Source organism: Rhinichthys klamathensis, unplaced genomic scaffold (genome assembly GCF_029890125.1).
Source record: "Rhinichthys klamathensis goyatoka isolate OS25496 unplaced genomic scaffold, OSU_Roscu_1.1 h1tg000386l_1, whole genome shotgun sequence".
In the NCBI taxonomy this organism is placed as follows: Eukaryota; Metazoa; Chordata; class Actinopteri; order Cypriniformes; family Leuciscidae; genus Rhinichthys; species Rhinichthys klamathensis.
This window is the reverse complement of record NW_026606890.1, coordinates 1,705,109-1,777,197: the sequence shown is the minus strand read 5'-3', so window position 1 is coordinate 1,777,197 and position 72,089 is coordinate 1,705,109. Positions and strand designations below refer to the sequence as shown.

The following is a 72,089-nucleotide window of genomic DNA, read 5'->3' as shown; positions in this document are numbered from 1 at the left end:
GTATCGTTGACTCTCTCTCTCTCTCTCTCTCTCTCTCTCTCTCTCTCTCTCTCTCTCTCTCTCTCTCTCTCTCTCTCTCTCTCTCTCTCTCTCTCTCTCATACAAATGCAGCTGCTGCCATTTAATACAAACAGGTACGAATTTAAAACAGTTTTATCTCAGATCAATATCTCTTATCGACATATAATTATTTGTGTTGAAATGCTGTGTAATAAGTGTATGACTGTATACCGTATCTCTTAAATGAACGTCTAGTTTGAACTCGCCGCTGCGACTGCTCTCTTTGCATTTAAAGACCTAATCAAATATTTCAAGTCAGATCAATATTTCGTGTCTAATTATTTACTAATGTGGCAAGTAGACATGTAATAAGCGGGATAATGTACATCCAGCCGGTTGTTATCTCAGAATAAACCCCTTCAGGCTGATGGAAGACTTGATCCTGACCACCCTGTCGGGGTTTATTCTGATATAACAACCGGCTGGATGTACATATTATATATATATATATATATATTATTATATCCCTCACATATTCTCCATTGTTGCAGCTCCTCTCTTCCCAGTCTGTCAGTAACGCTCTGTTTACTTCCTGTCTCTATGAAGCCCCTCCTTCTGAAAAGCACACTGTGCTCTGATTGGTCGGCTGGATCAGTGTGTTGTGATTGGTCAAGCGCTTCGAGTGTGTTTGGGAAATGTCCCGCCCCTTTCCATAACCGCCAGTTTCAACACACTACTAACTAACTCAACCAGGCCCCGCCCCTTTATTCTGCGTATGAATTATTATAATGAGGAATATTGTGACGTGTTCGTTCCCGAAAGAAACTCAAGACTACAATGGAGGCGTTTCAGGGAGTTCAGAAACACTGACACTGATATAGGGAAGAACTTAGTTACTTTTCAGAGCTTTTTCAAGCTCAAACTGCAACATTACACACTAAACTAAAGAAAGATGAACATTTAAAAAAAGCTCTTTAATATTAATTTGCTAAAATGAAGAGTGAACATCTCCCTTATTTTCACAAGAGATGCGCAGGAAAAAACATGCATATTTCAGTTAATTCAGAGTATTTTACAACTATCAAGCATGTAAATGTCTTTTTCTGAATAAAAGTGTTGCGTGGCCTCTATCCTGCGGCTGATGTGGTTTTATGATAGTTTGTGCGTGTGTTATATTTCCCAGCAGCCGATGTTGTAGCGTCTCGATCGTGTTTCACAGCATCTGAGCCGAATAACCGCGCGAGGCGCTTTGATCTTAACTCAATCAAGCAGAGATTCACATTTCAAAGGTTCGGGACGAGAAACCTGCCGCCTGCTTCTTCAAATGAGTGTCTCCCTGAAAGGAACGGCCTCCGCCTCGCTCCCCGGTGCGATATTTAGGGCGTTTTCCGCTCATCTCGTCGGGTTTTTCATTAAAGAGTTTGCTGTGCTGATGGACTGGGTCGAACAGGCTCTCAGTGTCTGATAGAGATGGTGATTACGCGGATGTCGCTCTTGTATCTGATCTGCCTTCTTTCTGTTCCCTGTGAAATAATGATGCCCCAGGACCCCAATTATAATATGCAGATGGGCTAGCAGTAATTACTGCAACACTTCCCTGTCATCTCTGTCCCAGCGAGGCTTCGCTCGCTTTAGAAGAGCTTTTGTGGAGGGAAACGATGCCAGAGAGAATCTCACCGATGCGTTCGATGCGATCAGGTTTGACTCTGTGGAGAAACGGGGAAAAAATGTCATTCACTGAAATGACTCAAACAAATCCAAGCAATTTATATTAGTCATTATTTATATTTATATATATATATATAAACACACTCACACACATTTAAGAATAGTACTATCTATCTATCTATCTATCTATCTATCTATCTATCTATCTATCTATCTATCTGTCTTTCTATCATTATGTCTATCTATCTGTCTATCTGTCTGTCATCTGTCTATCTATCTATCTGTCTGTCTATCTGTCTTTCTATCATTCTGTCTATCTATCTATCTGTCTATCTATCTATCTATCTATCTATCTGTCTATCATTCTATCTATCTATCTGTCTATCTGTTTGTCGTCTGTCTATCTATCTATCTATCTATCTATCTATCTATCTATCTATCTATCTATCTATCATTCTATCTATCTGTCTATCTATCTATCTATCTATCTAGGTATCTATCTATCTATCTATCTATCTATCTATCTGTCTGTCTGTCTGTCTGTCTGTCTGTCTGTCTGTCTGTCTGTCTGTCATCTGTCTATCTATCTATCTATCTATCATTCTATCTGTCTGTCTATCTCTCTGTCTGTCTCTGTTTTGGAGAAACAACTGAGATGTTGTTTCTGTCCCGCTGCTTTGACTTTAATCACCCTTTTTCTATGTGATACGGATTCATATACTCATTCATCAGTGTTATGCTTCATGATATCAACTCATTTTATGCATAATGAACAAATGACTTATCTCCAGGCCGTGATCGGAGCGTGTGCAGATTTCCCAGCATGCCTTTTGTCTGGACGTAAGTCTGTGGACCCCTGTGGGTTTGACTGTGTCCGCTGGCGTTTGAACGGGATTATGGGTAAATGAAGAGGCGCTCTGGAGGAAACGCTTAAGAGGATTTAAGTGTGTTATTAGCCATATGTTGAGGGATTCGTTCGTTTCGGAGCTCGTTTGAGCGGCACACGCAGAGAACCTGACGTGTGTTTAGAGGAACACTAGAGCGGTGGGGTTCAGGAGATTCCCCCCTTCTATGTAAAGCGCTTTGACTACCCAGAGAAGCGCTATATAAATGTAACAAATTATTATTATTATTATTATTATTAGACTGGAACTCTTCCTCATGTTAGATATTTAAACCTGTATACACTACCATTCAGGGACGTGCACAGACATTTGAAGGGGCAGGGGCTCAAGTGAAAAAAAGGGCACTTCTCATAATTACTTTTTTTTTTTTAAACAAAAAAGTATATATATTAACACAACTCTGACTTTTAAAAAAAAATAATTCAAAAAGTTAATTAATTTTATCTTCCTTAAACTCACGCAATTGTTTCAATTTCAAAAGATGTCTACAAAATAATCAGTTCACACAGAAACCATGGTCTCCTTAGTGTTCATGGGCCCTATTTTAACGATCTGAAACGCAAGTGTCAAAGCGCAAAGCGCAAGTAACTTTGTGGGCGGATCCCGGCGCTGTTGCTATTTTCCCGGCGGGATAAATGCCTCTTGCGCCTGGCGCAAAAGGGGTTGGTCTGAAGTAGCTTCATTATTCATAGGTGTGGTTTGGGCGTAACGTGAAATAAACCAATCAGAGCGTCATCTCACATTCCCTTTAAGAGCAGGCGCGCTTGTTCTAAAGCGGATTCCTATTATAACGGCGGATTTGCCAGGAGCGGTTCACAGCCGAGGAGAGCAACGTTCTCGTCAGGGCCGTAAAACACAGAGAAGTGACATTGGGGATGGAGAAACCCACCCAAATTAACTTCTGTTAAACAGGCGTATGATAATTTGGGTAAATGTGTAAGCTACATGTATGCTTTTATAATAAATTGTCTATCTATCTAGTTTTTTTTCTGGTCAGTGGCGCAATTGTTTTATAGAACAGCAAAATAGCATGAGGGAAAGTTTGCGCCGGAACACGCCTCCTCTTTGCACTGAACCGCCCCGGGGAGCGCAAGTGTATTTCTTAGTTAACCGACGTGTGTCTGTGGAGGGAAAAGCCCGCTGTGCGCGGGTGCAAAATAGGAATGATACATGCGTCAGTGTACAAAGTCATTTGCGCCGAGTGCAAGATAGGGCCCCATATGTTTATAGAGCAGCAAAGGAAACCATGCCACAATGTGCATGTTTTCTATGCTACTAGTTTCAATCAAGTATATATTTGATACACCTGATGGTGACATGGACTTAGTTTCACATTTGAGGGAGGACTGTATCATCATCATCAAATAAAACCTTCAAAATCCACATTTAGATGGAGTTTGTTTTAAACCTACTAGTGTTGTCAAAAATATCGATATTTCGATAAATATCGATACTGAAATATCTGAACGGTACCAATACTAATTTCTCGAAGTATCGATACTAGCCGAGCAGTCACTTTCACTTCTCTCAAAAGGCGCGTTGACAAACACCACACGTGACGCACTCGTCTCATTCGCTCTGGCAAAAGTGAAGTGAATGGAAAGATGGCGAGGGCGGCGCCCCCGCGACCGGCTTTGGTTGATTGATAAAGAACACCGCGAGCGGGCATGTCGGAGAATAGCGCGGACACGCGTAAAAAACACACCGCGAGCTGGCATGTCGGAGTCGGAGAATAGCGTGGACACGCGCTACACACCGCGAGCGGGCATGTCGGAGAATAGCGCGGACACGCGCTACACACCGCGAGCGGGCATGTCGGAGAATAGCGCGGACACGTGAGCGGGCTGCGGGCACCCAACAGATTGTTTGACTATCAATAATCCCTCACATCACTCATTTTTTAAAAATTATTGTATAGGTGAAAACAGTCTTAAGGAACAGGCTCCAGGGGTAGGCTACTATTTAGCAGCATATATGCTCAGCATCAGGGGTGTTTGTTGTTTGGACAGACCTGCCCCCACTGCTAAAAAAAAAATCCTCAAGGAAACACTGTAACTCTTCTCATTTTAACTTTTCTGAAACATTAACCAAGATGGCCTAATATTGTTGTTGATATGAGTCTGTGTTGTCTCGTTTTAATTCTTAAAGTTAACATAATCTGACTGAGGAGTCTTAGACAAGTAAATATTGTAACTGTGGTCAAATGTAAATTAACTGGTGCCTATTTAACTTTATTCAAAAATTATTATTTAATTCTGCAATTTTCCTTCATTAGCGATTATCATCAATTTGATTACACAGATATTAATTAAACTAAACAGCTAGACAATGGCATCTCTGAATTCAATAATGACATGCCTTTAACTGAAAATTGAATGTTTAATCTTATTATTATACATTACTGACTCTCTATCCTCCAATTTGATACTGTTAAGTGCTTTTTTGTTACAGTATATTTTAATCTTTGATAACAGTAGGTAATAAAAATACATCATGTTAGCTCTGGTCCAATTAAAAAATATAAACAAATAGAACTCAGGACATTTTTGTTCATGTAAAATATACCTCATTGTCATGTTCTAGACTTGTTATATTTAGCTTTAAATACAAAAAACACCCCCTTAATATTGTGGCAGTTTTTTCTCCGTGGTATCGAAAATGGTATCGAATATCGATATTTTTCAAGGTATCGTATCGAAGTTAGAAATTCTAGTATCGTGACAACACTAAAACCTACTATCCTCCATCTGTTTGCATCTGTAGATTTATTCTAAATTCACCAATTTAGATTTCTACATTTCAGGGGGAAAGACTCTTGATGTATGTAAGTCATTAAAGGAGTAGTTCACTTTAAAAAAAACTTTTGCTGATAATTTACTCACCCCCATGTCATCCAAGTTGTCCATGTCTTTCTTTCTTCAGTCGAAAAGAAATTAAGGTTTTTGATGAAAACATTCCAGGATTTTTCTCCATAAAATGCACTTTACTGGGCACCAAACGGTCCAAGGTCCAAAAGACAGTTTCAGTGCAACCTGCAAACTGTTCAAAGGGCTTTAAACGTTTCCAGACGATGAATAAGGGTCTTATCAAGCGAAACGATCGCTCATGTAAAAAAAAGAAAATAACAACGTTTAAGTTTTATAAGCTCACATGCTCGCCTTTCTCTGTTCTGTGTGACTCTCCTGTTCGAACTCGTTCATCAAAATGAACAAATCTTTTTTCGAGTCATTTGATTCATTTAACGACCGAAATGAACGAATTGACTCGGAAAAAGATTTGTTCATTTTGATGAACGAGTTCGAACAGGAGAGTCACACAGAACAGAGAAAGGCGAGCATGTGAGCTTATAAAACTTAAACGTTGTTATTTTCTTTTTTTTACATGAGCGATCGTTTCGCTTGATAAGACCCTTATTCATCGTCTGGTGTCATTTAAAACCATTTGAACAGTTTGCAGTTTGCACTGAAACTGTCTTTTGAACCTTGAACCGTTTGGCTACCATTGAAGTCCATTATATGGAGAAAAATCCTGGAATGTTTTCATCAAAAACCTTAATTTCTTTTCGACTGAAGAAAGAAAGACATGGACATCTTGGATGACATGGGGGAGAGTAAATTATCAGGAAAAGTTTTTTTAAAAGTGAACTAATCCTTTAACTTTAATAATAAGAATTTTAGGCCATAAAAAGTCATAAAAACGTCTGGATTTTCCATACAAGGTCATAAATTACATTTAGCCACGTCTTAAATTGATATGCTCATTCATTCATTATCGCGATATAATTTTTCTCGATAAAACGATATCAAGTTCGAGTCAATATCGTCAATACTCGATATCAATATCAAGTTGGATAAATGTTCGATAATGTGTATGCGCCAAAAGCGTAACGAAACTCATTTGAACCGCGCGCGCCTCACGGACTGTTTATCCGCTCGGCTCAAAGTCCAAACGGCAGCGCGAGCTCACTAGAGCAGACCAGTTTACTCTGATCGGCGCTTCAGAACTCCTGGATACAATATTCAATAAATATATTTGTTTGACAGGGAAGCTGTGCGCAAACAGGAATATATACTATTTAAAAATAAATTTAAAAAAGCACCCCAGAAAAAAGGAGTGCAGCTACAGTCCCCCACCCAGAGTCCCGCATTCTCAGACCCCTCGTTTTTCGAGACAGCGCCTCCTATCAAATTGGATCAGATAAACATGTGAAGAACTTAAGCCTAAACGTGAGTATCGTCAATTTTATTTTAGCGAATCATACTCATTTGATTTATTTTTTAATCAAACTACTTTATAGCTCATCAGTACACCAACATATGAATAGTCCATTTAATATTTGTAAAGGTAGTTTGTAACAAAATTTGAGCCGTTAATGTATGTTTTTCGCCTTTTTTCCCCGAAAATATTTTGATAGCTAACATTAGCCTTTATTGACTGTAATTTGACTGTATGGGCTCTGTAGGCTGGTCTTAAAATTGGAATTTGAGTTTGACTCTCTCTTTTTTTTAAAAGATGGATATAACAATTCACTTTCAGAAATCCAGAAATGTCATAAATGCTGCAGTGATTTTCACTGCCCATTCTGTGCCCCCATATATTTCAAACCCACAAAGTTGTCCAAAGTTCAAAAACATCTTAGTGCAACATGAAGGTAACATTTGCAAACAAATTTTTTTTTTTTTTTTTTTTGCTTTTGCAATTGTATGCTGTTGTATTCCAGGGTACACCATATTGATGCGGTCGCCCCTGCCGAACCCAGCAACATTATCATTTTATGATTATCCAAAGCGACTTTAAATGAGGAGGTTTTTTTTTATGCAATTGAAGACGAAAAGTAAAGTCAATAACACAATTCTTCCTTTTTTCTTTACACCAAGATGATGTTTATGTGATCGTTAAATAAAGTAGCCTACTGAATTGTTTACTATTGGTGTTTTGTCTATTCTTATTTGAGTTTTGCTTCGCATTCAAAATATCAAAAAACAGGTTTTGTAATGTTAGAATGGTATAATGTTAATTAGACCATTATAGGTTGAACTGAAAGAAAAATTGTAATTGTAATTTTAAAAAAAAACATTGATTGTAGCAATATAATATCACATAATATTTTTTCAGAAGATAGTTCAATCTGTAATTGTATCCCTTCCATCAGTAATTTTCTTTCAATTAGGCCTACACCCACACTCAAAAAATAACTGGGTAATTAGTCAGAGAACAGAACACAATGAGTTTTTTTGGCACATGCATTAAGCAGGGAACGCAAATATTTATTTGGATAACTTTAAATAAAACGAGACCGTAATATTCCTATTGTTTTCAATGGCATTTGGATAAGGTTGCGCTGTCTCGAAAAACGAGGGGTCTGAGAACGCGAGACTCATAATATTGGAAAAAAGGGCACTTTCTCTCCAGGAATAAAAAGGGCAGGACAGGTGCTCAAGCCCCTTTTGATGGCTATGTGTGCTGTGTGCACGTGCTTGCTTGCTACCATTCAAAAGTTTGGAGTCATGTTTTTGGACCTAGAATTTTTTTTCTGCTCACCAAGGCTGCATTTATTTGATCAAAAATACAGAAAAGAAGAACAGTAATATTGTGAAATATTATTAGAATTCCAATCAAATGGTTTTCTGTGAATATATAGTAAAATGTAATTGATTCTTGTGATCATTTCAGCATCATTACTCCAGTCTTCAGTGTCACATGATCCTTCAGAAACTATTCTAATATGCTGATTTGCTGCTCAAGAAACATTTCTGATTATTATCAATGTTGAAAACAGTTGTGCTGCTGCTTCATATTTTAGTGGAAACTGTGATACATTTTCTTTTCTAGGATTCTTTAATGAAGAGAAAGTTCTAAAAGAACAGCATTTATTTGAAATAGAATCTTTTGTAACATTATAAATGTCTTTTGATGTCACTTTTGATTAATTTAATGCATCATGGTAATGTACATGTCTTTGTGTTGCCACCATGATCTCAGATCTCTTTAATATCGCAGTTATTTCTCCAGCAATCTAATTCAATTTAGCTGCGAAAGCGCCTTGTATCTGTAATGTCTTCCAGGGATTCGTGACTTCCTGTGGACCGTCAGGTGTGAGCGGGTTCTCTTTGAAGTGTGCGCATCACTTCCTGCAGGGCCTGTAAGGATTGATAAGAGAGAAATGATTCCTCCACACTGATTTGCGCTCGTTCGTTCTGACGGCGTCTCTTCTGCGCTTCGGCCGGTGTTTGGTGTTCGGTGGAGGGGGACTCATATCTTCAAGGCTTTGACGTGAAGGATAATTGAATTGTGTTTGTCTGAAGTCGCGGATGAGCTTGTTTCACTCGCGAGGTCAGTCAAGGGAAACGCTGCACTTGAGTGTTTCAGCTTCTGAGAACAACTTTATCCAGTAGCTAGATGCTTGTTTTCTTGCGATAAAGCCTCTTGAACGTTCACTGATATCTCCGGATCTGATGTTGGCCGTTCAGGTATTGGACATTTTCCAAAATGTTATCTGAGATGATAATGGTATCTTGAAAAAAAGCGAGAAGAGGGAAGATTGAGTTGTTCAATCGACATCGGTCTCTACACAAATACGAGACGTTCAGGCTTCGTGCCTTGAGTCGTTAAAGAGGTTCACTTGTAGAATAGTACAGATGATGTTCAGACGTTAAAGGGAATAAAAGGAGATGTTTTGCAGAATGTTCATGCTGTTCTTTTTGAATACAATCAAAATAAACGGGAATTGAACGAACTGAGCTCCAGAAATGACACAAATGAAGTCTTGTGCATCATATTTCAGGTCACATGAAAGCTTTTCTAATTTCTCAAAATGTATTCACGCTCGTGTTCAGTTGCAAATATGACTGGTCAAATTTTTTTTTTTGCCAGGCTTGATGCAGTGCATTAACTAAAACTAAAACTAAAACTAAAACTAAACCCATTTAAAAAAAAACATTTATACTTGAATTGCCAAGACAACATTTCTGTTTTTTATTTAGTTTTGTGTTTTAGTATCTTAAAACACATTTGTTCACTTGATCCTTTCCTTGATTTATTTTATTGTTGTATTTTGTTTTATTTTACTTCTATAAATTGATTACACAATGTTTTTCTTTGCATTTCTCTTCTGTAAAGCACTTTGTAAACAGTTTTTCAAAAGGTCTGACATGCAGCTCTCTGTGCGCGTGCTTAAGAAAACCATATATAAGTGCCAGTTTAGACAGATATGGCTTTAAAACACATGCAGATAATAAACTTTCATGATGATGAAGAACTGCAATGTCTCGTGAGCATGACCACGATAGAGATGATAATAGAAACCAAACAGATGTTTTAGTTTTTGCCAGAGCATCTGAGGCGCGAGCTGTACAGGCTCCGCCCTCGTCTGGAAAGGGGGCGGGGCATCAGCTCATTTGCATTTAAAGATACATGCACGAAAACAGCGTGTCTTTCCTACCACTCAAAGATGCATTTACAACATGGTATAATCAATGATCTATGGGGTATTTTGAGCTGAAAATTCACAGACACATTTATGCGGACACCTGAGACTTGCAGTCAAACCCAAAATGTATTCAGACACGTTCAACATTTCTTACATTATCACAGTTTATTTGCTATAGTTTAGAAGATGTTAATAATATGAGTTATCAGATCAGTTGATATTTCACTGGTTTTGTCCGTCCTTCTGTTAGACTCTCACACATTAATTATGTTGAATATCTGTCAGCTGTTAAATTTAACTACACAATTAGATAATACCAGTTTAGCTCAAACAATTACCAAGCAATGCTTCATGTTGTTCAGTCTGTGTGTAAAAAGAGCATTAGCAATTAAAGCAAAAACACTTCAGCAAAACATGTTCAGGTCAAAGTGTCTGAATAATTATTGGTCCCAAATTTGTATAAATGTTACTGGTAGTCACTGGATGAAGAATTTTTGGGTATAATATGTCACAGTTTACTTTATTTTACTATCCTCACATAGTGTCCTGCACCCACTAGTAAAAAAAAAAAACATTAAAAATGATATCTGGTGTCTGATAATTTTTTGGTTTAACTCTATATTACATCTAGTTAAAAGAGGCATAATAGGTCTCCTTTAAATAGCCTCTCTTGTCTTCTTCCTCAGCGGTGTTCACAGAGGTCCCTCATGACATCTCGGCACAGAGCGGTCAGGACGTGGAGATGGCCTGCTCGTTTCGAGGCGCGGGGTCACCGTCCTATTCGCTGGAGATCCAGTGGTGGTACATCAGGAACCACAGAGAATGGACGGACAAGCAGACGTGGACCACCAATCAGGTATGGCGTGAATTATTATTAATTGGACCTGAAAACGTGAAAAAAAAAAACAATGAGGGAGAAACCCGAACCAAATCTAGAGACCAGGTACTCTTTTCACACCAGATAAGAAGAAACCACTTAGCAACCACCCAGAACACCCTAGCAACTACCCTGGGGTGTGTTTCCCGTACAACGACTCCTTCACTACTATAGTACGATGCATCGTTGAAGAAATCAGCTGGCTCGTCACGACTGTTTCCCGAAACCATATCGTCGCAAAGTGGTCTTTCAACCGTGTTGGTTAATGATGTCACGGAAGTGGTGGAGTAATAACTCATTTCAATGAATCTGTTTGAGATCGAATTAACGCTAGATGTTTTGATATAAATTACGGACATGGTATCTGAGGACTATTTCTAATTTTTCTCAGTTTTTTGCTTTATTTCCAGATTCAATATAGTCTCTTTCTTGTGTACTAGAGCACGTTCACACATGCGCAGTCTTCAAAAACGGTGCTTTAAATCTCTTGACACACTCAAAGACGTAAATGACATTTGTATGTATTCTAAATAAAAGATAAAGATTGTACTGAATGTCAGATTGCTTATTTGGCTCAAGATAAGGATTTATTGAGTCCACATGTCATGCAAACTAGAAACTTCTAACCACATCTGTCGTTACAAACACACAACTCTGCGATGCTGTTTGCGAATGTTCATTAGAACGATGGTTTCGGGAAACAAAGACTCGTTGAACTGCGCCCACGACCGATCTAAATTATCCAGATAGAAATGTATTGCCCATTTTCAATGGGAAAGTGCCCAAGCAACAATCGCTCGGCAAGATTGCCCAGCAACATTGCTCAAAAAGTTGCCCTGTGTATCATCACCTTGAGACCTTTAACACTGGTATATAATGTGAGCCGTCAGCTGTAAGGTTGAGGATTCAATGCCAATGTGTTTTGGGGATTAAATCTGATCCAGAAACCAAAGAGTTACTAAGATCATAATCCCAGCGTTCTGTCAGCGGCGGCCCTTAACCTCCACACAGATCTGCCCACAATTACAGCACAGAGAGCGGCTAACTATTACTAACAATACTCAGAACAATATGATCCTCAGCGGGCCTGCTGTCACCTTCTGCAATTAGGAGCCCGCTTTCCTCTTTCTCTGGCCACTCGTGCCACTCAAACACTGAGTCCTGTTTTAAGAGTCTGAGAGAGAGAGAGAGAGAGAGAGAGAGAGGGTTCGGCATCCTGTCTGACACACACACACACACACCACCAGTTTAATAACCAGCTGCCAGTCAAAGGCTTCAGCTGCACAGCATCACCTGCATGAATACAGACAGATCAAACCTGAGAAATTCAATACGTCTGTAGTGAAGAACATTCTAAAAAATCTAAAGAACCTTTTTCCACAATAAAGAACCTTTTGTGGAATGGAAAGATTCCACTGATGTTAAAGGTTCTTTATGGAACCGTCGATGCCAATAAAGAAGCTTTATTTCTAAGAGTGTAGCAAAACATCAAAGCAAGTGTCATTTGTTGCAAAGAAAGATGCACAAACACAATTTACAAGAAAACACTTGACAAAAAGACATTTGAAATCAATCGAATAGATCTAGTGTTTGTGTTTGTTTGTGTAGTATTGCGGAAACAATACTGAAGGGCAGCTGTGATTTGTGCTATATTGATATAAATCATTTTACACTATAAATATTGAAATGTTTTATGCTCACTTTAAAAACCAATTCACATTTTGGTGACACCTTAGAATAAGGTTGTTTGTTAACATATGTTAATTCAATAGTTAACATGAACTAACAATGAAAAATACTTCTAAAGCATTTTATAATCTCAGTTAATTTCAACATGCATAATTAAAATCAATAGTTGTATATCTATTAATATTATTTAATGGTGTGAGCTAACATATATTTTTATTACCTAACATTAACAAAGATTAATAGATACTGTAACAAATTGGTAGTTAATATTAGTTAATGCACTTACTAATGTTAATTAACGGGACCTTATTGTAAAGTGTTTCCCATATTTTATTGTGAAATTTCATAGTGAAAGATTGAAAGACCAAGACAAAACAATAAAAATCTAAACATGCAAAAGCAGCAAAGAATTAATAATAAAGGCCTAGTTAAATGTTTTCAAGGCCGTCATATAACAAAAACACATTGAAATCTGTTTGTTTTAATAAAACCGCTGGGACATAAAGTGGCCAAAGTTGAAGAAACATAAATATGAAGTGAGAACAGGAGAGGATACAGTGGTATTGATGGACTCGAGAGTCTGCGGCAGGTAACAGGCCACACTACATTAATCACAACGGTGGAAATAACTGCAGGTTCCCGAGAGAGAGAGAGAGAGAGAGAGAGAGAGAGAGAGAGAGAGAGAGAGAGAGAGAGAGAGGGAGAGGGAGAGAGAGAGAGAGAGAGAGAGAGAGAGAGAGAGAGAGAGAGAGAGAGAGAGAGAGAGATTGCAGGACTTCCTGCTGTGAGCTCAAGATGCACTTTAATTGGATGGAGGGATGAAAAGAGGGACATGGAGAAACTCTTGCTCACCTTTGCGTCATGTTTTATTCATGAAGGGCTCTTGAGGATCAGTTCAGATTCCAGCACTCTATATGTTTGTGTGCTGTTCAAATGTCCTGCTGCACGGTTTGTTTCACTGCATTAAACACACAAATATTGTAGCGCAAGTACTATATTGCATATTTCAACTGCTTGACTGTTTCATCATCGAAAATTGCACATTATATTATCACCCAGTATATTAAAAGTTGGATATCTTGTAGGCTACACCCTACTTTACCTGTGTGCAAATCTTGGCTGCGTGATTATTTAAAATGTTGCGAAATGTATTATCACACAGCTACAGTATCTACATTTCAGCAAACATTTTACTATATCTCCTCAAGGGACAATACTATAGAAATGAAACTTGGATATATTTTAGAGTAGTCAATGTGCTGCTTGTATAGCAGGATATATACTGTTCTCTTTAAATAACTCAACATACAGCCATTATTGTCAAAATAGCTGGCAACAAAAGTGATAATAGCTGTATGTCGTTTAACATGCAAAGCCACATGTCCTATTCATCATGTTCATGTTTTTGTCTGCTTGACAGGTCCATACAAATGTTTGTATCTTGTATTAGAGCAGTTACAATTTGTGCTTTGAGTATAATTCTCTCATACTGACCACTGGATGTTCAACATGGCACCTCATGGCAAAGGACTCTCTAAGGATTTTAGAGTTAGAATTGTTGCTCTCCACAAAGTTGACCTAGGCTATAAGAAGATTGGTAACACCCTGAAACTGGGTTGCAGTACAGGCCTGGGTCATACAGAGGGTTTCCAAGACGGGTTCCACTCGTAACAGGCCTCGCAAGGGTCAATCAAAGTTGAGTCCTCGTGCTGTGCGTTAGGTGCAGACGCTGGCTTCAAAAAACAGACGCATGATCGTGCCAGCGTTGCTTTAGAGGTTGCAGAAGCGGAAGGTCAGCTTGTCAGTGCTCAGACCATAGGCCGCCGCACACTGCAACCAATCGGTTTGCACGGCCGTCGTCCCAGAAGGAAGCCTCTTCTGAAGCTGGCTCACAAGAAAGCCCGCACACAGTCCAAGAGCATGAATTACTGGAACCATGTCCTGTGGTCTGATGAGACTAAGATGAACTTGTTTGGCTCAGATGGTGTCCAGCATGTGTGTTGCGACGCCCTGGTGAGGAGTACCAAGAACACTGTGTCTTGCCTACAGTCAAGCATGGTGGTGGTAGCTAGGGATGGGAACCGAGAACCGGTTCTTCTTCAGATCCCAGTGAACCAATTCCTTGGAACCGTTAACATGCCTGCTTAACGATCCCGCTTATCGGTTCCGCTCGTTGCAAATGTGTCATGACGTCACACACGCGCTGCGTTGTTTTAGTTCAGAACGCAGCAAACATGGCATCGAGGCAGAAGCGCTCTACAGTTTGGTTATATTTCACGCGAAAAGACGACAATGTATGAGGCGCCGTCTAGGGCTTATATCAAACTTCATTCACGCACACATATAAAACACTTGCATACACATATACTAAGTAGTCAAACATACATGTATACTGCTGAATGCTCAAACAAATACATATGCAATGCACAACGACACACCTAAAGTCGCTCACGCACACACACGCAAACTCTACACTAGATGCGCGGAATTCTCCAGGCACATACTCATATGAGACGCGAGCACACACACACACACACACACAAACTCGCGCAAATACTCAATGAGAAACGTCACCCGAATCCACAGCCAAAAACAAATCATCCACCGCCCTAATAATGTTCTCTGATTTAAGTATCCGCACCCGATGGTCAAATTACAATTATTCTGTGTTGTTACGCGTGATTATAAATGGATGATAGTCACCTTCAACGGCGGACTCGGCGACGGTTGATGCGCGCATCTCTAGGTTAACATTATACACTGAAGAATGAGCGCTGCTTTTAAATGAACAGTTCTTTAAAACAAAATTGATTTGACAGAATTAAATTTTCTTAATGGCATAAAAAGACTTTAGTCCCATGAAACTTAAACTGGAATGTCACTGTGACTTCCCGAACAGGCGAACACGCACACACACGCGCGCATACACACATCACTTTTGAAGTAAAAGTGAAAATTGAGGATGCAGTGCATCGTAATGCATCGAGATATCGAATTGAACTGAATCGATGACATGATAATCGTAATCGTTAAATGTCCGAGCGAAACGGGGGAGCGATATTTTTTTTCCTAGGATGGTAGGGGAAGACTCATAAATGGTATTAACCCCAGTGACGGGTAGGTTAAGGGACGGGGTTGGGGTAGGTCATATATTTATATATACAGTAATGTAACGTTAAGTCAACGGCGTTGATAAACATGCTGAAAAGCGATTATGCGTGTTGATAGCATGCCAAAAATGGAAATACGAATTGTCGTGTCATACATACGCCATTTCATGAGATCAGTCTGCACCCCTGTACTTATTCCCTCACCCAATGAGAATCGATAAGAGAATCGATAAGGAATCAAATCGATAAGCAATATCGATAATGGAATCGGAATCGTTAAATTCTTATCAATTCCCATCCCTAGTGGTAGCATCATGGTCTGAGGCTGCTGGTACTGGGGAGCTGCGCTTCATTGAGGGAAACATGGATTCCAACATGATGTCCTCCCTTCAGAAACTGGGTCGAACGGCATGATAACGACCCCAAATACACCGCCAAGATGACAAGTGCCTTGCTGAGGAAGCTGAAGGTGAAGGTGATGGAGTGGCCAAGTGTGTCTCCAGACCTGAACCCTATTGAGCAGCTGTGGGGCGTCCCTTAAGCGGAAGGTGAAGCGCCACGTGTCTAACATCCAGCAGCTCCGTGATGTCAGTATGGAGGAGTGGAAGAGGATCCCAGCAACAACCTGTGCTGCTCCGGTGAATTACACAGCGATTAAGGCAGTGCTAGATAACACTGGTGCTCACACAAAATATTGCCACTTTGGACACAGTTTTGACATGTTCACTTAGGGTGTACTCACTTTTGTTGCCAGCTATTTTGACAATAATGGCTGTACATTGAGTTATTTAAAGAGAACAGTATATATACTGCTATACAAGCAGCACATTGACTACTCTAAAATATATCCAAGTTTCATTTCTATTGTATTGTCCCTTGAGGAGATATAGTAAAATGTTTGCTGAAATGTGAGGGGTGTACTCACTTTTGTGAGATACTGTAAATCATAATGTTGATGTATGACTACGATGTGTCTGGTTGCAGGTGGTGCCACAGAATGAGATGTCAAAGGATGCCACCAAAATCAGTGTAAGTTTGTAATTTCCTCTTTATTTCCTTCATGAACGTCTCTTTTGTGTTCGTTCTCAGCTGTTGTCATCTATAAGTACATTGTGTGTGTGTGTGTCAGGAGGGCAAATAACTGGAGCATGCAAACACAACATCACACTTGCTTGGGCTAAAGGTGATTTGTTTGAAACTTGCTCGGCTCTTGCTGGTTGAGCCGCTGCAGGGTGTGTTTGTGTGTGTGTGTGTGTGTGTGTGTGTGTGATGCAGAAGCCACATTTTTTGCAGTCTATTCCCTTTGGGAATTACAGATGTGGCAACTGCACTCAATGCAACTTTCACATAAAACCACCACCTTTAATCACCCATGCACTGGAAAACTTTATGATGTCAAAGGTGTGATTACTTGTAACACAATTATTATTTTTTTTTACTTAAATGCCCGTGCGGCTTGGCCTATGTTGGTAAAACGACCAGGTCATTGAAAATAAGGATCTCAGAACACAGATCAAACATTCGTAATCATGACACCAAAAGCCCAGTAGCGGTGCACTTTTCACAAGCCTCTCATAACGTTTCTTCTCTCAGATATTGTGGCATTGAACTTGTGAAACAGCCCTCCCGTGGAGGAGACGTAAATCGTCTGTTACTTAAAAGAGAAGCATTCTGGATTTATACCCTGGACACTTTAGCTCCAAAAGGGTTGAATGAAGACTTTGACCTGAGGCCATTCCTGTAAATAACTTATGTCAATGAAAAAGAATTTTCAACAAATTTTGTAAATGTTGTGCGATCGTTTTGCTGATTTGATATATGTAACACACCATTGTGGTATTCTTTATGTATTTACATTCTGGCTCATCTATCATGATTGTTCACAGTGGTAGAGATACTTTTTCAATAAATATTTTTTTAGGCTGTGCCTTAAGCACTTTAGGCCTTTTTTTTAGCTACCAAATATATTTAATAGATTTTTTTGTATTATAAATGTTGGTATATACTTAATAGATTTTCTTGTATTATAAATGTTGGTATATACTTCTTACATACTTTTATCTGTTTGTCTGATGTAATTGTGCTTTCACTTGATTGGTTCTATCATGGATGTATGTGATCATGTGACCATGTATGGCTGTATATAAGGAGGTGTGTCTCTCCACTTGTTTATGTCTGATGAAGGGCTTGGGCCCGAAACGTTACACGAGGTGAGCAACTATTAAACTCGCTTAGGAGCATCTTCTGGTGTGCGGACTCATTGTTTACTTTTGCAAATATCTGTCCGTCCAGCACCCAGTTTTATTACTTTGGATGTGCGTGCTGCACTTCTTGAACTCTATTATGTGACGCAGAAGCCTTCTCACGTTAAAGCAATGCAGGCTTAGAGAGACGCTCACAAACACAGACTGAGATAAAGCAGCTGGGGTTTGTGTTTCAGAGGTGGAGTGTGTGAGGCAAAACAACAGTTAAACGATAACACACACACACACTCCTCACTCTCAGCTGTGATTGTGCTGTAGGTCATCACAACTGTGCTGTTGTCATCCAGACTCACTGCATGACTGCCAGTTTGATATTGCATATAAGCAGTTCATATTGAGTACGCCTCGGTTACGTCTGTAACCTCGGTTCCCTGAAGAGGGAACGAGACGTTGCGTCGAGATTGACGCTGTGGGAACGCTCTGCATGATTGCGTCGTGAAGCACTTGTGAAATCAGCCCAATGGCCTATAGGCGGGTGACGTCATGGCAGGAAGCTATGAAGCGCACCCAGACCAAACATTGTCAGGGTCTGATAGGTCGAAGCAAGTCGATCACAGGCACGCCAGAAGTATGGCAGGAGTTCCTCTTCAGGGAACCGAGGCTACAGTCGTAACCAAGGCGTTCCCTTTCAAGGGAACTCGCGTTGCGTCAAGATGTGGGAACGTCTATAGACCTGATGTAGCCCCGCCCCTTTTCAGCGCTGCGCTCGTTGTCTTTTGTCTTCCGGTCTGTATTTTCACAGCAATCTTGCCTAGTTATGAATGAACGGCTCGTTTTAAAATCTTCCTGGTCTACTGACATTTGTTAAGACATCTGCGTTAAACATTACAATCCTCATGATAACTTTCGTTAACTTTACATTAAGTAAATCCACTTCAAAAGCTAATTACTCCTGGACAGCGATGCCATAGAGATATACAGAGCGACCACAAAAACGGAAGTTCAAAGACAATATTCTAAAGATGGAGGCGCCCTTGTTTCTCTGGTGCATAAGGTCTATACCAACCCCACCATTGTTACCAGTGCCTTTCTTGTGTAAAATCAGGCGAGCACCACAAAGATAGAATCACCTGGGACCCAGGGGTGAAGCCCAAAACTAGGTTGGAAACCCGACGAGTGTGTGCGGAAAGGAACAGCTTGCCGCATCCCCTAATACAAGGTTACAAACAGGGATGGTAGTGGAGGCTAAACGCACGTAAACGCCGTTAACGCACCTCCCAATATTCGGAAATAGCGTTTACCCACCTCCAAAGTGCGTTTACCCACCTCTAAATTGCGTTTATCCACCTCTAAATTGCTATAAATTAAGCTTATGTCGTTTTAGTTTCATATTGTTCATTATTAGTTTCATAGGTTAAACCTAAGACGAACTCTTTCATATTGCGCTGCATTACTGTCTGTGTTGACTTTTACTGACGGTTGCGCTGTTGACGCTCGCGCAGCCTCTCGAGGAGAAATCTACTCAAATGAGCGCACACACACACTCAGTTAACAACATACTGCCTATAAAAAATCTAAATGTGGAGTTTTTATTTTTAACATATGTTAAGCAACCTCAATTATTTTTCCTGAACACCATCACGATTGAAAATGTGACATTGATTTCCTACAACAGTTCAATAAACAGTTAAAATTAAGTCACTTACATTTTAGATGCAATATTGGCTGTTTTTGTTCTGTTTCAGCAGCGAAATTAGTTCCAAACAAAAATCACAGCAGAACCACGGCGCATCTCACAGGAACACTCAACCTGTTTTCATTACTGAATGATTCAGCATTTTGAACGAATCGATTGAGTCAAAGATTCAATGACCCATTCATAAACATCTGTCTCATTCTTGAATGAATCAGCCGTTTGAACAAATCGTTTGAATGAATCAGTGACTCACTCATTAAGACGGTCGCCTGCCGCCACCTACTGGTGGTTTAGTGTTATGTTTAAAAGTAGATCATTCTTTCCAACGTTTCTTATTTGTAAATTTAAATCAATTTCATAACATTATTTTATGCAATTGGAATTTTTCAGTGTAAATGATTTAATTTGATCAGCCCTATAGTGTCTTATTATTCGAAATAATTGAATTTATTGATCAAATTTAGGAATTTAAAAAGAAAGATGAAGCATAGCCTAATAAGATTGGGGGAGGGGATGCCCTTTAAAGGTGCAGATATTACAATATGCCGATTTAAATATCAAAGCTGATTGAACACTGATGAGAATATTGTTTCAGAGTAAAAAAATAAAAAATAAAAAAAATCCGGACGAGAAACTTTTTCTCGGACAAGTGGATGACAGATTAAGCGTATGAAAAGGCTTAATGTCGAGCCCTCCCTATATAGCAATGTCATCAGGAGATACACATACACCGGTAGGCAGTGGCCCACCTTACCGGGTGACCACGTCGTGGTCCACCAGAATTTATAGTTTACCCAGCTCTTTTTTTACCACTACACCTCTGGTTACAAAGCCGCCATACTCCTCCTGCTCCAACGCACCAAGGAGGAAACCGGTTTGTTTCCTATGCAGGGAGCTCTAGAGTGATCGTGGCCTCAGTGGTGTGTAATAGAGAGAGGGTGTGTGCGTGTGATTGTGTGAGTGCGTGTGTGTGTGTGTGTGTGAGTGTGTAATAGAGAGTGTGTCTGTGTGTAATAGAGTGTGTGTGTGTGTGTGTTATGTGTGAGTGTGTAATAGAGAGAGAGAGTGTGTGTGTGTGTGTGTTATGTGTGAGTGTGTAATAGAGAGAGAGAGTGTGTGTGTGTGTGTGTGTGTGTGTGTGTTATGTGTGAGTGTGTAATAGAGAGAGAGAGTGTGTGTGTGTGTGTGTTATGTGTGAGTGTGTAATAGAGAGAGAGAGTGTGTGTGTGTGTGTGTGTGTGTGTGTGTGTTATGTGTGAGTGTGTAATAGAGAGAGAGAGTGTGTGTGTGTGTGTGTTATGTGTGAGTGTGTAATAGAGAGAGAGAGTGTGTGTGTGTGTGTTATGTGTGAGTGTGTAATAGAGAGAGAGAGTGTGTGTGTGTTATGTGTGAGTGTGTAATAGAGAGAGTGTGTGTGTGTGTGTGTGTGTTATGTGTGAGTGTGTAATAGAGAGAGAGTGTGTGTGTGTGTGTGTGTTATGTGTGAGTGTGTAATAGAGAGAGAGAGTGTGTGTGTGTGTTATGTGTGAGTGTGTAATAGAGAGAGAGAGAGTGTGTGTGTGTGTGTGTGTGTGTGTGTGTGTGTGTGTGTGTGTGTGTGTGTGTGTGTGTGTGTGTGTGTGTGTGTGTGACTAAATCAAAGCATCTCTCTCTGCTACCCCATAAAATATTCACAAGGACTTTTGCTTCCACTGAATGCAGAGCTGTTGATCTGAGACTGGAGAGTCCCTGCAAACACACCGCCCAGTCGCTGACGTTCACTGCAATACACCATGACCTTCTCCATACCGTTGTTTCAACTCATGTAGATTTAGCTGTGATCTTATTTCTGATCCCAGAGTTGCTGATAGCTAGAGTGTTTGTTTGTTACCATCCTCGACATATGTTACGCTGTGGAAACGAGTTGATGTAAGTGTGTTTGAGTGTGTGCATGTGGGTTTGTGAATGTATGTTTATTTATCCACCTGATCCACACTCAATCTGTTTCACTGGCAGACGCTCTATTGAGCGCCTGGACCCGCTGGGAACGCTGACCGCTTTACACAGAGATTGTCCTGTTGTCTGTGTGTTTCAGAGAGAGAGAGAGAGAGAGATGTTGAGTGGATGTCTCTCATCCGTCGCTGCGGTTCCACATCTGAATCTCACTGATGCATTTCACTCTCCCACTGCATTCACTTCCGCTAGGAATTAACCCATTTATTCATTTAGCAGACGCTTTTATCCTAAGCGACTTACAACTGGGCAATTTATCATAAAGAGGCAATAAACATGAGGAGTGCTGGTAATACAAAGTTTCAGACATCGTTTAGAAGCTAGACCAGGGAGAGATTAAGAAATGGTCAAAACATTGGGAAGAATGTTTTTTTTTTTTAGAAAGATGCAGTTATTTGTGTTTTCACCTGTTGGGAAGATCATTTCACCAGTAGGGATGGGCGATATGGACTTATATGGAAGTATATAGCGATATGGAAGTTTTGGTATGGTTTAGCTTACCTCAGGCTCAAGGGCATCCAAGATGTAGGTGTCTTTGTTTCCGCAGTAGTTTCAATTTTGATATTTTTAGGTCAAACCGTTCTTGTCTGTCAGTCATATAATGCATATAATGTCAGTTCAGACATGGTATGAATAAAATCGCGCTGCGCAAAGGTAGTATGGGGAAACCCAGGCTAGTTTGCATCCCTGAATAGGAAATTAAAGTAACAGAGATTGTTTTTGCTTTACAGCAGCTCTAGAATAAAGTTATCCAGATGATAATAATGATAATATATTCACTAGCAAGAAACTGAAGGGAAACATTCTGGAGATGTTGTACCTCTCAGCGCCGCTGGCTTCTGGAGGGCATGTAGATTCATGAGGAGTGTGTAGAGCCGGTGCCGTTCTGCAAGCTTCAATCTCATGAACTTCACCCAGAAGCCAGTGCACAGAGATAAACAGAAGTGTGACGTGAGCTCTCCTGGGCTCATTGAAGAGCAGTCGTGCTGCAGCGTTCTGGATCATCATGTGTAGTGTAGAAGAGCATCAGCCTAGAGATGACCAGGGGTTGTGTTTCATGGGCCTTGTGCGGTGCAAACCTGCAGTGTGTGTCTCTGAAGGTCAGCTGGTCATCAAACATTACCCAGGATCTCTGACCGAACTTGATGGGATTATCATTGCTAGATGGTGAAATTGCTGGAGTTGCAGGGAAGCCGAGATGCTCCGTCGTTGTAAGGTTGCACTGATGCATTTCACTCTCTCTGAATCTCACTGCTGCATCACACTGGCCCTTTACTGCAATCAATAGTATCCAATTTGCTAATTTAATTTATATATAAACAGAATATTGTAAAACAGTTTGCAAATAATTAACTATAAATAAAATATACATTTACATTTACATTTTGGGTATTTTATTTGCATTTCCCATCCAGCATTACAAATTAAGATATTCGAATATTTTTTTAGGATTTATTTTTTCATAATTTATTTTAATCTTTATATTTTTCATAATTTTTTTTTCAATAAAATATTTATTAACATTCAATTTTGGGTATTTTATTTGCATTTCCCATCCAGCATTACAAATAAAAATATTTGAATATTTTTTGGGATTTATTTTTTAATAATTTATTTTAATCTTTACATTTTTCATAATTTATTTTTGAATAAAATATGTATTAATATTTACATTTAAATTTTGGGTATTTTATTTGCATTTCCCATCCAGCATTTTAATATAATTAATTATAACAAAACAGTTTGCAAATAATTAACTACAAATAAATAAATAAATAAAGATACTCAAATATTTGTTTAGGATTTATTTTTTCATAATTTATTTTAAGATTTTAAGTTTTCATAATTTATTTTCCAATAAAACATTTGTTAGCATTTAGGCTACATTTTGGATATTTTATTTGCATTTCCCATTTAGAATTACAAATTAAGATATTTTGAATACTTTTTTGGGATTTATTTTTCATAATTTATTTTTAATCTTTACATTTTTCGTATTTATTTTTGAATATAATATTTATGAACATTTGCAGTTGCATTTGGCTATTTTAGTTGCATTCCCCATCCAGCATTTTTTATGCAATATCCCAAAATATGCATAGAAATATGTGGAAGAAAGCCCAGTTATTGATTGTTTTTGTGTTTAAAGAAAAAATTGTCGCAAAACGATTTGTGAATAAAGAGTATTTTTCTATGCAATGAGTTCAAGAAAACGAATAATAAATTAATAAATTACTTATAAATAAAATCATTTTTTAAAGCACGTTAGAAATTTGATTTGGATTTTGCTGTTTCCATTTAATTTTTATTCAATATAGCCTACCAAAATTTGCGCACAAAAAATACATGGATGGAGAGCTGCGTGTCACTGTCTCTCACTGCTGCTCATCACGTTGCATTTCTCAGACCCTGGAGTCCACACTTCAGTGACATGATGCCGCACAGGTGTCCACTATATGGAGTGTGTATTTGGGACGGAGCCACTAGCTACGTTTCCATGCACACGTTTTTATCCGAATTAAGTGATATCGAATGAAAAATGCCTTATGGAAACAGTAAAATTGATTGAATTTCATGAATATCGACTCAAATGAAATACGTTCGGTCTCATCGGATTTTATCTTGATCGATATACGGCTTATGCGATAATCCCTTACGAAAATTAACCATGGTTTTACTACAATAAAACTAGTTAACTATGACTGTAGTAACCGTGGTATTTTGGTGCGGTATCAAAACCATGGTTAAACCAAGGTTATTGTAGTAAAACCATGGTTCGTTTGTAGTTACTATGGTTTTACTGTAAAAACCATAGTTAAACTATGGTTTATTTTGTAGTTACTATGGTTTTACTACAAAAAAACATAGTTTAACCATGGTTACTACATAAAAACCATGGTTACTACATAAAAACCATGGTTAATTTTCGTAAGGGAAACGCTGATGGAAACGTTATTTGCCGAATAAATAATGAATTGCGATTAAGTTTTAGGTCATTTTATGGTTGCAACACGCCACAAAATATAGAAGAAGAAGTTTTAGTTCATTTCCGTCCAGTATTTCCGCTCTGTTTGCGCACACATGGCGGGTGTCAACAAACACAGATGTAAGTGGACAAAGCAAAAAAATGCTTCAACCAAAGGGTTTCCATGAGGTGTCTCTGAACCGCGATCTCCCAGAACTGATGGAGCGCTGTCGTTCCCACACCACAGGCGCCTCCGCTGTCGTCGGACATTTACGTGCATCTGCATCATCATAGCAATGTGTTGATAGCGTCGTTGTTTTCATATTATAGCTTGTTATTACATGGCTTGATGTAGAATGCGGTCTGTTATTTCTTGATAACAGACGTTGCTAAGCATAACACACCGTTGCCATGAAAAACAGAGCGTTGCCATGGACGCAGTTCAGAGACGGAATGGACTATTTTCTTTAGCGGAAGCAAAACAATCGTTTTAAAATCAATAAACTCCTTTTTAAATCAATATTTTGTGTCAAATTATTGATTTATTTGGTAGGTAGGTAGCCATGTAATAAGCGGGATAATGTAGAGCGAGGCGGTTGTTATAGCGAATACAACCCCTTCAGGCTAACAACCGCCTCGCTATACATTATCCCTCACATATGTCGCTATCAGCTGGCACACAAGCACTATTAGGCTACAACTTGTGCAATATTGATCATTTGTTTGTAGATGGTGCGACCCATTTTGTCTAGCAAAACTTTGTTCGCAAATGTTTGCTTGAATGTTGTGCGATTCAGTGCGAAAATGAATGGAAGCACCTTAAAATGTCTCAAATCAATTCGATATACCAATTTGATCGCAAAACAGCAGGTGACGTCATTACGCACAGGTTTTTATTCGCTTTAAAGCCGTAGGACCAACACTTTCACCAGCTTTATTCGCATGAGGTTTTTTTACCGAACTTCAGATAATTCGATTGACAAGTGGATGGAAACTTGGCTACTGTCTCGCTGCATTACTGCTGCCTCACATTACATCTACTGTAGTTTAATGATGATCCACACTGGAGCTCTGATGTTCAGGAGACAATATCTGCCTGCAAGACATGACAAAAAGGAAACATAAAAACAACCATTTCATTAACAAATGCAGAGGTTTATTAGATCCGTGAGTTCACATGCTTTATTACATTTAAGGCATTTAATCATTTAGCATCACCATACTTCCCAATTCATAAATCACAGTACATTAAGACAGTTGTATTGTATTGCAAGTTCTCTCTGAAATGTTCAAATATGCAAATTAGGCTTTATATGATTAAAATGCAACATTTGCAGAACAGAAATGTTAAAATTTGATAAAGCGAACGGCAATCCCCTCAGTAAAAGCCTTCAGAATATAGATAGGAATAAATCTGTAAAGTGTGGTGTGAGTAAGTGCTGCTGAAGTGCAGATTTTCTTTTTTAACCCTTTAAATATATGTATTGTAATTGAAATCTAGAGACTCTAATAGATAAAGTGTAAATAAACACTTAAAGGGATGGTTCATGAACATTTTGTCATAATTTACTCACCCTTGAGTTCAACAGATTATGAATTTCTTTCTTCTTCTGAACACAAAAAAAGATATTTTGAATAATATGGGCAATATAATATAATATATATATATATATATATATATGAAAGTCAATGGGGTCCATCATCTGTTTGATTAACGACATTCTTCAAAATATCTTCTTTTGTGTTCAGAAGAAAAAAAAATCATACAGGTTTGGAACAACTTGACAGTGAGTAAATGACAAAAGTTTAATTTTTGGGTGAACTGTCCCTTTAAATGTGTATTTTAGATGTTTTCTTTCCACTATTTGAAAGCTAAATGGCCTAAAATCTTGAAAACAATGGTTTTGCCAGTAGTGTCTCTCCTTAAATGTTCTCAAAAAGCTTCTCTTCTCTAAAATACGATGCATGTTTTGACCTACTAGTCATCTCTGCTTCAGCCCAAATCAGTCGGGGTCTGTTTTAAATCAGCATTTTCGAGGCTGATTCATGATTTAATACCCTGACCGATCATTTTCAAACCTCTGAGCAGTTCTCCTGTCCGTTTCTCCGCAGGTGGTGAAGGTCGCCGGAAGCAACATCTCCCACAAGCTCCGACTGTCCAACGTGAAGCCGTCAGACGAGGGCACGTACGAATGCCGCGTCATCGACTTCAGCGACAGCAAGCTACGTCACCATCGCGTGCGGGCGTACCTGCAGGTGGAGCGCGCGGATCCTCCGTCCCACCAGGGGGCGACGTCACAAGAGGACGTTCTGCAGTCTGAGCACCACAAGCACCACGCTCACCACAAACCCGGCCGAGAGCTGAGGAAGAGGTCCGCTGATGATAGTACCATTGACTGCACGGAGAGCTGTGCACTTTAGGTTCCTCTTATCTTTACTTATTACCCATCCCGAGCACCCGTACACCCACATCATTCCTTACACCGACCCCTGAAGTTAGGATAGTTCATCCAAAAATTTAAAATTCTCAAATTTTCTCTCCCTCATGTCTTTCCAAACCTGAAAAGTGAAGCCAAAGCGCCTCGATCGCCCCCTGGTGGTTGATTTCAGTATAGGTTGTAAACCATGTAACGTAATTGACGAGGCAATGGACGTGAGGCAAACTAAACAATCAAATTACACTTCAAATAAAAGATGTTTTCTGTCATTTTAGGTAGTTTTTAGTACGTTTAACGCCTCGTGACTAAACAAAGGGTGCGCCAACGCGCCACCAACGCGCAAAACGCCAGGTGTAAAAGCGTAATTAAAAAAAAAAGCGCCTCGGGTTAGTTTGTTTGTTTAGATTTTTTGTTTTAACGCGCTGCATTAAAAACTGGCTGACCAATGAGATTGCCGCTTTTGTTTTACGTGCCTGGAGCTGCTGAAGTTACAGTACTTGGTGGCGCTCAAGCACAAAACGGTCGTTGATAGAAGGAAGACAACAAAGAGGAAGTGAGTAGACGAAGAAGAAGATGCAACGAGGCAAGATGAATGTAGAGCTGGTGGTCTCTTCGGTGTCTGAACACAAAGAACTTTGACAAACGCCACATCGACTACAAAAATCATACTCCCAGTCATTTTGGCGTCACTTTGACAGTGAATAACTTTACATCTGAGGCGTTTAAAGACTCCATTTGTCCATTATTTATTTCTAAAGAAACACGACAATGTATAAAGGGCTCCATTACCTTCTATGTTACATTATGGCCCCGTAGAAACAGATTTAGTAAAAATAGGCTAACGATTGCGTCATAACCACTCGACTCTCTGTCGCGCTGTACAGAAATGACCGTACAGACAGGAGGAGAAGCTCGCAGGCAATCGGGGGGACGTCCCGTCAAGGGAGAAGCCCATAGATAATGAGTCCATAAAAGCAACGGAATACTTACTCCTGCTCACTCACGCCAAAGAACTCTTTGCTCAAGTTCCCCGTCTCTGCAAGATTAACGTTGGCTATTTTTTACGCACAGCTACTAGAAGATTCACGTCTGTCAGACAGGTTGCTCACGTCATCAAGCTTAGTTTGAGTCGGTTTGAGTCTGCGCGTCAGGAACGGAAGTGCTCAGAAATCGCTTAAAATGGGCTTCAACTGAGTTCCAATGAGATGGCTCTGTCCACTTCTTATACTGTCTATGGTAAATACTGGCTCTCTTCTTCTGTGTGACAAGCGAGTGTTAGGAGCGTAAAGTTGCGCAGCGCCACCTTGTGTACTGGGGTATATCTGTTTTTCAATAAGCACCATCTACGTTCAGGGGGTAAATTTGCATGTTCACTCGGTGCATCGCCAGTGAAAATCGCTTGGGTATGAACACAACAAAAGCTTCGCAAAACGCTGGCGAAAAGCGCGCGCGATAATCGTCCCGGTGTGCACGAGGCTAAAGGCCAAAGCGTTTTTAGCCAGCTGAAAATGCTAGACGCTCTGCTGGAAACGCCTAGCTGTGGGCGCTTGAGAACGTTTTGGCAGCGCAGCGTGTTTTCCGTTGAGACGTTTCGTTGCTATGATACAGAATATCCGCAGCACAGTTTACTTGTAACTGATTTCACAGATAATTTGTTTCATACTATAAATACATTTTTCATCCATTTTGTTCGGTTAGCTCTGCTGGTGGATGTCGTTGTACAGAAAGAATGTTGTGACAGTTGGTCAGTGTGGTATTAGCCCCGCCCCTCCTCCACTGTGATTGGACGGCTGGGTAAAAAGTGACAGTGATGAGCGCTGCGTTTTACCCAAAGTTGAACATTCTTCAACTCTCGGCGACCTTTAAAAAACGCTGAGCGCTTCAATGTGAAAAAGACGCTCAGCGCATCGTTACGCTCATGGCGTTTTAAAAATACGGCGCTCCCATTGAAAACAATTGAAAAAATACGCCAGCCGCGCGTAAAAAACGCTTTGGTGGTTCAGCGCTTGATTTACTGAGGACGAGCAAAGTAATGAACACAGACAGAGCCGGATCATTTCCATAATGACCAACGCAATCTACCAAGAACAGCACATATTAGCGTCTGGTTTAAGACATGCTGTTTTTGGGCGGTAAATAATGGCACAAGCACCAGTAAAGTTGACTAACGCAAACCTTAGTAAATCACCTTGTGTGATTCATTTAAATACTCTCATTGCATAGATTTTGTGTCTGAAAGGAAAACTCCTACAAATGCATATGCGATAAGCATATATAGCCGCAAAAATAACCCTGTCCATGCCTTTTCAGCGCTTTAAAAAAAAAAAAATTGTAAAAACTGACTAGTTTTTTAACGCCAAATGATTGTTTGCTCTGGAGCAAGCTGTTAGTAAATCTGACCCACACGCTTTTTAGAGCTTTGTTTTAGTTTAGTATAGTTAAGTATTTGTCCTTTATTTTATTTTATTAGCCCCTGGTCAGTGTCTACTTTCAAGGATCAGCTTAGACATTCTGCAAAATAAATGTATTTTGTGTTTTATGGTAGAAAGTGAGTCAAGCAGGTTTGAACACGAGGGTTGAGAGAATAAATAAAAACTGAATTTTCATTTTCGAGTGAACTATCCCTATAACAACTGATGTATAAATCTGTATAAAAGCGAAGGTAGATATCTGTTCACCACAGCGAGTGCATGTGACAAACGTTTCTAATAATATTTGCCAATGAGCAAGAAACCAAATTGGACAGTTGATTTAAACTCTTTGGTCATTCTTAGTTTGATCAGATTCATGGTTTTGATACGATGTAGACAGTAGACGGCTAGAAGCAGCAGAACAAACGTGAATGTTTGAAATATTCTTCATCAGGTCTAAACGATGACATTTACATGCTGTAATATTACTATCATTGTTTACATGTGTAATGTTACGGGCACCAGTCTGAGGGGTTTTCTGGACTGGCATCACCGTTGGCACAAGTGCGATTTAATAGGTGCCAGCTTTTGCAAATATGTTTCATAAAGCTTTTCTGTCAATAGAAGGATGGTGCACACACAATATTACAATGTTTTGTGGTTTTTATGCAGCTTTAAAAGATCTTGAAAACACACACAGTATGTTCAATGGTATTAATGACGGCTTCGTTTCTGGTTTCTTTGCTTTTTATGGTTTGATTCAATTGTTTTTTTGTTTGTTTCTGGAAGTAATACATGTACAGATTGTGTATATTACAATAATCCTACAAAAGACTGGTTTCACCTTCAATGTATGCCTTTATCAAATAAATAAAAACATTGTACATTGATCATAAATGTTTGTGTCCTATTAATACATGATTTTTCTTGTTTACATTTTTTTTTTTAAAATAGTGTTAAGTACTAAGCTATTCACCCTCAGTTCAGCCAGACATTTTGAAATATTTTTAAAAAGGCGCCACAGAGCATAACGTCATATCTCGTCCGTTGAATATAGTTTAGTAACCGCCCCTTTAACGGTCAAATGGTTGCCTGTCATGCCAGACCTACATCAAGATGTTAGAAATAATTTTCGCTGCCGCTAGGGTGCGTCTAGATTTCTAGGCTAGTCAAAGGGAGCATTTGGCACGCAATCTGAGCTCAACTATTTGACTAATAAGAGACAGTGATTGGTCAACCTGGAAATAAGCATTTTGGTAAAAACAAAACACGTCTTTTTCTGATTTCACGCTTGATTTTTTGTAGTACGCACATTTTTGTAACAAATGTTAAAAGTTTTTAGATATTTGTTTATGACAAGTTCCAGAAGGAGAGCGGAAAGAGTTGTTTCTCGGGAGTTTCGAAACAGTATTTGGAAAGCTATATCTTCCAATCATAGGCGGAGTTTGACATTCGAGCCAGGGGGGGCAAAAAAAAAAAAAAAAAAATCATTGTAGCATTCATTCATTCATGTAGTAATCATTAGGCGCGTTTCCATTACAGATTTGCGCAAAACTTTTGCGACTTTTTCTAAATGTCGATAAAAAACTATTGCGAAATGACGGCGTTTCCATTCACCGATGTTATGCGACTAAAATTTATTTTTTTCCTCTCGTGATAAGTCATTCCAAAAATCATGGTAAACGGATGTTGGTAGGTTTAAAGCCTAGGCTATATCACAGCCACCGCACTAGAAATTATTATTATTAATGGAAGGAGACGTGGTGTTATCCAAGCATTAATGGTAGACCCTTATACTGCGAACGGCACATAGCCTATAGCCTAAGAGTTCCTGGCTGTTTCTCCCTCATTTCTGCTCCGAGGTCTTGATTGTGGCATTTCTTTGAGGTTTAGAATCCAGTATTCCTGTAATTATTGTTTCTTTTATGAATTTAATAAAGAACTCTGTCTCGTATTATGTCCAAACGGTCAGTGTACTTTTGTGTCCATTCGTTTTTCCTTATTTAACCCGTAATTGCAAAACGAAAAATAAACGGTTGTATTTTTAAAACGCAAAGTCGAACACCAAAATTTTAATTTGAACTGCTACACAGCAAATGCTGCGCAAAATAAATAATATGGACGAATTTTCAGATTTTTGTTTATGACTTATTGCCCCTTTATTAAACATTTAAAATATTGACAAATTAATATGAAAAAAATGTAGATTTAACTGGTTTTCTAAGGCCAAATTAGAACCTGGAAATTATATTTTTCCCGTAGTGCTGAATGAGAAGATAACCACAGGCTACAGAAAGGGGATTTAGTTGAGTTATAGGCTATAATAATTAATAAATGTGTCTGAAAAAATAACAAGGCATTTTAATTTTTTATTAATAAAAAATTAGTGTCGGCTAAAACATATCTCCATCTCCGCTGTAAGGCGGATGCACCTTTAGAGAGAAATGCACCTCTCATACGGATTACATAATCAGAAGGTATTAGCTTTCGAATCGAATTTGTTCGTTTTAAAGTGGACATTTCAAGCTTTAGCTTAGGCTATTTTGTTTCAGTTATAGCGCTTCAGTTCACGGAGACCATGAAGCGCGCCTGATTGTTGTATTTTATTTTACAAAAGCACAACCTTTTCTTGTTATTGTGAGTGTACACAAATAAAAGTAGTTGCGAATAATGTATTATTATTTTCTGTATGACCAGAAATGATAGAGTAGGCTAGCCTATTTTAAGTTGTTTCCACTGTTGATAGGAAAATGCAAGTGTTGGCGCCCGCGCCCCGCGCCTCCGTGCCATCCAGTGCGCGCTCCACATTCCGCACACACACTTGGATATGCGTCAAAATCTTGTTTAGCCTACTTGTGATCATCTTAGCCCTGTATTATGAATGATATGTGACGAATTGCTTTGTTCCTTTTTTTTTGATAAGCGTCTTCTACATATGTAGCCTAATAAATGTTATAATAATGATGATAATTATTATTATTATCCCCGTGTCTTCTCTAAGTCAGCTGACTGTAAATGCGCAAAACCTGTTTCCATTGCAGTTTTTTTTTTTTTACTAAAGCAGTATATAAAATCAGATGTGTATTACCTACCACCATTTAGTTGTTTTGTGTTATTTAAAATATTTATAATATATATATATTTTTTAACAATGCAAAAAAATTAAATAAACGGGTTTCAGCAACCAGGGGGGGGGGGGGGGGGGGGGGGGGGCAATGCTCCCCCTGCCCCCCCGCAAACTCCGCGTCTGCTTCCAATGGTAAGCCAAATGTTTGTTTTGTTTCGAGATCGGCATGGTCGCAGTGTGCAAAATTATATTTAGGCTCACGTTGTGGTTGCTTATTTAATTCACTTTTCAAGTAGGCTACATCCACATTAAAAGTAGCCTACTTTCACACCAAGTAGCTTAAGCTTACCAGTAGCGGCTCCTGGCCGTAAATTTAGGTAGGGGAGATTCTGGTTCTTAGCGCTAGTTTCTGATTAACATTTTAGCCTATTGTAATAGCTGAACACACGCACACACTTTTGACAGAGGTTGCGTAATTCAGGCTGAGGGTTGCGCTCGTGTTGATGACAGATTCATACACGACACGGAATGCAATAGAGGAGGCTAACGTCGCCTTAATACAAGTGGTGACGAAACACTGCAAAAATATCTTTCCAAGAAATTTTATTAGACAAAAAACTTAAGACATCATGAGCTGTGGAAAATCATAAACGATCTAGGAGCTTTATAAAGCTTTTTAAACATGGTAAGTCCATCACAGACACAGCCTCACTTTCATATCTGCCATGGCGCTGCTCTGAATAAGGTCTATGGCTCTCTATAGCTCACTGCAGTTCCATTTTTCACCACAGATTTACATGGGAAAACTGTGGGGCGCTGTAGAGCTGAGGAGGACTTGGCCACCCGCTGACCCTCAGTATCGGTAAATTATCCTGTTCACTTTAAGACTTAAAATAGTCTAGAGAATCGGAAAATATTTGTTTTTATTTATTATTGATTAAGTTTATATAGAGGTTTATGTTTTGGATGAAAATTTGGTGGGGCTCTGCCTCTGCTTCACCTGCCCTATAAGACGAGAATAATTTGAAAACACCCCAACTATAACGATAACAACAGAGCAAGGATAGCATTGGAATAATTTTCGGGTACATTAATTTCCCCAAACTGTTGAAAGATAAAACGTGGACAGTCCATCAATATCCGTTAGTTTTTAAAGCACTCAGCGAGAACGACTGAAGTGAAGTGCGCTTTGAATAACCATAACATTATCGTTTAGGTTATCGTTCTTGATGTTAAAGGGCGACATGGTGGTTTAATTGCTTAGACTCCCTCTGTGGTGAAAATCCAGCTTTTAATGTTGTTTATGTGGTGTTTTAATATGCTTTAAGACAAACCATGTGTAAATTCATGCAACACCATTGCGGAGTATTTTTTTCCTTAAAACTGCAGGGAACCAAAGACTATATTTGCATATTCATAGAACCACGTATACTAAATGAGTCAAGGGTGTCGAGTTACAAGCTATTTTAAGGCATGAAGAATTTTTTTCAAGGAAAAAACTTTTAAATATATAATTTTGGTGATCAAAGATGAGTTTTAAGGGATACAATTATTTACAACAGGCCAAGGGGACTTAAAGTAAACTACTCAAGAAACTTTGGCTGGCATTGGGCCTTTATTATAAAAAGTGTTAAATTGTAGGCTAGATAATGATTAAAATTACCCAAAAAACCTTTTTAACTTTCATTCTAACAAAGAGCTTTTCCAACTACTTAACCTCAAAAATCACCTCGATTCTTCATTTCTTCATCTCTTCAATTTACTTTGTCGTCTTTAACGGCGGCGAATCCTTTAAACAAAGCTCATGTCAAGCGGTTTGACTCTATAATGATGCTCCGGCACTTATCAGAAGCGGCCGGGAGGAAATTGCATTAGCCGCGAATGAGGCATGTCAGCCGGTCACCCCGGCGCCCGGGCCCGGTGAATAATAGCGCTCTGTCAGGCCTGGCAGGAGGATAAATAGCAAAGTACAGTACAGATAACACTACAGCAGGCGAACACAAAGCATATGAGGCAGCTTTAATGCGACTCACACAGGCCACACATTTATTAGACTGTCACTGAAGAACCCGCGACCACACGAGACCCAACCAACAGGTCACAACTACACCAGAACCTGTGTGTGAACATGGGCAACACTTTACAATAAGCTTCATTAGTCAGCTAACATGAACTAAGAATGAACAATACTTCTTCAGCATTTATTAATCTTAGGGTAACACTTTATTTCACAGTGTCCTTGTTACATGTCTTACCATAGTAATAACAGTAAATTATGCATAATTACATGCAACTAACCCTCAACCAAATCCTAATCCTACCCTAACCCTATAGCAAGTACATGTAGTTACCGGTACTTAATATCACTCAGTACTTAAATATATAATTACACTGTAACAATGACACCTTAAAATAAAGTGTAACCAATCTTAGTTATTCATTTCAACATTTACTAATACGTTATTAAAATAAATCAAAGGTTGTATTTGTTAACATTAGGTAATGCACTGTGAACTAACAATGCTGTATTTTTATTAACTAACATTAACAAAGATGAATAAATACTGTAACAAATGCTCATTGTTAGTTCATTAATACATTAACTAATGAACATTATTGTAAAGTGTTACCAAATAATGTAATAATGAAATAAAATAACCATTATTCAAGAGAAATAACTATAATAATTATGGTGATTTGGCAGAGGAATGTAAGGAATACATGTTTTTTTTCTCAATCAGTTTGTTTTATTGTATATATGTCAATCTGCATTGTGACAAAGTCAACTTTTAACAGTATGTCCAAAACGTCTTCCATTCATACGTGTAGTGAATGAAGATCAGAATACTAGACTGATTCTAGCATTCAGACATAAGCATCCCTGTTATTGTCATCTAGACCTCGGGAGTCTCATCTGTCCGCCTGCAGGGAATCAAACTCCTGCAGTAATTTCAGGACGTTGTCGGTGAATTGGTCTCTGGGCTTGTCGGATCCACTCAGTGTCACGGGGAGAAGCTGTGGATGAGGCGGCTCGTACGTTACAGGACAGAACAGCTCGTTCAGAGTGAACCAGCACATATCAGCGTCCAGATCCATCAGGGACCGGAACACACTGCGGACAGAAACATCATAAGACAACTATTAGGGTAATTCATACTGTTAAAGCAGGGTATGGGAGTGTGTAAGTTTCAGCTTAAAGAGATAGTTCACCCAAAAATGACAATTCTGTCGTCATTTACGTTGTTCTAAACCTGTATGAGTTTCATTCTGTTGAACACAAAAGAGATTTTGAACAATGTTGGTAACCAGAGAGTTGATGGGCCCTTGGAAATGTTGGAAACTGTCTTGTTAACAACATTCTTAAACATCAATTATTCATACAGGTTTAGAAAAACAGTAAAAGATTACAGAACTTTGGGTGAACTCTCTCTTTAACGCCCAATTTGTAAATGAATATCTAGACATAAGTGTAACCTTGTTTTTGGACTGTCAATACCGAAATCTAAAGGCGTGTTCCAAAAATAAATAATAATACTATACATATATATTAAATTTTTTTTTGGGAACATGCCTGTAGATATATATATATATATATATATATATATATATATATATATATATATATATATATATATATATATATATATATAAAGTGTAAAATTAGTGAATTTTCCAAAACACAAAAACAAATTATATATATATTTTATTCTTAAATTTCTTTTCTTAAATATTTTTTTTTTTTAATTTGTACAAGATAAGTGAATTTCACTGATATAAATTTCACCTTTAATTCACATTTATAAATATGTTTAAATTCACTTATAATTTTTCAAATATATAATACATAATTATATATAAAACAAATTAAGTCAAAATTATTTATTTGTTTGAAAATGTGTGTGTATAACATTATATGAAATTATAATTGCAATATTTTATATATTATAACATATCTGTCAGGCCGATTAATCAATTTAGCTATATTTGCCATATATATATATATTTTTTTTTTTCACCCATATGTGGATAATTTCAGAATAGTCAAATGAATTAGTCTGACAGATATATTAGTCTAATCTCAATATGAACAAATATTACTCAATAGATTGATTTTTTGGCTAATAAAATATTAATTCAATATTAATAATCAAATTGTTTTGATTTTAGTCTGTGTAAGTTCCTGAAAATTAAAAAAATAAAGAAGACCATTTAAAAAAAAGGTCAATTCCAGTTTAGCGCTGGGTTGGGCTTTACCTGAGACACGCCTCCTGCAGTTTGATTGGCTGTCGGCAGCTCAGGTACAGAAGACACGCCTCACACACTCGATCCAGATCCGCCTCCACTGCAAACACACATTCAGAAGAAAGATTATCTTCAAACTCCAACAGGACTGAAAATATCAAGGGAATGAAAAACTGAAGGAAAATCAGCTATAAATATTAAAATGTAACAAACACTAAATAGTGAAACAGCAAACAATTTAAGACATGTTAGAGTTCAAATCTATTTGACACCATGTACACTATTATAGATTTGTTTTAATTGTCAATAAAGCTTCATGTATGTCTCCGGTGACTCGAAACTCGCAGCAGAAATGCAGTGAACGCCTGCGTCATAATGGCCACAGATGTTCTAATATATTCTAATAGTCTCCATGGCAGCATTATCCTAATTAATTAATTAAGCAGCGTGATGTAGAGCCTCATTACTCTAGAAAAATGGAGGTGAATGCAGAGGGACGGCGAGACCAGAGAAATGAAGGATGGAGGGAGAATAATAAAGAGGGAATATATATGTGTGTGTGAGAGAGAGAGAGAGAGAGAGAGAGAGAGAGAGAGAGAGAGAGAGAGAGAAAGAGGGAGAGAGAGAGTGAGAGAGAGAGAGAGAGTGTGTGAGTGAGAGAGAGAGAGAGAGAGAGAGAGTGTGAGTGAGAGAGAGAGGGAGGGAGAGAGAGTGAGACTGTGAGAGAGACAGTGTGTGTGAGTGAGAGAGAGAGAGAGAGAGAGAGAGAGAGAGAGAGAGAGAGAGAGAGAGAGAGAGAGAGAGAGAGAGAGAGAGAGAGAGAGAGAGAGACAGCACTATAGCCAGCTGGGAAATAAACAGCATGACCTCTCGTCTTTCTGTCTGTCTCTCAGGTGTCTCACATAACCATGGTAACTCTATCAGTATTCAGTATTCCCTCCACACACACACACACACACTCAATCACACCAATCTGCACAATCACAATCGCACAAATATTTTTCTCTCCACATGGCAGCTCAATTAAACGACAAATCACTTCAGCATTTCACAAACCATTGGCTTTGCAAATCCCTTATACGTCACTATTACAGATGCACGAATTAAACTTGAGACTGATAGTCGATATTTGCTTTTTCAAAGAGCACTTTTACACGCATCAAGGCATATGCGGCAGCAGAACGCATGCAACACGTGAGCTTTTTCCATTTCGCCCCTGCATTACATCAGAAACCCCACAGAGATGATAGGAAAGAGCTTCTCCGGAGGAATGAACAGAGCGGGGCATGATGGTGTCTGTCACAGGAAGCTCTGGGGCTTCAGATGGAGCTGTGATGTGACATCAACAGGAACACACTTCATCCGTACACTGGGATTGACTTTGACATGTTCACTGCAGCTGGGAGGAAACACTGACGCGAGTTTGCCATCTAGTGGTTACGGCGTGCTCGTAAATGTATGATATTATTGTGTGCATGTTTCATAATCATAAGTTAAGATGCATTTTTGCTGCCTTTAAAAATATATTTTGAGCTTTTCTGCTGATGCAACTACAGAGAGCCTAAGGGGACATGCTAATAGAAAAAAAATATATAAATATTACATAACAAGTTGCTCACAAAAAATATGCATTCCCCTCACTGTTTAAAAATAAAGGTTCTATATTGGCATCTATAGTTCCATAAAGAACCTTCAACATCAGTGGAACATCAACATTCCACAAAAGGTTCTTTACAGTGGAAAATACATTCTTTTTAGAACTGTTCACTAAAAGGTTCTTTTTAACACTAGAACGGCATTGACCGTTTTGAATTTTATATCAAGTCAAGTCAAATATATTTATATAGTGCTTTTCACAATACAGATTCTATCAAAGCTGCTTCACAGTATCAATCAAAACAACTGAACAGTGTTTGTTTATTACTGGAAAAGACATCCAAGTTTGGTAGAGCTGATCAGTGGTATGATGGGTCATTTAATTTGAATATCCCCAACTAAGCAAGCCAAAGGCAACATATCTGCAATAACTTTGTTAAATTAAAAAAAAAAAAAAAATCCTGCTGGTATCTGACTTTCCACATAAGACAAAAAAAACCCCAAATGAACATATTTGCCTATTTCGGCCATATTGACCGCACTGAATTTCGCGGTGTTCTTTTGTTACATTTCCCGCGGTTGACCTTTGTCTCTCTCACTGTCAACAGAATATCTAAATAAGATACTTTTAGTTGTTATTATCTTGTTCTGAGTTATGTTGAATGGATATGGAAATATAGCATATCTGTTGTGAATATGCGATAATTACGGTAGGCTACTAATGATATTATTATTTATAAATTTATAATTAAATGAACAGTTTGGTTTCGTTTTGTTTTTAAAAGATATCCTAATACAATAAATGCATTAATCTCTCCCAATTGGGTATTTATCATTAAAGATATATAGTTTGGCAGTTCTAGTGTTAAAACTGTTCGGGAACCCAAAATGGTTGTTGTATTACATCACTGCGAAAAACCCTTTATTAAGGAATGTTGAGTAACTTTGAGTTTGCGCACAAATTGTGTGTTCTCTCTCAAAAGCATTGTAGTAGAGTTTTTCCTTCTTAACTTTTGTTTTAGCATTCTCATCACTGGTTTTGTGAGATAACGTAAAGTTACCTGGGGAAATCAAAACTTTGAGATATAATTTTGTTCCCCTTCCAATCTCATATTGTTTTTTCCCACTGCCAAGACCTCTTAGAGGTTCTGTATGTAACCAAGGTCATGCAGGCAATGAAAAATAATATTAAAATTAAATATCAAGCCCACTTTAAATGCTAAAGTAAGTTCCCATCTTATATATTTTTTAGAGCTGTCAAAAGATTAATCGCGATTAATCGCATCCAAAATAAAAGTTTGTGTTTACATAATATATGTGTGTGTACTGTGTATAATTATTTTGTATATAAATGGCACACACGTATATATTTCAGAAAAATATGTTATTTATATATAAAATGTTTATATTTATATAAAATATACATTATATATAGGCTACATTCAGTCTATATACAGTATATACATGCAAATATTTCTTAAATACACATGCATGTGTGGGTATTTATGTATTAAAAATAATTATACACAGTACACACACATATATTATGTCAACACAAACTTTTATTTTGGATGCGATTAATCATGATTAATTGTTTGACAGCCCTAATAAACTTAATATCTAAATTATATACATGATAGGTTTTAAATGTTTTTTTAGGACTGAGTGTTGCATTTTAAACTATAATAACGTACATTTATGTGATCTGTTATGATGCTGACGCTGCACATCCATTAAATCACAATTATAATTGTGCACAGCCATATACTTGTACATCACATTTTAATTTGACCTAATGTATTTTAACGTAGGACAAACAATGCAACAATTCGCTGAATTTGAGCTTTAAACCTTCGCATTGGAGGTTAATAAATGTTTTTGTTTAAGCATGATTACATTTTTTGTTACACATATTAAACAATAACTGGCAGACCTGCAATACTGTCACAGTCTCCATGTTTATCATATTTATACAGTTTTATTGATGTTCTGAATAGTTATTTATTTATTATTAAGTATTGTTCTGCCAATTGGATTCAAACTGCAGAACAATATTACCAGAGAGAGCTCAAACAGTGGCTTAAATCGGGCCAAAGTTGTTCTCATGTGTAAAATGTGCCTTGTCTTGTTTAACAATGTGTTTTTATTTGTTGTAAAAGCCCTTATGGACAGGTGTTGAAAATTAGCACATGTGCTATAACACTTTAAACAATGCATCTGGTTCGTCCAATGTTATTGCTATGTCCATATCAAATAAATAAATAAATATTATTCAATATCAGCAAAGTTCCTAGCAGGCGTTTGGGACACGGATGTCCTCCAGACTTACTGAGGTCCAGTCGGACACACAGAGGTCCGAGACCCTGCAGCACAGCGAGCTGGAGCTTGTAAGCCAGTGTGTGTGTGTATACGGGCCCGGAGCGAGCGCTGATCTCCGCCTGCTTCATCAGAGAGGAGGTGAGACGGGGAAGAACCTCTTTAGACACGCGTCTCCTGAGGAAATCTCCACACGACTGCCCAAGAACACACAGCACCTGAGAGAGAGATGCAACTGATGATCTCCTGCATCTAGAATACTCTTCCAGTTCATATACAAAGGTTTGGATGTTTTTTTATGCTTTTCAAAGAAGTCTTCTTATGAGGTTGCATATATTCGATCATATTGTAAAATATTATTACAATTGAAAATAGCTGTTTTCTACGGAAGCGTAATGCATTCACTTGAGGAAAAAAAAATCTACTCTGTTTTTCTGAATTAACGAGTTAATTATCTCAGAATTACAAGATAATTTTTCATGAAAAAAAGTTTTTGCTCTGTTTTTCTGAATTAACGAGTTAATTATCTCAGAATTACGAGAAAAATTATAATGAAAAAAAGTTTTTGCTCTGTTTTTCTGAATTAACGAGTTAATTATCTCAGAATTACAAGATAATTTTTCATGAAAAAAAGTTTTTGCTCTGTTTTTCTGAATTAACGAGTTAATTATCTCAGAATTACGAGAAAAATTATAATGAAAAAAAGTTTTTGCTCTGTTTTTCTGAATTAACGAGTTAATTATCTCAGAATTACAAGATCATTTTTCATGAAAAAAAGTTTTGCTCTGTTTTTCTGAATTAACGAGTTAATTATCTCAGAATTACGAGATAATTTTGCATGAAAAAAAGTTTTTGCTCTGTTTTTCTGAATTAACGAGTTAATATCTCAGAATTATGAGAGTGCGTATTGAATGCAATACGCTTCCGCTGTTTTCTATGTGAATATATTGTAAAATGTCATTTATTCCTGTGAATTTTCAGCATCATTACTCCAGTCTTCAGAGTCACATGATCCTTCAGAAATCACTCTAATATGATCACTTGCTGCTCATGAAACCTGTATTATTATCAATGTTGAAAAATATTGAGCTGCTTAATATTTTTGTGAAAACCTTGATACATTTTTTATGATTCTTTGATGAATGGAAATGGATAATAGAATAGTCAATGCAACAATATCCAACTACAGTTTTCCCACCCATTTAGTTTCAGATCTACTCACTAATGAATACTTCAGAGGAATTAATCATTTTGTTTTGACCTATGCATTTGCAGATCATAAAAACTACAAGATTGTGTTTATCCTATAGAAATCTACATGACTTTTAAGGTTTCATTATTTTCCATGGCCTTTTAAAACGCCATTTTAAAAAGCATGGTCATAGTTTCTTTATTTTTTTGTAGCTCAGTGGATAGAAGGACATCATCTCACCTTGAATGCTCGCGGTACAGCGAGAGGGTCATCGTTGGTGAGGCGCTGGAGGAGAGCAGGCCAGCACCGGTGCACCATGGGAAGAAGCTCATCCTCTCGCTCACATAAAACACACACACACAGCTCCAGGATGTCCAACACCTGTAAAGGCACATTTCACTAGTCTTGTGCTCGTCTCAAGGGAAACAGGCCTGCAGCGATGCAAGTATTTTAACAAAAGGGAAGTGTTTTTAAAGCAGGATAATACGTGAACAGAAGCGATTTACAACCTTGAGTCGGGTTCTCAGGTTGGAGTCGGAGAGCAAGTGAATGCATCGCTCCATCACGTCTTTTGCAATCTGGATATGAAGAGGAAGCTCCTTTTTCTCAGCAGGACCTTCCACGTCCTCATCGGAAACACTCGCTGGTGGAGGAACGTCTGGACAGGAGATACAATTAAAATTAAAAAATCGAATTGGTAATTTTCCGTCGCCTTAGGAAAGTTCAATGTGCATTAGACTAGTCAGGCCCCTGTGAACATATCATCATGCAAACGCAAATAACAGCTGAAGCCATAATAACAGATCATTCAGGGAATATGACTCTGTGTGGTGTTGGTTTAATGATCAGAAATCTGAGCCCAGAGTTGAAAGTCTCAGCATGAGGAGGATTAAAGATGAGCCAAAAACTGAGCTTGAGTGATCATAATTCTGCTCTATTATTACATCTGTACCCTTGTGTAAAGCACTTACCATAGCTTGTTCCAGGAGAAGTGACTAGCCCTGTTTCAGATCTGCAGTTATGAAGAAACAGTTCGCTTATTTTTATACTGTAAGGTCTTACTGGGTCAATACTGTCATCTGCTGTGCAAGTATTAAATTACAAGCGGGTTATGACTATAACAGAATGTTGCAAGGTGATATTAACCATCGTCTTCTGGGTGGTTGCTAAGGCGTTGCTATGTGGTTGGTTTTTGGGTAGGGGTGTAACAATATATCGCAATACAAATATTATACAAAATTTAACGTGGACAGTGTCAATCTGTATTGTGTATAGTTCATCCAAAATGAAAAAAATTACTGTGAGAAAAAATTAAAGTTTACAGAGTTTTAGTACTACATTAAACTACTATATATAATGTTGACTATAATGGAATATTTTTGGGTCCTGATAATGCCAAATGTCTCATGTTAACAGTAAAAGTGGCTTACATTATTTTAAATATATCTAGTCATAGTCAGTGAAAGAGTGCAAGCGTATTCGTCTAAAATAATACTGTATTTTCAGCTTCAGAATCATTAATATGTTTATTCTGGTGTCACTATTGTCCTCTGCATTGGGTTATCAAGTACAAGCCTATTCATTTACACCCACAATGTAACACCAAATTTAGCATTTTATCAACAGTACAGTTTTTGTGAGCCTTTTATCATATGTCTTGGAGTATCGCAATAATATCATATTGTGAGTTCAGTATCATGATATGTACTGAATCGTGACATGAGGGTATCGTTACACCCCTATTCTTTAGCATTTTAGCATTACTTAGCTTACTGTTCCAAGTAAAGAGCTCACTCATACATTTCTATGATATTTTGGTCTCTAGATATCAGGGGTCTGCACAATTCTGCCAAATTGAAGAATTTGCTCTTTTTTAGTTTAAGAGTGTGAATTTGAATTGAATTAGCCACAGCCCACTAGAAGTTGATGTAGAAATCAAATTCGAATGACAAGAAGAGAAATTGACTGAACTGCATTTCAAAGCAAGTCAACACAGATAACGCATCCTGGGAAATTAAGGTCCAAAAAGTCTAATTAAATATTGGGAAGTATACAAGTAAACAGAAATTTCTCTAAGACATTCTCAATTCAGGTTCGAATGGACCACAACCCTGATGGATTTGGCTGAAGTCCTAATTTTATTATCCAGGTAAGTATGATTGCTTAGAAAGGTAACATCATTTACATTCAAGTTTAATTCTTAAAGTTAGAGGGCTGCAGAACAAACATAAATAAATCAAAATTACACACCTAGTTCATTAGGATCTTCCTCCTCTACTCCAATGCCTTCACCAAGCTCCTTCTGCTTCTTATAGTCCAGGAGAAACTGCCTCAAGTTCACACACTCTTTACTCTGGGTCTCTTTGCTGGATGTCTTCTGGTGTCCCATAGTAGCAGGGAACCATCTCACTGTGGTAAAACACAGGCTTTTTCAAACTCCAAAAAGCACATTTAGCAACTAATACGTAATAGTAGCATTGTTCCAACCCTCTGATGCTCTTCGGTAATTTTTCGACCAAAAAAATGTAAGTTTTTTTTTTGTTTTACATCATTGGAATGGTACGAAACTTGGTAAAGGTTTTGGCACTTGCTATGAGAACACAAAAACAAATCAGGGAAATAATTTGAAACGGTTAAATGGTACTGTAAAAAATAATCACACTTGTGCTCCTCGCGGTCAAAAATGTAAAAAGTATTTTTGTGCATTTTTCATAACAATACACGTCAAATTCTGTTACTTTTTTAAGCTCACTTTTTAAAACTTTTTTCACTTCAGAAATAATCTGCCAAGTGTCGTTTTTGAAAAGAGATAAAACTTAAATCTGTGCTCTAACGCATTCAAGATTTACGACAGTTTAAGTTGGAAATTAAATTCTATGCTCAAAAAATGAATAAATGGATTATAAATACAGTGTACATATAATTTAGTATAAAAAAATCCCCTAAAAATACAAAACATTAAATAAAAAACATCAAACTAAAATACTGTACATTAATTTCTTTGACAAAAAAATAAATAAAAAATCGGTCATTTTTGACCAACACGCGAAGAGCACCAGAGGGTTAAGTAAGTAAATTTAAGTAAGACTCACCAAGTGCCTTCATGAGTAAGTGCAGCACACTACAGAACTGTGGCGTTCTCTGGTCATAGCTGAGATCAAGTGCCGTTAACACGTCCTGCACCACATCGGCCACTAGAGGCAGCAGACTGGCGTCCGAGTGAGTGAACATGACCGCAAGAACTCTCGGAGCATGAGGGTGAATGCTGGGTCTGGCGAGGTTTAGAGAAACGTCATTGAGTAGGTAGTCTGAATTCTTGATGACCAGCTCCTTGGGAGAACTGTAATCGCAAGCCTTGCAGAGGTCGCACATTGCGTTGAAAGCCGCTTGGCTGACGAGAAGCGACTCATCTCCGGCCTTCTCCAGCACAGGGTATAGGGATGTCATGAGAAGCAGACGGAAATCAGTGCCTAAAGCCAGGGCGAAGCCTCCGATACCCTCCAACTGGATACAGATTTGCCAGATGTTGCTGTTGAGTTGGTGGAGCGTTGGGGTTTTGGATGCGGGAAGCAGTTGGAGACAGTTTCGTTCTGGATAATTGGGCACTAAGGAGGTTGTAGTCTCAAGTTTCCCTTCCAAGGCCTCCGAGACTGTAGGGAGATGCCAGTTGCTCAAACTGATGTACTCCTCGATGATAGACATGATTGAAGATTTCAAGTCTTCTTGATTTGTTCTAGACTGGTTTATTCCTGAACTATCAATCCTAGAGTTGTCCGTCTCTACGCCAATGCCTGCAGCACCAACAATTACCTCATTGAGGACCAAAGCAGCTTGCTTTCTGTAAACCGAGGACTCCTTGTACAATTCCATGAAGCGGTCAACAAGAAGGTAGAGGTTTCCGTAGTATCCCAACATGCGGCAGATCTTCCCGAGCGCTGAGAATATCCTTTCGTCTGTGAAGTAGAGGAAATATTTCCTCTGGGATGGGACTTGGTGCACATCAGGTCCCAGGTCTGTTGAAGACTTAAGAGTTCTCTCCTCAATGATTTTAACGTCCGTAACGTCAAGCTCCATCACCTGCATCAATGCTTTGGAGATACGCTCAAGATGGACCGATGACCTCAGTACTGCATTAACTTTAGGTCCCAGAATCTTGAGGTACCCAAGGAATACGTTAAGGACAAAGAGCTTGCGTTGGTCATCCGACGTTCTCATGAGTCGAGGTAAGGATGACGCCAAGCTGTGGAGGTTTTCAGATAGAACATCTGTAAAGTCCTGTCCGCCATTGGCTTGACCTTTTTGTGCCACTTCATTCAATGCAGCATTGCACCTTTTCTTAACCTCAGGCTCCTCATCGTTGATGGCACCTACCAATGCTTCCAGTAGAGGACCAACACATTCACCCACAGACTGGCTGCACTGAGAAAGGAGAAGATGGGATAGATTGACCAACTCAAGCCTGATTCTCCAGTGCGGGTGGGAAGAAGTGCAAGAAATGATCTTTTGTAAGACTATGGCAAGGCGCTGGGAAGTGGCTTTGCGCCAAGATGGAGTCCTCTTTACAACCAGCTCCTCAACCCTCCCCAGATCCCCAGCTGCCCTGTCAATGTCTGTCTTCTGAAGCTGGTCATTGGCCATTACCAGTCCTACCGATTTGTACCAAACCCTCATGGCCTTCATCGTGACGGCATGGCCTTGTCTTATGTCTCCGCTTATTACCTCACTCAGCGCTCGAGAAATGCCAGGCAAAAATGTGGCGAGGGCACGTCCAAGAAGATACCTCTCGTTTTGTCCTGGGTCGATGTGTTCCTCCTTGCAGTTGCATTGTAGAAATAAAGAAAGGAGACATTTAAGGGATGCCAATTGAACTCCCCTTGCCTTTTCGTGCTCTGCAAGTGCCAGAAGTAGCGACACGGCTGCTCCAAGTCCGGGCAACATGCTTGGCTCGTACAGTTTAAAAACAATGTCACCATAGGCCGAGTGCAAGAGGGTGTCAAGGCATCTGAGGACGGCCAGCTTTAGTTCCTCGGAGGAAATGGCGGGCTTTCCCGGGTCTTTTGGGGAACAAAGACAAAGGCACAACTCAGAGAAAAGATCCCGAAGAGAATCCCAACGCTGTACGCATGTGTTCTCCAGCACATACGTCATGGTTTCCATGACCACCTGGATAAATCCCTCCCGTTTGGAGCCAGGGGTTTTGAGGACAAATCTGAGGGGAAACAGTACATAGTCCTGGAGCTGTTGGAGAGCTCCATCGCTTATACCGCGCAGATGACCGCTAAGAGCTTCTACGTTCGCGGATGTTGGTTCTTTGGTCAGGAGGACACATGATGGGCGGAGATATGCAAATGCAATCTTTGGGTCTTCGATCTGATGTTCAGCCATTCTCCATGTATCCAATATGAGATCTGCAAAGGAAGATTATAAAAGTCATCATGAGAGAATTTATGACAAAGAGAAAAGTTATTTCAATATTTTGCCTGCTACAGACTGTGCGATTTCGGCAATCCTATAAGATCATTACAAATCACACTGTACAACATGGATCTAATAAACTTGGGTATGATATGTATGTAGACTGTACGATGATGACACCTACTGAATCGTAGGTTAGTAATAGTATAGAAGAGTAAAACGTCATTAGCATGCGCTACTAGTAAACAAATAGAGCAAGATGCACCACACTTAGGCAATTGTGGTTTTATGTGCGATGAAAAAAAGAAGAGGAAGCGAAAGAGGAGAATATGGACGCGGTCATTTCTAGGGAAAAGAGGCCAACTTGGCACGCCAATGTTGCAAATGGAGCTTAAAGTAAGTAGTTTTAAGTTTTAGCGCCATGTTGCGTTGATCAAAACGCCATTTCATGTTGGATTGGCTAGTCTGTAGACGTAGGTCATACAGCTGCAAACACACTATCATGATTATGCTAAATTTCTGAAAAATTATCCAAAGCTATCTTTGGCTGCAAGAACGTGACAAAGGCCGCCTTTGAACCTCGATGTACGACCACCGTTTAGGAGCCACAACCACAGAAATCACCATGATTGGTCATCTTTCGTCTGGCACAGCCCAAAATTGTACAATGTGTACCGGACATTGCAATTATTCAGTGAGGACTTAACAGTTTGCTTTTCTGAAATATGACTAATATGACTGAAATATGAAATATGAAGAAAACATACAAAATAATAGTAAGCAATATTAATTGATTTTACAAATCTTATGGCAATTAAACAAAGTATTAATTAGCATCAGTTAGTATTCATTGTCTGATTTCTTGAAGATACATTTTGGTTATATAGTCTAGCAAATGCAAACAAACAGGCAAAAAAAGAGAGAGAGAAAAAAGTTTGACAATTAGGCTACCAACTATGAATCACATTAAAACGTGAAATTTCCTGTATCATATTTGTTTGTGTGCATGATTAATAAAATGATGCATAATCAGCATATTTAAACCTTAAAGCTGTTAAGTGCAATGCAAATACAACTTGTCTAATTGTCAAGTTTAATTTTAATATAAGTAAAGAAAAAAAGCATATTGAATATTTATTTACAGCCCCTCCCCTGAAAATCCCCATAATACTTACTCTGAGTGGTTCAGTCCAGCGAAGTCATGCCAGCAGCAGCACATATGCAGTTTCAAGCTTATATAACATGACATTCAAGTCCTGTTTAATTTTTATTAAAGATAAAATGGCCATATCAGTCCATATAGAGAAAAACAATCATCTATACCAGCTACCAATCAAAGGCTGGGATTCATAAACCCCTTTTGTAAGAAACAAAAAAAGACACCACTTGCGAATTATTGCTATTTCTATTCAGAGCGACACAAGTAGTGAAGTGAAGATTACAGTGCTGTACAACAAGACACATCCAGCATGATGTCGCGTGTCAATGACGTCACGCGCGCGCGACGCTCGTTTGTTTATCAACCCAACTTGCAACAAAATCCCATCGTGTTCAAACAATCTCCAAAAGTTTCGAGGAATATATACAGAGGTTTGTACCTTATTACCTCGATTTATTAATATTTCGACTTAAACTACCCTTCTAATCCGCGGTAGTTGGTATTTGAGGGGTTTCCGCGTGTGTTGTGCCATATTGAAGTTAAATCCAGATTAGCCAACTAAAACTGCTGACAGGTGAGAATGTATTTACCTTTATTTTTAGTTGTTGGCTTGATTTGTTTCTGTAATCTGCTTAATTTGCTTTTTCTGTATTGATCTTGTTTATTGCATGTCTCAGAAATGATGCATTACAACTAATCAATAACTCGGACTATGCATGGAGTTCAAACTCTCTAATATCTTATTTATTAATCACACACATATATGCAACCAGACTACATCGTTATATATACACGATGTTTTACTATATGAGGCTATTTTTAAAAGTACAAATTCTCCATGTGGTTTCTCTAATACAAGTAGGTCATAAATCCTGCATGCATATTAATGATTTAAAATTAAGCTAAATGCTTTTCAAAAGTAGTTTAAGATGGTGTATAGTATGTCACGCCACAATATTTCATGTCAAATACACGCATAATGTGTATGTATGAGATTAGGTGACTAATAGAATTTAATACTATTATTGCATTTTTATTTAATATCAAGCTTCTAGATTAAAATGTATGTAACCGTATGAGAGAATGTGTATATTTTAGCACCATTTAACATTTTTTTTCCAGTAGTCCATTTTAAATGGCCCTGCAGTAAAGGTAAATAAAAATACAAATGTTCCTTGTCTAAGCAATAATATAATGTAATGTAATAACATATAATATAATAAAAAAATTAGACACAAGTTTTATTTGAAAAGTAGTTTCAGATGCAGAATAACAAACATTTATCAGTGTCCTATATGACATATCAAGTCAACTACCCATATTCTTTATATACAGTATTTTATTATAATGAATATTAGGGTCCACCTTTTCGCACAAGCTACATGTTTTGGCGTCAACATTTAAGTAAATAAATGCAACTCTGGCATGAGCAGCTTCAGCACTGTTTCTAACCGGATGTGTCTTCCTAGGGTTGTTTGGAGAGAGAGCGATCAGCATGTCGTCGTTCTCCGAGTCCGCGCTGGAGAAGAAGCTGTCTGAACTGAGCAACTCGCAGCAGAGCGTTCAGACTCTGTCTCTGTGGATCATTCATCACCGCAAACATTCATCGCTCATCGTGCGTGTGTGGCACAGAGAGCTGAAGAAAGGTACGAGACCGTTGCACTGCTGTCAGCTGCAGTTTCAGGTTCACAGAGGTAGTTAAAGGCAACAAACAGGAGTGTAAGGCTGTGTTCTTCACGAAATTCACGGTTCGGTTCGATACGATACACTTGTGTCACAGTTCGGTACGTTTTCGATACAGCAAAAAGAAAGAAATGCCAGAGAAATTTCCTTGATTTAACTTTTTTAATTATATTTTTATTAAAACTAACATCATAAAGTATGATATTTTATTACTTTGAGCAATGATGGAGCTATACTTGACTTTTCTTAGGAGCTTATAAAACAAAACAGCTCCTTGGACAAAATGAAATGTAATATTGCAGTAGTTATAAACAGAGGTTTATTTTAGTTCAGATTAACATTTGAGGGCAGTAATTGTATTCATAATGTCAAAATAAAACCGACGTAATGTTACTTGAAAGCATTATAGCCTACTATTCCTGCCAAACTCCCATGGTTACAGTCAGTAGTGTTACTCCAGTAAACCCATGGTGAATGTTGCTGATCTGTGGACACTGGATAGTTCATTCATGGCACAATGTTTCTCCTGGTTTCCACGTCAGCGCTGTTTGATCCGTTAATAACGGAGAAATGTGAATGTTTCTCACTAGATCTCGCAGCGATGTTATTACTTCAGTGGCGAATTCAAATGCTTTCTTTACTGGATTTGGCTGTGTAGTGACAGTGCTGATGATGAAGATCGGCTCGCGCTGCATTGGTCCAAACTGATAAACGGCCCGTCAAACACACAATAACGAGTGGTTTCGTTCCGCTTACATTACATTTGCCATTTGATGTTGGGCGATGTTGTGGTCACGCCAGCGTCTCTTACATTATGAGCGACGCGCCTGCATTTGAAATAATGAACTGTTGGTCGGCAGGAAAAATGGTCCAACGAACCGTTCGGTTTAAAAATGCGTACCGAAAACCGAACCGAAAGCCTCGTACCGAACGGTTCAATACGAATACGTGTATCGTTACACCCCTACTGTGTTCACACTTGGCATGTGTGGTGCGATTACGCTGTTATTGTGATTCTTTAGAGTAAGTGTGAACGCTGCCACCTGAACCCTGGTGCCACCAAACGATGGCAATTGTCAAACAATTGTCCTGATCCGATTAGCGTTCACATTAACATTTTTAACACCGAACCTAAAAACACAGAACTTAAAGATACTGAACGTAAAGGCACAGGGATGTTCACAACCTGATTGATTGCCTTTTATTACATATATTTTGTGACGGAACTAGCCAAACATCCAAAACAATACTGTGTTCTGGGATAAATGCGTTCATTGTATGTACGTAGCTAGCCTGGGTTTCCCCATACTGCTTCTGCGCAGAGCGATTTTATTCACGCTGCTAGGCAGTCTGGATACCATGGACCAAATTTTCGCCTCAGCAAGGGAACCAATCACAGAACGGGGAGGGAGTAGCAAGACGATGACGACGTCTATGCGACACACCGAAGCAGTTTGTTTATACCGATGGATCAAACATGGCAGCAGACGCGAAGTTACCTTTCGATGCAGCCTTAGATAATGTTCTAAGTAGTTTAGAACGCAAATAAATCTCTGACCCATCGTCTTTTTCCTCGTCTAATTTCTGTCGCTCTACATATGTCATCTGGTATAACTGAAACGATTGGCTAAGAGCTACGTACAGGTGCATTTGATAGACACTCGTAGCACCCAATAAACGGCTCTGGGCGCTCGTAAACCACGCCTCAAATACGAGAAAATGAACATGTGGTTCCCAGACCACGTCTCAATGTCAATGAGACTGACGTTAGCCAGGCTAGTACGTAGCTACATATGATGGTATTTTGACCAGCTGAGAACTCATGAAGAGCTTATAAAATGTGTAAAGGAGTCAAAATAGCGGCACACACAAACACAGATCAGCTGTGAGGAGACGCGGTTCTGATGCCTGTACCGAACTGTGATGGACAACATCACGACTGATGAGAGAAAACAGGCATGCTTGAGCATTCTGCCCTCCTTTGTAGGGTCGCATCTTCCTGTTTTTGGTTCGTTTACATGTCTTTGGTCTGTTGTGTTCATATATCATTCTGTTGTGTTCATATATCATTCGAAATCGCACCAGAGTTGGTTTGGAAGCGGACCGAGACCCATCTTGCCTGTTTGGTGCACACCAGGGTTCAGATGTCAGCGTTCACACTTATTCAAATGAACCGCACTAACAGAGCAATCGCACCAGAGTTTGTTTTAATCGAATCAAACATGCCAAGTGTGAACACCGCCTCAGTTCGCTTCCAAACAAAGAATGATGCGGTTCAAAAGAAATATGAACGCAACACAGACCAAAGACATGTAAACGAACCAAAAACAGGAAGTGATGTCACAAGATGCGACCCTAAAAAGGACAGAATGCTCAAGTTTGCCTGTTTTTTCTCATCATAGTGGCGATGTTGGCATTCACAGTTCACTACAGGCATCAGAACCACGTCTCCTCACAGCAGATCTGTGTTTGTGTGTGTGACGGAGGGATTCCTGAAGCTGTTTTGACTCCTTTACACGTTTTATAAGCTCTTCACAAGTTCTCAGCTGGTCAAAATACCATCATGCCTTTAGCTTCGGTGTTAAAATGCAAATGTGAACGCTAAGAGGACCAGGACTAAATGTTTTTTTTTTTTTTGGATCAGGCCAAACAAACTAAGCGAAACTAATAACAAGTGTGAATACACCCTGAGTTTAGTTTTCACAAGTTTTCATCTTGTTTGTGAAGGTTAGGCTTTGATTTAAAAAATGACTGAAATGCTCAAACATTTAAACTGAGCCTTTGTTTTAAAGTTAATGATGATTAAATCGAATAAAATGTGTTTGTCGTTCAGCTAAAAGAAACAGGAAGTTGACGTTCCTGTATCTGGCTAATGACGTGATTCAGAACAGTAAGAAAAAGGGTCCTGAGTTCACCAAAGACTTCGAAGGCGTCCTGGTGGATGCCTGTTCACACGTGGCCAGGTAAACTCCCCTTCACATGTGCTTCATGCGTCCATCGGCAGGATTGTGTCCTTTCTCATGCGTGTTGTGTGTGTTTCTCTGGCAGAGATGGAGATGACGGTGGAAAGAAGCACATGGAGAGGTTGCTGAATATCTGGCAGGAGCGTAGCCTCTACCGTCCAGACTTCATCCAGCAGCTCAAACTGGCTATCGAGGACTCAGACAGTCCCAAACACAAGCCCACAGGTCTGAATAACACCAGCATACTGCAAAATGCACAGTATATACTGCGTACTGACACACATTTGACTGGTGGTGTATGTTTAGTGTGTCATGCTACCCATACATTTTGCAATACGTGCATTGTGCTCATTAAAATATGCAAATGTCCTTTTCTTCCAGATTTGTTTATTGGTTTTTAAGCACAAAAAAGTGATAACAGTAACAAAGCATAGAAATATCTAATATCCAAAATGTTCTCAGTGCATTTAATCATGGTTATTTGTGTAAAGACTAAAGATGTCTTTCTTAACGTCTGGCAGTCTAGTCAAATAATGAGTCTGCAAGACTGCATCCGAAATCGAACACTTCCCTATTATTTAATATTATGCGAAAAACAGTACGCCAACATATGTGTGAATTCATACGCTGCGTCCCAAACGGCATACTATCCGTCCTAAATACTATTCAAAGTTAGAATCAGAGTCCCAGAATTATATTATAGTGTGTTGAAATGAGATTTCCAAAGATACCTGGATGGGTATTGTGCACTTTTTTGTGCGTAAAGCCAATTAAACCTGGGAGAAAAATAAAATTTGGATACTGTGCTCAATATACATACTGCAGAAATTAGTAGTATGCATCACTAAACAGACTAAAGTTTTCATTTCTCATGATGTTTTTGCTAAAATAATTGAAATTAGCTTTGAATTTCGTTAAAATCTAGAATTGAAAAGCATGATGAAGTGCTCATCACATGTTCCTCCTGTAATGGTTGTTTAAAAGCATCCCAGAATGCACCTGGTGCGGTTGTTTGACGAGCAGAGCTGCAATCTAGACGCAAAAGAAGAAGCTCAAATATGAGAGAGATTTTATTTCTATCATTCCCAGACTCCCATGTGTTTCATCGCTGCACTATTATCCTAACACTCAGAAAATAGTCTGAATACAGGATGATCATGTGTGAAGTAACAGTTGCATGCTCGTTTGTGGCAGATGATAGAAAAAACTTGAAGAGAAGCTACCAGAAGGTGGTGCAGGAGGAAGAGGAGGAGGAAGATGATGACTACAGAGTTCAGTACTCTCCTCATGAGACGGACGCAGCCGCTCCACAGCTGGTATGATTTACACCGATTCTAATGAGTTAACACCCGCAAACACACCAAATGCTGGTCAAATCAACTGTGTCGAGTAACACTCACAAATCACCAGCCAATGTGGCGTGTTACTATGTTTACTCAAATCTGCGCAGATTTAGAGCAAATACTCAACTCGAGTCCTCATGATATATTAAATACAGAGTATTGCACAGAATCTGACTTACTAATCATATCTGACTTACTTGAACACACACGTCACTGCACAACAGATAACGGCACGCTTGTTCATTTGCACTGAAGCAATAGCGAAGATTAAAAAGCATTTGGTTAACAGAAAACACATTGTTATTTTCATAAACATCCTAAATTTTTTATATGTTCTTTGTACTGTATTAATCTGTCCAATTAAAACACATTTTTGGTGATGAGGATGAAAGAGGAAGGAGACGGCTGCATGACAGGATTTTGTTTGAATAAGAAATGAAGAATGAATGTATGAAATCCTTATATATATACACTACCGTTCAAAAGTTTGGGGTCGGTACGATTTTAAATACTTTTAAAAGAATTCTCTTCTGCTAACCATGGCTGCGCTTATTTGATTAAAAATACAACAAAAATCAGTTATAGTATTAAATATTATTCCAGTGTAAATCAGCTGTTTTCTGTGTGAATATATAGTAAAGTGTAATTTATTCCTGTGATCAAAGCTGAATTTTCAGCATCACCAGTGTCAGTGTCTTCAGTGTCAAATGATCCTTCACAAATCAGTATAATATGAGGATTTGATGCTCAAGAAACATTTATTATTATTATCAATGTTGAAACAGTTGTTGGTCTGTCAGCTGTACAGTTTTTTTTTTTTTTTTTTTTTTTTAGGATTCTTTGATGAATAGGGTTAGGGTTAGAATCTTTTGTAACATTATAAATGTCTTTACTGTCACTTTCGATCAAATTAATTATTCCTTGATAAATAAAAGTATTGATTTCTTTCCTCCAAAAAATAACAATAAAATTCTCACTGACCCCAAACTTTTGAACGGTAGTGTATATATATATAGAGCTGTGAGGTAGTTAATCTGGCTTATTTCTACCTCTTTCTTTTTATTCTTTTCTCTTTTTTTGGCTAGTAGAAGTTCTGAATGGCCAGTAACTTAAAAATTTAGTAGCCAAATTGGCCGGTGAGTGAAAAAGTTAATTTCAAACCCTGATTCTAACCCTTGATTCTTTGATCAATTATGGTATTTGTTTCCACTGCTATTATTGCGATGATGCCATTTTGGATATGGCTCCTCTGATCAGATTTTAGAGATGCATCTCTCCAGATTAGTGAAGATGAGTGTGATTGATTGTGATGAATGTCCTGATCCCGCAGACGGAGGATCTGGTGAAAGCGCTGCAGGATCTAGAGAACGCGGCGTCTGGTGACGCGGCCGTGAGACAGAAGATCGCATCACTTCCACAGGAAGTGCAGGACGTTTCCCTTCTAGAGAAGATCACAGGTGAGTCCTCACAGGTGACCTTGTATCCGACATGTACGGGCGCATTCACCCAGAATCTGGTTTTCCATGTAAACATGCATTAAAAGTAGAGGTGTAACGAGACACATATTCGCATTGAACTGTTACAAACCGAGCATTTATTTACTACACAGCGCTTAGAGATCCAGTAAAGAAAGCATTTGAGTTCGCCACTGAAGTAATAACATCGCTGCGAGATCTAGTGAGAAACATTCACATTTCTCCGTTATTAACGGATCAAACAGCGCTGACGTGCAAACCAGGAGAAACATTGTGCCATGAATGAACTAGTTATAGGCTTTAAGTCCACGGATCTGCATCATTCACCGTGGGTTTACTGTAGTAACACTCACTGTAGCCATGGATGTTTGGCAGGAATAGTAAAATGCTTTTAAGTCCGTCACACATCTTTTTCCAGCACTTCAAAACTCAAATAATAATCATATTTAAATGTTACTTTTAATGTGATGACCAAAACATTGTTTGTTCATCCTTCAAAGATTGCCCCCTTTTATAAAACTAAAAGTTTTAAGATGTAGGAAAACTCACACTTTTACTTTTTTTGTTTTGTTTAATCAAGGACATTTCTCTGGCATTTTTGCTGTATCGAAAACGTACCGAACCCCGTGACATCACTGTGTTGTTTCGAACCGAACCGTGAATTTTGTGAACCGTTGCACCCCTATTTAAAAGGATAGTTCACCCAGAAATTAAAATTCGGTCAGTAATTACTCTCTCATGTCGTTCCAAACCCGGAAGACTTCGTTTATCTTCAGAACCCAAATGAAGATATTTTTGATAAAATTCGAGAGTTTCTGAGTTTCTGTCCCTCCATTGACAGCAACGCCACTGCAACTTTCAAGGCCCAGAAAGATAGAAAAGACATTGTTAAAATAGTCCTACAGTGGCTCAACCTTAATGTTATGAAGCGACGAGAATACTTTTTGTACGCAAATTTTTTTTTTTTTTAAATAATGGCTTTATTCAACAATTTCTTCTCTTCTGGGTTCTACGTCAAAACGGCGCTTCATTAGCTCATTTGAGTCAAGTCAAGTCAAAATATATTTATATAGCGCTTTTCACAATACAGATTGTATCAAACCTGCTTCACAGTATCAATCAAAACAACTTAACAGTAGTCTATATGAAGTCTATATGCTTCATATCCACCTTATTCCTGACGAGTTTACCGCGTTTTGAATTATGGGTGGCACTTCCGGTTTGGGGAACTTCCATTCAAAAAGGCTGAAACGAATAATTTCAAATCATAAGGTTGCCCTACAAATAAAGCTGATCCGTCAATTCTCCTTCATGATTTATTTTCAGGCATCATGAGAATAACGTTATACTTGGTATTTTAACGTGATATAACAAGAATATCTACGGCAAGAGCTCTTGTCAGTCGATGCTTTCTTTTCCTCATGATGATTTTTATTTTTTCCTTTGCAATCCGCTGTAAAAGTATGAACAAGTCAAGTCACCTTTATTTATATAGCGCTTTTTACAATACAGATTGTATCAAAGCGCTTCACAGTGATAACATGAAAACAATATAACAAAGTTTGTTTCTAAAAGAAATTGCGTCAACGTCCACCTTAAGTAAGGCAGATCAATAATATTATTGAATATTAAATGTCCCCAACTAAGCAAGCCAAAAGCCAAGGCAACAGTGGCAAGGAACCAAAACTCCATCAGGTGACAGAATGGAGAAAAAAACCTTGGGAGAAACCAGACTCAGAAAAAGGACAACATATGCGGCACATTTGTGGTCTGTTCTCCCGAATGTAATTTACGATATTCCATTAATAATTCACTGGATGCACGAAGAATCTCTCGTTATTCTCCACAAATCCTCACGTCTCTTTCCAGGTTTGTTTTCACAGGTAAATGCGATTTATAATCTGTCAAAATGACGGAAATCACTTTGATATAGTGTCACATAATGCTGAAGTTAATGAACATTTTTGATTAAGGCTTGTTATACAATACAGATAATGATATACAGTGATATTTAACCAAAGACTCGCACTTATGGGGCTATTTTTGGTCTGTTGATTCTTTTAAACTTTTAGATTTCATTTTAATGTCCGATGGTTGAAGGGTGAGTCGATTAATGTCATCTCATTGTGACACTTTTTTAACGTATTGCGTTCATAGAGCGAACCTTTCACTGATTGTTTACAGCTTAACGGAAGTTACACCCATAATTCGCGCAAAGCGTCATGGGGCGTAGGAATAAGGTGGATAGAGAGCTATAATAATACAGATCACCCTTACTCTTTCCATTTGCTCTGTTTTTTTAAACACTGAACCTCAAACTCATCGACTCCACTTGGTTCATTCTTGAATTGAACTTTTGCCTTTTTGGTGATTAGATTAACGGTAGCAGTCCTGTTCCCCTTTTACACACTATGTACTTATTAGAGTTATTACAATAATTAGGTACTAACCCTGAACCTACCCTTAAACCTAACCTTAACCAATGAAGTTACCTTATATTACCCAGTACTTTCTTAGGTTAGTACACGTCACGTACTGTAAAATAAAGTGCAACCAGATTAAGTGTTTTTGAACTGAATGTAACGCGTCCGGTGTGAAACCTGTCGGTTGTCCTAGCCGTGACCCATCCTGTGTTTAATCGCCCTTTTCAAGCATTCACTTTGTTCAAAGAAAGAAAACCGTGTAAAGAACTAACATTACAGATCAAAGTAAGCATACAGATCATTGACAAATATCTTTTCTTGTAAGATGTGCGGTGTAATCGGTCACTGCAAAAAATGCTTTTCTTACTTAGTATTTTTGTCTTGTTTCCAGTCCAAATATCAAAAAATTCAATTGCAAAATGCATTTACTAGATGAGTAACATGACATAAGATATTATGTCCTGTTTTCCGGGGGAATTAATCAAAATTAAGTGAGTTAATTCTTAAAAAAGCTAAATTATCTGCCAATGGGGTAACAAAAATAATATTAATTCAAACCGAAACAAGATGATTTTTCTTAACCCATTCGCAGATAATTGTGCTTGTTCTAAGCAAAAACTCACTTCATTTTTATTTATTTCCCCAGAAAACAAGACTTAATATCTTATGTCATGTTACTTTAGAATTTTTAGATATTTAGACTGGAAACAACACAAAAATACTAAGTAAGAAAAGCATTTTTTGCAGTGTGTTGTCACAGGTTTAATACGAATCGTTGGGTAAATTCCCTCTCCATTCACACCTAGTTCTGCATGAATGGTCCCTGACTCTGTCTGAGAGGAAGTGGTTTTGTGATTTTGCTCTCGCTGTGCTCTGCAGATAAACAGGCGGCAGATAAGCTGTCGAAGACGGTGGACGAGGCTTGTCTTCTGCTGGCCGAGTATAACGGACGGCTGGCCGCGGAGCTAGAGGACCGCAGACAGCTGGCCCGTATGCTCACAGAATACATCCAGAGCCAGAAGGAGGCACTCAACGAGAGGGAGAAGAAGCTGGAGGTACCAGAGACACTCATCAATGACAAAGGAAGAACGTTGTGCCTTTTTTTCTCAAACTAGTATGATCTTCTTTCTTCCATGGGAGAATTTCTGCTGAATATCAGAGCTGCTGCTTTCAACACATTTACAGTGAATGTGACTTTTGTCTTAACCTTCCAGCTTCAAAATAGACAAAATAATAATATAAAAGTAGTCCATATGACTTATGTTATATTCCAAGCTTTTTGAAGTCATCCAATATCTTTGTGTGACAAAAAAGACCAACATTAAATCATTAATCACAAATACTTTTTTTTTTTAATTGTGCCTGAGCCTAAATTTGGGTTTAATTCCTCACACAAAACTGGTTTCAGAAGACTTTGAATATAGCGACGTGACGTCATATACACAACTTTTATGGTACTTTTTGTCATTTTTGGTGCTTTGATATAAACAAGCTCTGATATTCTGTAGCGCTTCCTTTTGTTTTTCATGGAAGAAAGTAAGTCAAATATGTTTGGAAAGACATTTTTGGGTTAATCTTAGTCAGCTTTATTGTCGATTTGTCACATGTTCCAGACATACAAACAATCGAAATTACGTTTCCCTCCATCCCACGGTGAAGACAGAGAAAAAAATGTAGTTAAACATGTAGTTAAACCTAGACTAGAGTTAAAAACTAGATATAACTAAAAACTATATAACTATCACTATGTATGGGCATCAATAAATAGACATTTAAAAATGCATTAATGCATTAATTAAATTTCCTTTAATGGAACACGCCGACTTTTTGGGACTTTAGCTTATTCACCGTATCCAAAGTTAGATAAGTCCATACATACACTTTTCATCTCTGTGTAACTCTGTCTGACGCACCCATCGCTAGCCTAGCTTAGCACAAAGACTGGAAGTAAATGGCTCCAGCTAGCATACTAATCCCAATAAGTGACAAAATAACGCAAACATTTGTCTATTTACATGTTGTGAAAAAGCACTACCATTCAAAAGTATGGAGTTCGGAAGACATTTAAGTTTAAGAAAGAAAAGTCTCTTATAATTACCACGGCTGCATTGATTTGGGAAAAACAATAATATTGGGAAAATATTATTAGAACAGACAGAAGACTAGTGTGAATTTCAACGTGATGCTTTACTTTTAACAGTGAGAGGGTAGCGAAACATTTAATAACTGACAACTGTTTTATGATATAAATATTGCTATATTTAATATTATTATTTCACCATTTTAAATTGAAAATATGCTATAATGTACAACATGATTAATGTAATTCATAACTGAATGTGACGAGACAGGAAACCTTTACTGTTGTCAAAGTATTAGACATACGATTAAGAGTGAATATGCGCATATTTTAAAATAAAATGTTATTTGTAAATAGTTTAAATTGAGTACTTCATAACTACAATTATACCTAGAACTTATTTTGCGTTCCTATTTCTTACTCTTTACTCCCTTAAATCCATTATTTATTTAATTCCTTTCAATAAAAAAGACCAATTACTTCGAATTAGGGATGCAAACGGTTTATCGATTAATTGTCGACAAGAATTTACTCGATTAAATTAAATTAATTGTCGGCTAAATTGAACATTGCGAACGTGACACGAGATTCTCACGCGAGAGTGCCGACACAAACTTGAGGCGGTCAAAACGGAGTGGAGTGCATCGATATTGACTAACTCACCAGCTATACAGCGTGCTAACCTCGAAAATCCAGCTGTATTCATACCTGTCAACACTCCCGTTTTCCCCAGGTTTCTCCCGTGTTTTAGCCCTATCTCCCGGACCCCTCCCGGTTTGTTATTTTTTCCGGGAAACTAGTCTAACTGTCTGTCACACGTTCTACCGTCCACATCGTTACTTAATTAACAAAATAAGATAAAAATTAGCATCAAACAGAAATTACCCGCATACACAGTATTGTATACACTGACTCTTAAAGGGGCCACACCTTATTTCCACTCGTTACAAGTAGTAAATTTTACTCACCCCCTTCAGCCTATATTATAAGTGCTGCTGCTAATGTTTCAAGTTTTTTGTTTACCAGATAGATTATTATATGTAGGCTTAATATAGTGTAGGTAGGCTAAGCCTACCAATATAGATTCTTATTTCAAATTTATTTTATGTTGCTTAATGTTTCACATGCAACAGGTGAGCCAGTGCACAATTATTTTTTATGTATTTTAATTTTCTGTGTATTATTTATTTTGTTAAACTACATAAATACCATAATCTGTAACGTATCCCAACTGTTACAATAAAACATCAATTGAGCAATACAACATGCATTTTTATTCAGTATATAAGCAATATTTTGCTTTTTATGTTAAATTGATACCGTGAGAAATTTACATTCTCAGGAAAATAGCCGCTTATCAGTTAATCTTTAATCGATCGATAAGGTTGATCAACTAATGATTAATGAATTAATCGATAATTTGCATCCCTACTTCGAATTACAGCCTTGGTTTTTATGAATGAATAAAGCTTTATTATTCTGTCATGCGTATGATTACGCCCAGCCCGCATGAGCTTACAAGACACCAACATTAGTATACAGAAATAAGAAAAATAATATACAAGTTAGACATGTCCAGAGTACATCGAATACATTGCTCCCAAATAAAGACTAGCATTAGAAACGAAATAATAATAATAGTAATAGTGCATATGTATTCCGATACATGCATGTATGTAATCATACACTCATGTATTCTCATTTATTCAAATAACCACCCATATAAACCCAGTTTGAATGGTATTGTACATTGTCTGATCCATTCGTTCACTGATTATCATGAGTTCTTGCAGGAATACAAGCAGAAGCTGGCTCGTGTCACACAAGTGCGGAAGGAGCTGAAGTCGCACATCCAGAGTCTCCCGGATCTGTCTCTCCTCCCGAACGTCACGGGCGGTCTCGCACCGCTGCCGTCTGCCGGAGATCTGTTTTCCACGGACTGAACTCTAAGTCCTCTAAGACACTGGCTTCCTCCCGACCCACAGAAACACCAGAGGAGAGCAGAGCGACTGATCAAGATCCCTCGCCCACTTTTGTATTTCAGTAGTTCTCATGCCAGCCAACAAGGTCACGAACCTCACAGAGATCAAACCCACCAGTCGACCCGCCATTAAACCGGACTCAGAGTGTGGAGATTTAGTTTTGGTGTGACTTTGCTGTGGAAAGCAACCCTCTTTTGCTTTTGTCTTATACCTGTAGGTTTTTAGTTTTAATGCTCCAAGTACAATTTTGCTTCATTTTGGTTTTGGAAGAGACTAAACATGAGGATTCGATTTTAAAGCCCTCACCGCTGTAGACTGAGTTCTTTATATCAAGAGAAATTAATTGGGAAACTCAAGCTCATCATCAAACTGATATATTTTGGTTAACCGTTCTTCTTCAAATGATTATTTTGCTGATAAATACAACAGATGTGCTGATATTTGTGGAAAAAATACAGTGTGATCCCATTTTCTTCTATAGTCACTGTATGTTTACAGTGTTTCTCATTAAATGACCGAACACATTCAACAACAAAATGCAATTTGATACGAGTGAATTCTTGAGATTTAATATGACTGGATTGATTTATTATCAGATGGGCGTGTAAATCATGATGTGTGAAGAGTCCATAAAATATAAACTGGCCAAACATGTGTTTAGATTCCTAGACATTAACATCAAGCTGAAAGAATATTGGTTAAGCTTTTTCTGGGTCTTATAAGTCTTTGAAACACAGGCTTTATATTTTTACAAACATAAACACACACACACACATATACACTATATGTGTGTGTGTGTGTGTTGTATTATATTGGTTCATTAATTCAAACCTGACACACTGTTAAGCTGAGAAGCCATTTTGTCTACATTAATGCCCATGTCTAGTCTAGATCAAATGTTGAAGATATCCTGCCATTTATTTTATTTTCTTGACCCAGTTTGGTTATTTTCTAGACACAGGCAGCATTAAGATGTTTAACACAACATGGATTCAACTTGAGCATAAAGAATAAATTAATTCTCTTGGTAATATTTTGTTAGCAAATTCTTTATTCAGTCTTAACATGTGAGCTGTTGTCCTTTCATGCAAGTGAGGGAAAACATACACCACAACTGAATACAGAATATTTATTAAGACTTGAAATACTTACAATACACGATAAACAATACAAAATTTAATGTTCAGTGTTAAACCACCACTGTTAGTTTTTGGTCAACGGTCCATAACGGGACTTGATTTGTCATGACACCGGCTACTTTACATTACTTTGGCTGTTTTTGCTCACCGGAAATCATCAAAACAAACAGTTCAACAGAAGGTGGAAACGCAGATGTTTTGGGCTCTGACTCACTCAGTCTTATGAATGTTACACGAACTGAGGATATCGCTATGGAGGCTGGACTAACAGGACCAATCAAAACTTTACTGCCGCCTCTTGCTATCTGTCTACCCCAATCAGATTCACAGACTAGAAGACATGCTGTTTTTATTTTGCGTGACAGACAGCATCTCCGTGACCGTGAGAGCAATGATGTAGATGCCGGGAGCTGTTAAAAAACGCAACTTGTTTCACCATGCTTCGTCAAGGTAAGACGTTAATATATTTCAGAATTGCTCGACTTTTCAGATTAGAGCCTCTTTCACTGGCATATTTCAAACACAACAGATACTGCGTTGCAAAATATGAGACCCGACATTTCTGTTTATTTAAATCCACAATATCTCGAGCCCATTTCACACAGAGATTCCGGAAAATAGCCTTCACTAATAATGTGTCCCGGGATCGTTTGATTTTGTTCATTCACACTGACAGTGTTTTTCTGGAATAGTTGCGTGCGTTCACACACAATCTGAAAAACTTTCCTTCAGACTTTTATTAAAAGTCAGTCTTTTTTCAGACCGCTCTCGTTAAACGTGCACGGCCGCCACCGGCGCCACGGCGCACTATCGCGCCAATGTTTAATGAACAACGCATGTAGTAGACTACTCTGAAAACAACCACATTGCGCTTAATCTGGGCAAGCAAATAATCATTTATGGTGTGAATAACCAGCATTTCTAAACAAACGTTTGGCAAAGACTTCACTTTTGGCTTATGGTCAGAAGTTACACTGTTTTGCGCAGACCAAGCAGCAGAGTGACAACCACGCCCTCACCGTGACAGATTGTGGTCAAAGAATCTGTGTGTGTGTGGGTGTAATTGTGCTTCCGATTGCGCAACATGTCTTTTTCATACAAGGTTATATATTAATTAAGTTTTTTTTTTTTTTACCTGCAATATGCTCTTTAAGTTAGAAAAAAAAATAAGTGTAAGTTCAATTAATTAAACATTAGATTCTAAATAAGTGTGCTATATCTTTTCTAACTGATCAGACTTAAGAAGTCTGACATTCTCTGCCTTTTAGTCTATGCAGCTGACAGAAATCGAAAATGGAGAAAGTTACTGTTTACAAACAAATGCTTGCTCGTTTTTACCCCGCAGCTGCTGTCTGCACAATAGGCCCTGAGGTTGATAATAGTGGATTTTAACTACATAGTACAACTGCAAATACTAATACAGATCGTAGAACTGGTTGTGTGTGAAGTGATGTGTGTCATGTCGCTTGAAATGCGTTTCTACTTTGTTTCAGTAGTTCAGTGTGGTTTGTTTATATTCGTAACCATAGTAACGCGGTACCCGTGCATGTAGGGAAACAGGAAGAAAAATTGCCATGCGGTAATCAGCTACAGGAATGTGTGAGCTCTATCAGTCGTCAGTTTTCTGAATCGATCGCTTTTCCTTCTCCCTTTTTGCTAAGGCAACGTCTTTTCACTGTCATGGACTGTGTTCCATTCAGCTTAAAAATTCCCAGTAAACCTCTTGGAAATGAATCAGCTGTGTCCTGGAGTTTCTTGGGAGTGTTTAAGCTGAATGGAACACAGTCCATGACAATGTGTGAATAAAAAAAACTTGCTGTAATTACAAAATACATGCAAAATTATGTCTGCTGAAAAAATGTCCTTCAAATTCCTCATGCTTTAGAAACGCTGTTATGCGTGTTACCGTACTTGTTTCATGTCAGACAAATGATTATAGGCTATAGCCCACTAACTAAACTGAAATAGTTTAATTAAACCCACTGATTAAACTGAATAGTTTAATCAGCTCTTAAAAAAATGAACATGCTCTCGACTAACTTTTTTTTTTAACTTGTTTATTTGAATGATGTCATTAAGAGTGGACAAAGTGGACATGGAACAACGCGCATCTGACAGCATAACTCCTGATTGTCGTGTGTTGGTCTAAGCCACATTTTAAATATTATATTGTAATACATGGTAATTCAAACTGGAATGGTAACATATTTTTTTTAATGAGTAATTAGTGATTATTTATGTATGGCTCATACAAGTATGACTTCAACAACTTTAATATAATGATTTTGATGGTAATTAGTAATAATAATAATAGTTATTTTAGGGGTTGAGAGTGTTCTCCTCCCCTAGGGAAGATAACTAAACTGGCAAGGTGACAAGATGCCGTTTTTAAAAAGGATGCCGATGCTTCAGTGTGCTTAAAAAACTACTTTTGTGAGAAAACAGCTAAATGCTTAATTATTAACAGCCTGCCCACTAACCTTCAATGTGTTAAATGTTTGTTTTGGAGTGAGCTTTATATGAAGTTTAGAACAAAAAAGGTTTTATAAGAGAAGTCGCGGACAACAGGTATCATTCAGTGTACAAATTGATTCCCATGGTATCTGCAAGTCCGCATACAGTGATTTGACTGATTTCAGTCGTAGGAATTTGTGACACTTTTCACCACAATTTTTTGTGTTGTTCATTTATTTTTTAATAGGCAAAAAAAAAACCCACTCATTTAAGGGATAAACAGTACAGAAATAGACAATATAGAAAACAAATAATGAAATCAGGTAAATAAAATAAAATGTAGGCTATAAAATAATAGAAAGGGTTAAGTATAAAGAAGTAAAAAAATTACTTGCGATTAAGAATTAATTAAAATTTCCTGATAATTTCCTGTCCCCCACGTCATCCAAGATGTTCATGTCTTTCGAAAAGAAATTACGTTTTTTTAAAGAAAATATTCCGTGATGTTTCTGCATATAGTGACTTCAGTGGAGTCCAACGGGTTGAAGATCCAAATGTGAGTTTCAGTGCAGCTTCAAAGTCTCGACACGATCCAGCCGAGGAATAAGAGTCTCATCTAGACAAACCAGCCACCATTTTCTAAACAAAATAAACATTTATATTCTTTTTAACCACAAATGCTCGTCTTGCACTAGCTCTGTTTTGCGCCACACATTATGTAATAACGTTGAAAGGTCAAGCGTGAAGGAGGTACCGACCTAGTTTACAAAGCGAACGCCATTTACACAGACACACACACACACACACACATATATATATATATATATATATATAAAAGGTAAAACAAGGATGGCGGACAATTTTGAAGTTGGAGGAGAAAATTAGATGTTTTTTGTCCTACCCTACATTTATGAACCGGAACACGTGTGACCTTTCAACGTGAATACGAAAAACAAGACAAGCATTAGTGGATAAAAAAGATATAAATGTTTAAAAAAAAAATGATAAAATGAGCGATGGTTTTTGTCTAGATAAAACCCTTATTCCTCAGCTGGGATTATGTGGAGCCTTTAAAGCTGCATTGATGCATTGAAACCATTGGACCCCATTGAAGTCACTATATGGAGAAAAATCCTGGAATGTTTTCCTCAAAAAACGTAATGTCTTTTCAACTGAAGAAAGACATGAACATCTTGGATGACATAAGGGCAAGTAAATTATGCTACTCCTTTAAATGCATATGTTGTTTAAAGTAATATATGTTCTATACCTTTTCAGTTGCACTGGTGCTTCTTCTGGCCAGCTGCACAAGCTCTAATGTTCCCACGACTGTGAAGACCGTTCAACAGGGAGAGACTGTGAACGAACCCGTTTTAAACATTTCTACACTGGATGAGGATGATCAACTGATGGCGTTTCATCGAGGAGAATTAAGTGCTGAATATTTCTGCAATAATGGGACATGTAATAACCTCCCAGCATTGGTGTGCCAGTTTCAAGTTTCCCTAGGCTATTTGTGTCTCATCATCCCGAATGTCAACGTCAGTAACTCTGGCCAATACAATGTCGTCCTCAATGGATATAAGGATGTCCGGAACTTGATTCTTCTTGTTGAAGGTCAGTATTTTACAGTAATATTGTGAGTCAAAACTGATGTGAGTCATTCCTGCACTTGTAACATGTTGGCCTCAGTTGTGTCAAGAAGAATAAATGTTACTGTCCTCATTGCAAACAGAAATACTGCTTTAGTAAGATAATCGGATTCTCATATGAGCTGATTGAGGTATATCTGATGTGTGAACTCTTTTAAAGTTGTGTTTTTTCCTGTTTTTGCCATCCTTTACAGAGGGCCCACAACGTCCTCCACAACGTTCACAACTTTCCATCTTAATTTGGTTAATCCCTGTAATCGCAGTACCTGTAGCAGCTGCCGTCTTCTTGTTTATTTTTTTAAAGTACAAGGTAAGTCTCATAATATTCATATTGGGATATGTACTTAGGATTAAAACATTATATATATATTTACTTTTACTCTGCACAAAAAATTCAATCAAAATCAATCCACACATCAATCACCCTTCAAAGAACTTTAATTAAGTGAATTTTTTAACAATTGTTTGTTGTTAAAGCCCCCCTGTAGTCAATAATTAAATCCCTTAAAACTCACCAAAATGAGATATTTAAACGTTTTTTCATGTGAAAAAAAATTCTTCATGCCTGAAAATAGCTTGAATGCAACTCTACACCCTTGCCTCATTAATTTATGCGGTTCTATGAATATGCAAATGAGCCCCGCCTCCACTCACTCACACACCTCAAAGATCCACTCGCTCAACTTACTGAGGTAAACGCTGCACAATGGTATCGCTCTTTACAACGTCAGACACATAGCGATAATTATTATGATTAGCCTTTTGCTTGACTATGTTATCAAACAGCTAATAATGTGTTGCTAATGTTACACAAACTATGTTTTCCCATTGGCATCTCAGAGTCAAATTGTAAATACATCATACATCCGCTATATTGCTAAATCTACCCGATATTTCATATCAACAGAAAAATATACCGGGATAACCTGGCTTCTCTCAAGACTCCACTGCTAGTTCACTGTTAATGATATGCTAAAGCCCGCCCACACGTTGATCTGATTGGTTACAAGGTCGTTTGTGACGTCAGAAACACCAGCGATTTCGTGTTTTTGAGACTGTCTTTGTTTCAATGCAGTTTTAAGCAGAAAATACTCAGCAATGCTGTCGACTTATGAATTTACACATGGTTTGTCTTAAAGCATATTAAAAACACCACATAGACAACATTAAAAGCTTGATTTTCACCACAGGGGGACTTTAGATTAATTAGGGAACATTTTTGCTGAAAAGCCTGTAATAGGCTTTTAAATTACCGTGTTCGTTGTAACAACTTGCCCGAAATAGTGTGACAACATGCTCAGTGTGTGTGTTACATCGCTTTTCCTGGGGAATAAATGTGTACTAAGGACTTTAAGGTATATCTAGATATGAATTGACATTCAAAAATAAATCTACCTTGCAAACTATTCACTGGAGTAAAAAGTGTAACAACTATAAATACCATATTTAATTTATAGAAACCAAACCACGCATGTTCTCTTACCACAATAAAATTTTGTTTTGTGGCGAACTGCACTTAAATGTATTTTTAGCATTAACAAGGTTACAATTCAATAAGTTTACATTCTGTAATTGTGGTTTTGTTTTGTTTTACAGAAGTTCGGCTTTCAGAGGACAACAATGACTGAAATATAACTTTCTTACGTTAAGCATTAAGTGAAATGATGCTCGTCCGGACCATTCTCATCAAGGTCCACAACTACAAGATGCTCAGGAAATGGAGTAATGGGATATGAGGGATATAAGCTGGACTATTCAAGTGCTGTATTAATCAGTAGGTAGTAGTCATGTAGAAAATAGATTCTTTACTGCACTTGAAAAACAAAGTATGATAGATGGGGCTAAATATATAGGTGCGTAGTGTTTCTTTACAAAGGGATATCGCCAACTACTGGCCTGGCAGCAGAACACAGCATTTTTAGTCATTTTCACGGATCCGTGTGAACGGGATCGTTTCGACAACATTGTCATCAGTACGCTGTTTTCTTTTTTTAATACATCGTTGTTGTGTAAACGCGCCCTTAGTGTGAACAAGGCTTTATAACTCTCTCTCTCTCCTTCAGCTGCTCCCTTATATACACTTAAATTGAATGCATATTTATATATTTATTTTTGCTAGAAAGTTTGCACTTCTATTTCACTTCTCACTTTTTAGAACTTAACAAATTAAGCGCACTTCATCTCATCTCATTTGCTTTTCTTTTTTATTTGGAACATAATGCATTTAGACCAAAGAAAATATTAATCTTGAATGCATACATTATAATTTTCATGTTACAGTACTATATACACAATATAATTTTAAGTACAAACAAAGTACTCCCAAAACATTTCTTCAGACTCTAAATTCTGGTTCGATGAACCACTGCAAGTCAGTTGATTTCATGTGCCAAGTTGCAATAATGCTGCTCATAAACCGTTAGCAATCTTTAGTCTACAACAAAATTACATTCAATATAAACTACAAAGCTGCCTAGAAGTGCCTGAAAGATGTCTGTGGCCATTGCACAGGTGCTCTCAAATATTTTGTGGTGATATGACCCTTTAAAGTCATATCTACATTGTTCTACATTATTATATAAACTCTTTTAGTATTTTTTTATTTAAAGTCCTGTTACAACCTACAATTTTATATCAAGAGAGGTGTGTTTTAAATTTGGTGCTGCTTTTTAAAATATGAGCCATACTTTCCTACCAAACAAAGTGTGAAAAGCATTAAAGTATTGAATGTATTTTTAAGTGATTGATTGTTAACATTGTTTTTACGGCATTTTTTCCAGTGCAGTACATATAATAAACACTTTACACTCTAACTTGCTGTGTGTATTTTAACAATTATATTTTGTAATATTTTACAATCTACGTCAGACTGGAATAATCAGATTTATTTTGTGCATAAAGAAGACCTTATTAGAAGCGACTCTCTGTGAGAATGGCGATATGCATCGCTTCAAATAAGAAAACGCTGATCACGTGATGTCGCACAGATTTGTATCGTCGTCATCATCATCATCACACGGAGGATTGAGTTTCTCTTCGAGCAGTGCAACATCTTATGTGATCAACCAGAAAGCCAACAGTGGCAATCGCCACCAGACCAGACAGAACCAGTCTGACCAGAACCTCAGCCTCACCACAACTCCCCACAGAGTCTGAGGATTCAGGAGAAACACACACAGGCAGGGTGTTATTCATAAACCTAGCTCTACACATAACTACCTTTGTATTTGTGGAAACACAAGCAAACGTCATTGTGTCATAAGCTGATTGTACCTGGATGTTTAGGGAAGAACTCGTTTGTTTGTGGATGGGTGGCGCTGTCGCTCGCGTGTGATCCCTGTGATGTACCTGTGGACAGTTAGAGTTTGTAAGGTTCAAGTTATTTGAGTGGTTTAAAAGTACTGGCAGTTTTGCAGTAACACTGCTTCTTCATGGAGAAACGGATGTTTTGTTTCGATTCAGTGGTTCGGAGCTTCAATCTCGCCAAGTCAGGTGATTTCAGCAAACGAGGTTTTGTTACGTCATAATCTTTCGAACCGTTTCGAAGCATTTTAAAATTCTATATTCATAAAGCTAAATTTTCCAAGTCAAGGCCATGTTTTAAACTTTTCCAAATTGAAACTGATATATATTTTGAGTCTCTTAAATGGGTTAAAAATAAGAAAGCTATGTCAGTAACTGAAATATATTCCAAATTTTTCAATAGAAAATAGGAAAATCTTTTTATTTTTTATAAATAATGAAGATTGTAAGTCTGTATTTAAATTATGGTTTATTTATTTATTTATTAATTTCATTTATTGTTCGTTGTATAATATTTGTTTACGAACTGTGATGCTTGTATGTTTGTAACTTAAATTCTAATTAAAAAAAAAAAAAGTAAAAAAAAAAAAAAAAGCATTGTAAAATTCTGAGTGTTTGGCGCTAGATGACGTTGATCTGGTGAACCTATGAATGAGTGTCTTGTAGATTCATTTTTTTGTATCCTTTTGATTAATTTTAATACTTACAAAAAATGAACTGATTGTCAAGCCCTGACTAATAACACAAGTCAAGGACTACAAATTAATTATTTAATATATAATTTTTTTAATGGTATTTATGTGTAGGCTATATTAAATGTAATAGCATGTGCAATTGGTTTTTAAAAAGTTCCATTACTCATTATAAATGTTTGTACTGAGTTTAGTTGCATTTACATTGTTTTGACCAGCAGGCGGCGCCACTTTCGAAACAGTAAATCATTTTACGAAGCAATTGGTGATTCAGAGCATCGAAAAATCCTCGTTTTCCCATCACTAGTCCTCCTAACTAGGTGCAACCTGTCAAGTTTGTGTGTTATTAGTAATTTTTCTGTCTCCATTGAAAGCCAGACAAATCACAACTAGATATTAAACGTTAGGGTGACCAACAGTCCTGTTTTCCCAGGACATGTCCTGTTTTCCACGTCCTGTCCTGGCCGTCCTGGCTGTTTTTTATAAAGTGATGAAAATGTCTTGGTTTTCAAAAAACTGCTGGGAAAGA

General features: G+C 38.0%; 3 protein-coding genes across 4 annotated transcripts in view; 2 read left to right on the top strand and 1 right to left on the bottom strand.

The window, feature by feature from the left end:
* LOC130069857 (V-set and transmembrane domain-containing protein 2-like protein) overlaps positions 1-27,178 on the top strand; it is a 62,616-nt gene extending 35,438 nt beyond the window's left edge. Inside the window, exons 2-4 of the mRNA XM_056234007.1 lie at positions 10,689-10,858; positions 16,663-16,707; positions 26,648-27,178. Of these exons, the coding sequence (XP_056089982.1) occupies positions 10,689-10,858; positions 16,663-16,707; positions 26,648-26,956 (524 nt within the window). The 3' untranslated portion in view covers positions 26,957-27,178. The remainder of the gene's footprint in view (positions 1-10,688; positions 10,859-16,662; positions 16,708-26,647) is intronic.
* A 7,982-nt stretch (positions 27,179-35,160) lies between these two features.
* Positions 35,161-48,495, bottom strand: tti1 (TELO2 interacting protein 1). Its single transcript, XM_056233997.1, has 8 exons — positions 48,388-48,495; positions 44,890-47,205; positions 44,048-44,206; positions 42,307-42,455; positions 42,038-42,178; positions 40,619-40,823; positions 36,706-36,793; positions 35,161-35,563 (listed from the first exon to the last, which is right to left on the bottom strand). The coding sequence occupies exons 2-8, from the start codon at positions 47,180-47,182 to the stop codon at positions 35,362-35,364; spliced, it is 3,237 nt and encodes a 1,078-aa protein (XP_056089972.1). The 5' UTR covers positions 47,183-47,205; positions 48,388-48,495; the 3' UTR covers positions 35,161-35,361.
* A 185-nt stretch (positions 48,496-48,680) lies between these two features.
* rprd1b (regulation of nuclear pre-mRNA domain containing 1B) lies at positions 48,681-62,622 on the top strand. Of its 2 annotated transcripts, none has more exons than XM_056233998.1 (8): positions 48,681-48,802; positions 49,841-50,017; positions 52,888-53,017; positions 53,103-53,242; positions 54,212-54,333; positions 55,691-55,817; positions 59,138-59,313; positions 62,132-62,622. In XM_056233998.1, the coding sequence occupies exons 1-8, from the start codon at positions 48,682-48,684 to the stop codon at positions 62,279-62,281; spliced, it is 1,143 nt and encodes a 380-aa protein (XP_056089973.1). In that variant the 5' UTR covers position 48,681; the 3' UTR covers positions 62,282-62,622. The 2 variants fall into 2 exon arrangements, with proteins under 2 accessions (XP_056089973.1, XP_056089974.1); XM_056233999.1 differs by lacking the exon at positions 48,681-48,802 and adding an exon at positions 48,816-48,945.
* Positions 62,623-72,089: the final 9,467 nt, after the last annotated feature.

Bases quoted from the DNA above. Each gene is read 5' to 3' on its own strand.
- tti1 (XM_056233997.1), bottom strand. From the start codon at position 47,182: ATGGCTGAACATCAGATCGAAGACCCAAAGATTGCATTTGCATATCTC. The intron at 42,456-44,047 runs GTGTGTAATTTT...TCTCCTGTCCAG, and splicing joins GGAAGATCCTAATGAACTAG to ACGTTCCTCCACCAGCGAGT. The intron at 36,794-40,618 runs GTAAGTCTGGAG...GTGTGTTTGCAG, and splicing joins GTGTGTCCGACTGGACCTCA to TGGAGGCGGATCTGGATCGA.
- rprd1b (XM_056233998.1), top strand. From the start codon at position 48,682: ATGATGTCGCGTGTCAATGACGTCACGCGCGCGCGACGCTCGTTTGTT. The intron at 50,018-52,887 runs GTACGAGACCGT...TTTGTCGTTCAG, and splicing joins GCACAGAGAGCTGAAGAAAG to CTAAAAGAAACAGGAAGTTG. The intron at 53,018-53,102 runs GTAAACTCCCCT...TTTCTCTGGCAG, and splicing joins GCCTGTTCACACGTGGCCAG to AGATGGAGATGACGGTGGAA.